Source organism: Cenococcum geophilum (genome assembly GCF_001692895.1).
Source record: "Cenococcum geophilum 1.58 unplaced genomic scaffold K441scaffold_38, whole genome shotgun sequence".
Taxonomy (NCBI): domain Eukaryota; kingdom Fungi; phylum Ascomycota; class Dothideomycetes; order Gloniales; family Gloniaceae; genus Cenococcum; species Cenococcum geophilum.
In genome coordinates this window covers 482,305-554,393 of record NW_027137596.1, presented here as the reverse complement: position 1 = coordinate 554,393, position 72,089 = coordinate 482,305, and the positions used below count along the sequence as shown (strand labels likewise).

The 72,089-nt window shown below is 37.4% G+C and overlaps 8 protein-coding genes across 8 annotated transcripts; 6 read left to right on the top strand and 2 right to left on the bottom strand.

The window, feature by feature from the left end:
- Nucleotides 1–30,908: 30,908 nt before the first annotated feature.
- Nucleotides 30,909–33,509, top strand: K441DRAFT_641345 (uncharacterized protein). Its single transcript, XM_067646646.1, has 6 exons — nt 30,909–31,253; nt 31,307–31,417; nt 31,476–31,523; nt 31,575–31,872; nt 31,933–32,270; nt 32,328–33,509. The coding sequence occupies exons 1-6, from the start codon at nt 31,167–31,169 to the stop codon at nt 33,024–33,026; spliced, it is 1,581 nt and encodes a 526-aa protein (XP_067501050.1). The 5' UTR covers nt 30,909–31,166; the 3' UTR covers nt 33,027–33,509.
- Nucleotides 33,510–34,133: 624 nt separating this feature from the next.
- K441DRAFT_574623 (NAD(P)-binding protein) lies at nt 34,134–34,712 on the top strand (the record flags this gene model as incomplete). Its single annotated transcript, XM_067644105.1, has 1 exon — nt 34,134–34,712. A coding segment is annotated over one exon (579 nt), but the record flags the coding sequence as incomplete, so codon positions are not given.
- A 634-nt stretch (nt 34,713–35,346) lies between these two features.
- Nucleotides 35,347–39,066, bottom strand: K441DRAFT_574050 (uncharacterized protein; the record flags this gene model as incomplete). The annotated part of the gene is made up of 2 exons (XM_067644087.1): nt 35,347–37,682; nt 37,734–39,066. 2 exons carry the CDS (start codon nt 39,064–39,066, stop codon nt 35,347–35,349), a joined length of 3,669 nt encoding a protein of 1,222 aa, XP_067501048.1.
- Nucleotides 39,067–39,615: 549 nt separating this feature from the next.
- Nucleotides 39,616–41,012, bottom strand: K441DRAFT_688808 (NUP-domain-containing protein; the record flags this gene model as incomplete). Its single annotated transcript, XM_067652232.1, has 4 exons — nt 39,616–40,210; nt 40,280–40,426; nt 40,460–40,616; nt 40,808–41,012. 4 exons carry the CDS (start codon nt 41,010–41,012, stop codon nt 39,616–39,618), a joined length of 1,104 nt encoding a protein of 367 aa, XP_067501047.1.
- A 1,692-nt stretch (nt 41,013–42,704) lies between these two features.
- K441DRAFT_574267 (purine and uridine phosphorylase) lies at nt 42,705–45,359 on the top strand (the record flags this gene model as incomplete). The annotated part of the gene is made up of 2 exons (XM_067644093.1): nt 42,705–43,698; nt 43,762–45,359. Coding segments are annotated over 2 exons (2,592 nt in total), but the record flags the coding sequence as incomplete, so codon positions are not given.
- A 615-nt stretch (nt 45,360–45,974) lies between these two features.
- Nucleotides 45,975–46,343, top strand: K441DRAFT_574346 (ankyrin; the record flags this gene model as incomplete). Its single annotated transcript, XM_067644095.1, has 1 exon — nt 45,975–46,343. A coding segment is annotated over one exon (369 nt), but the record flags the coding sequence as incomplete, so codon positions are not given.
- A 126-nt stretch (nt 46,344–46,469) lies between these two features.
- Nucleotides 46,470–46,808, top strand: K441DRAFT_506249 (ankyrin; the record flags this gene model as incomplete). The annotated part of the gene is made up of 1 exon (XM_067642055.1): nt 46,470–46,808. A coding segment is annotated over one exon (339 nt), but the record flags the coding sequence as incomplete, so codon positions are not given.
- A 633-nt stretch (nt 46,809–47,441) lies between these two features.
- K441DRAFT_664478 (uncharacterized protein) lies at nt 47,442–47,705 on the top strand (the record flags this gene model as incomplete). The annotated part of the gene is made up of 1 exon (XM_067649360.1): nt 47,442–47,705. A coding segment is annotated over one exon (183 nt), but the record flags the coding sequence as incomplete, so codon positions are not given.
- Between the last annotated feature and the right edge of the window lie 24,384 nt (nt 47,706–72,089).

The window sequence follows — 72,089 nt, the reverse complement described above, 5'->3', positions numbered from 1 at the left end:
GCCACTACGCATTAGATTTCTGTAACTAAAAAAAGTAAATAAGAAAGTGTAATAGAAAGAGTTTTAGGAAATATAGTAAATAAACAGACGGATTATATAGCTGTTATCTACATCCCCTTCCCCACCTTAGAACTTAACTGTCCCTTAGTTAAATATTTTATACTTAGTTCTATTAAATAATCTTTTTAAAACGCGTACTTCTTAAACTACACGGCGTTGCAATACTAGTAGATTTTATATAATATCCTCCTTAGGTTCTGGCTCTGCTATTATTTCTTATAGCATAGTTTTGCCTAATTGGTTAAGCTAGTCTTCCTAGCGGACCTTAGATATCTATTATTAATAGAACTTCTTTAATCTATTCCCTAGAGTTTAATTATGGAACAGCGTGCCGTTAAGATCCTTAATTAAGTACCATCCTTTATAAGGGTAACTCTTACGTACGCGGAACGGGCCTAGCCATTTTAGATCTAACTTACGACTACTAGAATAGTTTTACTTAAGCTGCGTGTTATAAAGCATAACTATATCTCTAACCTTAAATCCGTCCTGGCGAATATAGTAGGTGTTATTAAAGTACTCCTTATTTACTACCCTTAGTCGTCTTATACGCGTAATAGCCTCTTTTATATCTGCGTCTTTTTAGTTAAACTGCTTTATATAAAGTGCTAATAGCTTTATAATAGTCCGGACTGTTTACTAAGGCAGTGTCTGCTAAGTAGGTATGTAAAGTTTAATAGGAAGGATATGCTTATATCCGTATATAACTCTTACCGGTATTATTCCCGTAGGCCGCTTAATAGTTATTCTATCTACCTATAAAATAGTATAAAGATTATCTAGCTATAAGCCATCTATCTTTACTAAAGCGTCTATTATAGGTTTGTGGCCTCGCTCTATAAAGCCTTGCGCCTAAGCGTGGTAAGTAGAAGCTATAACCCTCTTAATATTATAGAGCTTTGCGAGCGCAGCGGTAATATTAGCATTCTCTCCTCTACTATCTATAGAGAGCTATCTAAATGCTCCCTATTAGTAGATAATATCTTTATAGAGGAACTTTGCTATACTTTTTATATCCTTATTTTAAAGGGCCTAAGCCTCTACCTATCTAGATATATATTCTTAAGTAATAGCCAGGTACCGGAATCTAAGATAGCTTGGAGGTATAAATATAATGTCTACTGCTACTTATTACTATAAGGTGGACTCCTATATAGGGTATATCGCTTCTTCTTCCTATTCTAGCTGTCGCTCCTAGTATTGCAAATACGACTTAATATACTACGATATCTAATCCTATAGCCCTAGCCACTAATATTAATTTAAGACCCTCTAATACGTTCTCTCTTATCTATAATATCCGCTTCGATTATAAAGGCTTTTAATAATCTCCTACTAAGCGTCCTTGTTATTAACTACCCTTCGTATTAGTATATTTTTCGACTACCGGTAGAAGAGCTGTCGATTATATACTAGGAACTTTAGCGTATATTATTTAAACTTTTTAAACTTCTTGGTATTTATCTCTTCCGGACGTTATAAGGTTACTAGCCACTTTATAATCTTCTAAGATTCCTCTAAATATAAGTCTTCTAATAGCAGACCCGCTTCTATTTTAAGAGGGGCAGCTATATATTTTAAGGCACTTAGTTTACAGTTAATAAACTCTTTAATATCCTTAGTCGGCTCATTAAGTCATTTACCATTAGGTAGTTATTACAAAAGTCTATTAACTAGGCTATTCTTTTTCCCTAGCATATATCTAACATTAAAGTCCTATAGCTAGATCTATGCTAGCTATCTTATTATTAAGGCTCTGGGTAAATTAGTAGCGGTATAATTTAATTGTGTGACTAGGGTGTTTGCGTCCGTCTCTACTATAAAGTGAACGCCGTATAGGTATACGCGACACTTCTTTAACGTATATAATAATACCCGATATTTAAGCTTTCCTAAGTTATATTTCTGCTCCGCCTAAGACTAGATACCGCTTTTATATTAATATAGGTAACGATGACCTTATACATCCAGTTATATAAGGCCGCACCCCCATCTATTCTTATATCCATTAATAGCAAGAATAATTAGCCTAGCCCCTTTACTATAATCTAGCTAAACTAATACGGGTATAGTAGTGACTGCATACTTTAAAGTCTTTATAGCGGCTATCTGCTCTATACCCTATATAAACAGAACATTTACTTATAGCAGTTAGAAGATTAGCTCTGCCTTAATTGCGAAGTCTTTTACCTATATTTGGTAATATATAACAACTCCTAAAAACGCTTAGGCCGACGTGACGTCTTTATAGTCTTTTTAGTAAATAATATTTGCGACCTTTAACTCTTCTAGATATCGTCCTTTTTTATTACAGCAGTAGCCAACTACTATAATCTCGTCTTTGCAGAAATAAGACTTTACGCCTAAGATTGTATACCTAGCTCGTTCTAAATCTATAAGTACCCCGTCTAGCTATATAATATATTCTAAAATATATCTACGCATACCTAAAAGGCTCTCCTCCCCATTATACACTGTCTATAGGCCTTTTACTGTAATGTTATCCAGAAATAGCAGGGTATAGTGTGGGATGTGTTGTTTTAAGATCTTAGTAATCGTCCGCACGAACTAGGCTACGGAATTCGTGCCTTTTATAGGTACCGTTATTTGTTATAGAAGTCCTAAAGGTATTATAAAAGCCGTTAGGTTCTAGCTTTCTATATTTAGCTCTAATTAGTTATAGTTTAAGAAGAAGTCCACTAGAGATATAACCTTATACCCTATAAACTTCTTGGAAAATTCATCAGTATATAGCGGCAGATTTGCGTCCCTAATAGTTACTTGGTTGATATTTATCGCCGTATTAATTAGTTGGTACTTATTACGTTCCTTCTTACTTATAAAAAACTATAGATTCCTATATAGGCTTTCGCAATATTCTAAAGTCCCTTAAGCTAGTTATTCTCGTAATATATTTATTACTTCTCCTTATAGGGCCCTAGGTACTGGAAAGTTTGGTACTTACTATACTTTATATAGCACGGTTTTAATCTTTAGTAGTGGAGTTATGTCTCTGCTAACGCGACTTATCTTAAAGAACTCCCATGCTAGAGCCTCTTCTTAGTTAAATAATATGGCCTTAAGGATCTCTTGTTCTCTTAGCTAAATATCTCCTATAATTATACGCTCTAATTATTCTAGCTTTAGTCGTGCACCGCGGGCTAGCTTGGTGTATTGCGGCTTAAGAAAATAATTATACGGTCTAAGAGGTAATCCTTAGATAGACGCCTTCTATTAATATAAGGCTACCTCTCGCCATTCCACTATGCCTTTTATAACTGTTCTATCTGGTGCTAATGAATTAACTAGGTAGACCTTATCTGCCTTCTATTTATATGTAGTTGCTACGTTTATAGCGCTTAGTTAAGCCTTACTCTGGTAGCTTTTTATTCGCATTATAAATAGATCTGTTATCTTTAACATTCGATATATAAGGGATTTAGCTTTTGCTTTAAATACTAGCTTCCAATTCTTCCTTAAGTATTTCTTTAGGATTTCCTTTAACGTTTTACTATCGAGCTTTCTCTATCCAATGTTATACTTCTTTTTCTGCTAATAGCTCTATCTAGTAGATATCCAAAACAGTATATATCCGTGTTAGAGCCGTACCTTATTTCCCTTCTCTTTATTTTTAATATCCTCTTTATCCTAATGCGCTGGGTTATAAGTAACCCCAGATATAATTCTAGCAGTTATACTGGCTATATATTTCCTAAACTATTTTCTATACTAATACCTTTATTTAGTTTAAAGAATATCGCATCCTTATAGGATATTAAGAACCTCGTTTTAACTCTACTATCTTTTAATTAAATAATATAAGATACCTAACCTATTATAGTTCGTTTCGTTACTAGTCTAGCCCTTACTAACTATAGCTTACCAAGTATCACCTTATGTGACATTTCCCCTACAGCAATAAACGTCATAGATATTAAGACGTTACCTATTACTATAGGGACCGCATATACTAGCCTAATAAACTTAGATTAAGTTCTATTTATAAATATTAAACGCGCGCCTTATAACTATAAAGGCAGACTTAATATTAGCAGGCCGTGTCATAGGGCTATGCTTTCCTTAATTAGGTTAAGCTCAGCTCCAGAGTTAATTAGGCATTTAGCCCTTCCATCTCCTATCTGCGCTTTTACCTTTAGGTACCGCCTTTAAAACCGGATAAATCCTACTTCTTATTCGATCTGGTCTACTTTAGTAGTTATTAGGCCGGCTTAATTAGCATAGAATATTAGGTATACTAATAATACAAATGCCTTAACGTCCTCCTACTTCTGTCGGTAAGGCTCTATAAAGGGTAGTAGAAGAGGCTTAAAGAATAGCCTTGTAACTTCAGGTATATATATAAGGCAGTTACTAATAGTAACTTCGATGGTTTTTAATAAGATCTTGTCCGCTATTATAGTTGGGCTTAGGACGTTTCCTTTTAGTATGTCTATTATCCTAACTGGCTTTAGTCGTAATACTTTAACTATTATTATTACATCCGCTATTTGCTCTGTTTATCCTAGCTATTTAATATAATTTATTTTATCACCCCTATTACTGCTTAATGGTGGTAAAGAAGCCTACTGCTGGGGCCGTGGTATAATTTAGATATGTCCTCCTGGTTATATATTTTAAACTATTGCCGGTTACGGACTAGATGGTTTTAGAGGCTATTTTATTACCCTTACTTCCCCTTACGGTCTCCTAAGATTATATACCCGCGGCATAGGCTATAACTAGGTTACGGCCCCTACTAAATTAACGTATATTAACTCCACTTAGTATATATCTTCCTAGGACTTACCGAGTTCCTCTTCGCTTTTAGTGTTATTACCCTCTATAAGCTCTATAGAAGTTGCCTTTAGTTAAATACCTATCGCTAGCGTATTAGGATTAATATTCGCGTTTTGCCTTAGCTAGTCTTTAAGGAACTAGATCTAATTGTCGCTCGGTAAATACGGAATTATATTTCCTAGGCGCTTACATATTCTAGTGCATATTTAGTTATTTTTGTTTATATATAGGAAACTATAATAAACTAACTCTTTAAGCTCTGGACACTGATTAATAAAATAGTAGGCACCCCCGCATCTATAACACGTCTAATTTTATATCTAGTATGCGCTAAAGTTCCCTAGCCCTCTATACCTTTCTAGGCCTAGCTTATATTATTCTTATAGCGCTCCCTTATAGGGCGGCTGCGGTTTATTATTACCTAGTGCTAGTTACGGGTCTATTTGTTCTTAACGCATTAACGCCCTATTTAGGAGCTATGTGTACCGTATTAAATCCTAGCGAATCCTATCTAGAAATGGCATTGAAGATATAATGCCTACTAATTTAACCGTCCTAAGATTAAGCTTCCGGAGTTAATTAGTAAGTTTCTCTAGTTTAGGGTCTGTTTCCTAAGTTATTTAATAGGTATTTACCGACTTACTTGGCTAAGAGACTATAGGTAGTTAAAGAGCAGCATCTCTTTGGTTTATTATAGCTAGTTACTAATTATAGAATTGTCTAACTAGCTGACGAAGGCCTTATTTCTTAGGATTTATTATTAATAACTAATTGGCGCCTTTATGCGAATTAAGCCTGTCTTCTACAGCTCTCCTTAGCAGGTAAAAGTTAAAAGACTCTCGCCTATTAGGGTCGGCTCCTATTTTAGTCATTATATATCTTTAGTATTTAAATAGGAGTCCTTTTACAAACCAGTACCCTTATTCGCGGTTTTTTAAATTACTAGCCTTAGTAACCTTCTAGGAGATTAACGTGAACTACCTATAGTATTCGCGTATACTACTGGGTGGATTATTCCTGTACTATAGTATATAAGCTTCTAAGAATTCTACTGTTTTAACTTATTAAAAATAGTTACTTCCTTAATAGTCTGTCCTAAGCTTTCCTATAAGTTCCATCTAGTTACTAATAGCAAACTTAGGCAGACTTTAGATCTATATCCCTATCCAATAGTTGCAATACTCCAGAAGTCCTTAATACTTTTTATTGTCCGTAATATAGTGCCGGATGCATAGCCGCTTATACTACTTAATAAATTACAACACGTTTTATCTCATAAAGTAAGGGGTCCTAGGGGTTCCCGGAGCCGGTATAGGCTAGGCTATAATATACACCTTATCTTATTCTATTAGTAGTCTAGTAAGAGGTAGCGGACCTATAGTTTCTCTAGGGATAGGTAGGTAGACCTCGTGACCCTTATCCTCTATTTATTAAGGGTTATTAGTCCCTAACGTTATAGGAGTTAGGGTTAATATTATATGCCCTAGTTTAGGAGAGCTTCGCGGTTTAATAGGCTGCTTGCTTTCCTTTTTCTTTCTAGCACCCTTATCGTTATTATAGAATGGGCCTAATATTCCTAATAATCCCTTTACTGGTACTGTCGCCATTATTATAAATTTAAAGGTAGCTCTAATAAATGTGAGAATAATAGTATAGACTGTTGCAAATATAGTAAATAAAATATAAAAGATTTTTCTCTGCCGTTTTTAGTATGCCATAGTCCTTCCTTTTATCCTTTATCTTACTATACTACGTACCCACCTCCTTATTGCTGCTTGCCGACCACCATTCCCGCATAGAGAACTCGGTAAGTGTTATTAGTTTATTCTTTATAGCGGTAACTGCATATAGGTCGCTAATATGCCCGTGCTTCTTTATCTTAGTCGTTCTATCGCAGTTCTAGATCGTTCCTATGCGTCTCCTGTGTATGGAGTACTAGACTTCTAATCTAAAGAGCTTGCTATTGTTTTTATGTAGAATGCCATAAAATATATAGGAGGGTACGACCTCTCTAAGATAGGAAAGTCACAGTGCTATTAGTTAGTCTGTCGGTCGGTCTGTTGGTTAGTTATAATTAGTTAGAATTAAGCAGTAAGAAGAGAAAGAAAAGAGTGTATTTAAGGAGAGTTGTGTATCTGTCGGTGTTGCCTAAGTTGTTAAAGACTCTGAGGGCTCCAGACTAATCATATAACTTGTGGAAGGCCTAGGCTCTCCTAAAGCTATGCCTAATCTAGATATTAAATCTAGGGGCTAAATCACACCACCATAATAGCAAGTCTTTAATTGTTTAATAATGACTTATTATTAGATATAGGGGTATCTCTAGCTTTAAGCAGCTCTTATAGTTGTTTAATTTTGGCATTAGTAGCTATAAGCTCCGCCTAAGGGGTTAAAACGTTAATTATTTCTTTGTCTAAAGTATTTAAGGGTCCTATAGCTGCTTTACCTACTACTATAGTTTGTGGTATAGTAGTAGGGGTATTAGGTAATTCTAGGTAATTTCTTTAGGGGTTCTAGTCTATATATATCTTGTAGGTCCTTTCCTTAGGGTTTTATTCTTTTCTTTTAGGTCCTATTCTTGTGGTCCTAGTAATGTCCTTAGGGTCCTATTCTATATTCTAGTAGATATATTTAAGTTCTTTCTTAGGAAGAAAGAGTAGAGTAAGCTTTAGATAATGTTAGCAACTTAGTTAATTAAGATATAAGCACGGTAAAAGGGTCGCGCAAGCCTATACGATTGGATTGTCTATAAACGAGAATCTAAAGCTAGGGAAAGGAAAGGAGAAGAAGAGTAGCGCTGTTCGGTGTTTTATAAGATCTTCGCGTCACGTGATCGTAATATGCGGCAATCTGTAGCAACTTGCCGGTGCGAGGTTTTGCTAAGTTCTGCCAAGTTCTGCTAGTGCTATAATAATTACCTAGGTAATAAATTATCTATAGCTTTTTATAGCCGGTCTAGGGAAAAGATGGGGTAGATCTTTATTAACTCTAATAGCTTAACCTTAAAAAAGTATTCTACCTTTTAAAGAATCTTATATAGGCTAGCTATTTAATAGTCTAGCTTATAGCTTAGCCTCTAGGTTTTCTAGTTCTTTATTAATACCTATACCTTATCTCCTACTTAGAAGTCTACCTTATAACAATATTAATTTATATTAAACTCTTTCTTCTTTTACGCCTTTTTTAATAATTGTTTAGGCGGTCTCCTAGGCTCTATATATTCTCTTAGCAAATGCCTAAGCCTCTTTATAGCTAAGGCGTTTACAAGCTATAGTGGGTTTAGTAGGCCTATTCTAATTAAAGAACGTTTAGGGTGTATACCCATTAAGCAGTTTAAATAGTAATATCCCTATACTATTATAGGGGAGTATAAGCTGCGCGTAGTCTATTATAGGTAGTAATTCTAACTAGTTATTCTAATAGTAGTCTATAAAGGGGCGTAGTCGCTAGTTAAGATACTAGTTTATAATCTTAGTTTAGCCGTCCGTTTAAGGGTAGAATATAATAAAGAGTTTAATTTTAATCCTAAGGATACAGTAGAGTTTATTCTAGAAATCTAATATAAACTAGGACTATAGTTAGAAACAATTAATTTAGAAGCACTATAGAATTAATAGATATTATTAATATAGAGGCGGGCTATATCCTTTATAGTTATAGTTTTAAAATAAAAAAGGGAGATAAATTGCTTATATAGCCGGTCAATCACTATAAAGGCCGCATTATAGCCGTAGGCGTCCTTTAGAAACGACTTAAAGTCCATTATAATATATTATTAAGGGCGTTTTAAAATAGGCAGTGGTTATAACCACCTAGGGGTTTAATCCCTAGGAGTATCTACGCGTTTATAGGCGTGGCAGTTTCTAATAAATCATTCTATATTAGATAGAAGTCCTTACCAGTAGTAATAGGGCGCTAGTAGTTAGTGAGTCTTATCTTAACTAGGGTATACTATAGAGACTTAATAGTAGGCTTCGCGGATTAGCTCTATTTGTAGGTTGTTAATATCTAGGACTATAAGCCGTTCTTAGTATAGAAGCAGTCCTTCTTTTATTTTTAAATTAGGGTTACCTTTTATAGCTTAGTTATGGAGGGCTTTTAGGGAGTTAGCTATGCGGTTTATAGTTAGGATATAGTTAACTAGCCCTATTAGTTTATCTAAGACTTCTCCTTTTAAGGGTACTAACTTATTCCGTAACCAAAAAGAACCCTGAAAAATACCTAGAGAATCCCCCTAAGATGCATGCATCGCAGGGGAGGCATATATTAACCGACGGTGGCTTGTACTCGCGCGTAACCGCCAGATCCACGCCTAATAACGGCCCTCTATAATAAAGATGGGCGAATACTATACTATAAAGCGGAAACACCTTTATTAAGAAGGCATCTAATAAAATATAAAGCCTATTGGATACGTCTAGTATCCAGAATTACAGGGGAGTAACTATTAGCCATAACGAACTAATACAGCTAGTAGAATGGCTCCGCTAGTCTAGCGAACCTTAGGCGCCCCTCTAGTAAACCCTTAATTAAATCCTCTAACGGCTAAGTAAAATTAAAAATAAATAAAAACCCCCTTTACCGGCGAACCGCACCTGGGCCGCCGTAGCCGCGCTTCTACACTATAGGGAACCCACCCCCCTTAAGATAATAACCGGGTATATAATTATAATATAACCAAATATAGAAAAAGCAGAGGGGCTTAGGGGATAATTAGAAATAGAAGTCCTTACGGAGATTTGTAAAGAGGTTTATAACGTAGTTATAGTCTAATACCTTAGGAGCGGAGATATTAGAGTTATCCTAAAGGACCAATAGGTAAAGGAATAAGCCGTAAGGGTAAGGGATAGGCTAGGAGAACGTATTGGCATAAAAGTACTCTATAAAGACTACCTAGTTAAAGTCCTAGTGGTTCCTATAAGCCTTAGGGTAGAAAAGGGACGCTAGGCGGACAACACAGCAACTATATAGGAGATAGTAAAATATACAGAACGCCTTATACTAGGCCTTGAGATTACCTAAATCTAATGGCTTTAATAGGAAAATGTAAACTAAGCAAATAATGAGAATAATAAGAGGATATAAGGGTCGCTAGAGACTTGCTAGGGAGACGCCAGTTAAATGCATAGCTCCCTTATTATTAGTATATATACACTAGGAATGCAAAAACTCCTTATCTAAAAAGGAATAATTATAAATGGCCTTATATATAACGTAAGGCTCTATAAGTATAGACTACGCCTAGAATGATGCTACTGCTACGCATAATAGGGATATACCTAATCTATATGCGCAGCATAGGTATGCTGCGGCTACTGTGCAGGCCCCTATAATATAAGACACTGCTTAAATTAAGACTAAACAAAATATATAAACTGCTACCGAAGTATATATAAGGCGTAGGAGAGAGAAGACTGTATTAAATACAGGAGGTAGAAGGTAAGGGCTTAATAGCTACGGGAACAACTATACGCTAGGTTATATAAATGGAAACAATAGGCGATAAGCTAAGGGGACGCAGGTGCCTTTCTAGCGTTTCCTACCTTTAGTACTAGGGGGCTAGGCTAGCCATCCTAAGCCTTAATAGGCCAGAAGCGGCGCCGCGTAATATTACTAGACTGTATAGGGATATAAGGGTTACAGGGGACATAAGGGAGAGGACGCCCTGTAGAAAGACCCCCATAGACAGCTACAGTAAGCTTAAAACTAGGATAATTAAGAATTAGATTTAATGCGGCAAATATAATATTTATAGCCGACCTATAAAGGGTATATAGCTAGCTAGTAAGAATAGGGGAGGAACTAGAGATAATAACAGATTTAGATATAAAAGCGCTAGTAGGAATATAAGATACGGGAATAGAAAGCTCTATATAAAATGAGTAGTAACTAGGGTATAGACATAAGAGATAGAAGTTCTAAATATCCTAGAGAAAGTAGAAATAGAAGAAGCAAGGAATAAAGGAGAGGTAAAGGACCCTCACTGGGGGTCCGCTACCTATCCATTATATAGTATAACTGCGGTAACACAAACCACCGTCTTATAAGGCCTTTACTAGATGGTCTAGACCTAGAGAAATACTATATCCTTACTATATAAGAGCCGTACTACAATACCTATATATAATTAATATACTGCCCCTAAGGATTTCAGCTCCTATATAAACTAAAAGCAGCTATACGCGTGTGCTTTATAATTAGCAAGGCTATTAGCCTATCCTTATAGTTATAGCAGGTAGTTAACCTAGATATTATAGTTATAATAATCTAGATATATAGGGGACCGGTATAAATTATTAATATATATAACCCTAGGGTTAAAGGGGTCCTATAAACAGAGAATATTATATTAGTAATAAGCTTGCTAAAAACTAAAGGTATAGAGTTTATCCTACTAGGAGATATAAACCTCTACCACCTGCGGTAGGGGGGTATCTATATTACTGCTAATTAATAGGTAGAGTGCCTATTAAGAGCTATAGATACCTGGGGCCTTAAGTTAGCCACCCCTTTAGGAGCAACTATATGGTAATAAGAAACCTCTAGAAGTATAATTGACCTTATATTTATAGACAAAGGCCTATACTAGAGACTTAAAAGGTATAACCCTAAAGAAGAATAGGCACTCGCCTTAGACTATATCCCTATCTAAATACAGCTAGATTTAGATATTAAGGCGTAATTAAGTAGCAAAAGATATGCAATAAGGAAGCTTAAGATAAATAGTTTCCTTAATATAGTTAAATAACAACTCTAAGACCTAGAAGAAATCTACCTAATTCTAAATAAGTAAGGCTTATTAGCCACCCCTAAGGAAATTAACTAAAGACTAAAAAGGATCTAGGTAGCGATTAAAAATAGGCTAAAAGAGCACTGCCCGGTCTTAAAACTGGGCCCCTATACATAATACGCATAGTCTGTATAATACGCGGTTCTTATTACCAGCTAATAATAAGTAAGAAGGAAATATATAAGTAGCTACAACCCTAAAGATAAGAGACGATATAAAGATATAAGAAACCAGTTAAAGAATACCCTAAAGAAAGAAGTAAGGAATAACTGGAGACGGTTTATAAATAAGCATACTTCTAACTTAAGCCTCCCCTATAATAAGGGCCTTTAGGCTATAGTAAAATAGGTAAAAAAAAAAAGGTAGGGCGCCTAGTAGAAGACTTATACCTACCACCCCTATAAAGAGCAGGGGAATTATAGGCCACTAATAATAATAATAAGAAGGTAAAGATCCTTATAGAAAGGTTCTTCCCTTAACTAGCTCTAGCAGACCTTAGCGATATTATAGGTAAAACACTAGTGACTCGCCTAAGGGTTAACAGCGATATAATAATAAAGGAAATAGCCAGAACTATTAGCCGCCTTTTAAATAATATAGTACTAGGACTAGATGGGATTTTAAATAAGGCCTTAAAAACCTATAGACTACTTATAGTACCCTAGCTTATAGATATAGCTAGGGCATACTTTACTATAGGCTACTACCCGCAACTTGGAAGAGCTATAATAACTATTACGGCACTGGCAGAACCTGGCAGAACTTGGTAAAACTTGGTAGAACTTCATAGTCACGTGACTAGAAGACCGTATAAAAAGAACCCTACTTCGACTAGCGCTGCTCTTCTTCTCCTTTCCTTTCTCTAGCTTTAGATCCTCGTTTATAGACTACTAATCGTACAGGCTTACGCGCCCCTCTTGCTGTACTTGTGCCTTAATTAACTAAGTCACTAACATTATCTAAAGCTTAACTACCCTTTCTTCCTAAGAAGGAACTTAAATATATCTACGGACTATAAACTAGAATAGAATACAGAATTAAACCCAAAGAATATTACCAGAACTAGAAGAATAGAAAAGAATAATAAGACCTATAGAATACGCATAGACCAGAACCCCTGTAGAATCCTACTAAAGGTTACCTTAATAACTATACCACGATGCTAAGAAATATAGCAGCCGGTAAAGCAGCCGTAGGACCCTTAAATACCTCCGACGGTGAAATAGCAACTAACTCAAACTCCTAAGTAGAGCTTACAGCAGCCAATGCCGAAATTAAACAACTTTAAGAGCTACTTAAAGCTAGAGAACCCCCTACGCCTAGCAAGGAATTATCAGACACCTAAAGACTTGCTATGGTCCTTAAGGCTCTAGCCTAACGTATAGTATTAGCATTATTGCGGTCCGTAAAGGTTGCGGACCCCCCGTTGCTTATAGACGGAATTAACCCTATATTTAATAATTGGAAGCTTTAATTGCAGAATAAGCTTAAAGTTAATGCGGACCACTTCCCTACTACTTGGGCTAAAATGGCCTACGTCTTTAGCTATACTGGTAGGGACGTACAGACGTACCTACGTCCGTGGTACGTATAGGACTTGGTAGAGCCCTTCCTCTCTAAAGAAGAGATGATTGTCTACCTGTCTTCTATTTATAAGGACCCCTTTAAAGTATAGAACGCCTAACTTAATTATAAAAGCCTAAATATAAAAACGACAGAGACTTTCTTGGCCTTTTAGACCCGCTTTCTGCACCTAGCCGGCTAGGCTTGAATTCCCTAGGAAGATTTAATGCTAGACCTATTTAATAAGCTTACCCTAGACCTACAGCGAGCCGTACTGCCAGTTTTTACTACTGTATAGACGCTAAAGGAACTTATGGACTAGTGCTTGGCTATTAACCAAGGCCTCCGCCGAATTAAGGTATGCGCTAAACGGTATAAAGCTAGAAACCCTTTAAATTAGACCACAAGCAATATAAGAACGGCCTATAATGCTCTGGCACGATTAGCAACCCCCATAGTACCACCCGTATAGCCCACCGCTAATTTAGTAGCTAGCCGTACGGCTAGCCCTGCTATGGGTCCGGCGAATGCTTGGCCTATGTATAGCAACCCCTGTATATAGGCCCTTAGTAATTAAGGAGCTTGCTTCTTTTACGGATAGAAAGGTTACCGTGTAAAGGATTACCTAATAAACGCGAAAGCGGACGAGGTTTTATTAATCTAGGAGGATAACGCGGAGTCAGAAAAAGAGGAACCCTAGAGGAAGACTCCTCTCTAGGGTTAAAAGGGATCGACATATTAGATGTTAATCTGGGTTGGCTAGTTAGTAGAAGAAGCTGCACTATCCCTTATACTTTATTCCGCAATAGATACTAAGTTTTAACCTCTGCTTTAGCTAACTCTGGAGTAAATGCCTTCGCCTTAATAGATACCTAGTGTGCTGTAAAGCTAGCTAACTTTCTAAATATATCTATTAAAGAACTGCCTAAACTAATTCCTATCCGTGGGTATAATGGGCGGATAGGACCACCTATTACAACTATCTTACGGATTTACCTCCGTGTTGACGGATAAAGGTAGTATAACGCCCCCTTCCTTATTACGGACCTAGGTAGCTATAATATAATCTTAGGGCGAAAATAGCTAGCCTATTTAGGCTTACAGCTTAATATACGGAGTAGACGGCTTACCTAGCCTAAAACCCTACCCCTAACCCCTTCCTTTATAAAAGAAATTAGCATTATAATAGAAAACCTTATATAGCCCTAGATTAATACTATTTACTAGGCCGATGCTATACGTAGGGACTAGGCCTTTAAGAAAGATATATAGCTTAATTCGCAACGGATCCGTATACTACGTTACCCCTAAACTACCTATATTACGCCACCCGCATTAAAAACCTAGGAAGTTAGTAGTAACCTAAAAAAGCCCCCTATAAAGAGCTTAGGCCCTATATAGCTATAAAGAACAGTAAGGGATGTTAGATGTTACACTAAACTAATAGATTGGAGGGATAACCTATGGAAGATAGAATAGGAGCTAAGAAAGATTATAAACCCTAAACCATAAAATACGGTCTAGAAAACAGCTGTAAGGAAACTAGTAGACCTCCCACTAGTTAATATCTACTATATTAGTGCCGTAGGATTCTACCGGAACTTGGTTTAGCCTAATACTATTACCTTTATAACAAGCTTATACGAAATTAATTAAATAATTAAGGAAAAGGGAAATAAGCTTAGTGGATAAGAAAGCGAGCTTACGGATAAGGAACTAGTAAAACAAAAGCTACCCTATTAACACTAGAAATTTAAGGACGTATTCTCTAAAGTAGCGTCTAATATACTTCTACCTTACTAACTATATAACTACAAGATTGAGATTAAGCAGGGCAAAGAAAATACCCTTAGCTTTAGCCCCCTTTACAAGCAGTCCATTACCGAATTATAGGCCATAAAGTAGTATTTTATCAATAACCTAAATAAGGGCTTTATTAAGCCTAGCCAAGCCCCTTTTGCCTTGCCTATTCTCTTTATTAAAAAGCCAAATAGAGGACTCTACTTCTATATTAACTACCATAAGCTAAATAATATAACCCCAAGGATCGCTATCCGCTACCCCTACTTAATAAAACTCTAGCCCGAATAAGTAGAGCTAAGGTCTTTATAAAGCTTAATATCCACTAGGCCTTCTACTAAATTAGAATAAACCCCAGGTCTAAAGATCTTACTATATTTCGGACCCGTTACGGAACGTATAAATATAAAGTACTCCCTTTTAGACTAACTAACGGACTAGCTACGTACTAGCGGTATATAAATAATATACTCTTTAACTACCTTAACGATTTCTATATAGCCTATTTAGATAATATTATAATCTACTCTAAGAATAAGCTAGAACACGAGGAGCATATCTATAAAGTCCTATAACGGCTCTATAAGGCTAGCCTCTAGGTTAACATTAAGAAGTTAGAGTTTAGTGTTAAGCGTATAAAGTACCTAGGTTTTATTATTAGTACGGACGGAATTAAAACCAACTTAAAGAAAACGGCCGCAATTAACTAGTAGACACCCCTACGGACTATAAAGGGGGTACAATCCTTTTTAGGGTTTTGTAACTTCTACCGACGCTTTATTAAAAACTATAGTAGGATCGCCCGGCCTCTTAACCGTCTTACTAGAAAAGACTAGCCCTTCTACTTTAACGCTATATATAGGCAGGCCTTTAATAAGCTTAAGAAACGGCTGGTATCGGCTCCCTTACTTACCTATTTTAACCCGGAACGGCCCTTAATACTAAAAACTGATGCCTTAAACGGCGTAATAGCTAGTGTTTTTTCCTAGAAGCAACTAGACGGAGAATAGCACCCTATTATATACTATTTAAAGACTATAATAGATGCTAAGCTAAATTACCATATCCATAACAAAGAAATGCTGGCTATTATCTCTAACTTTTAGCACTAGCGTATATAGCTAGAGGGGACCCCTAAGCCGATTAAGGTAGTTTTAGATTATAAGGCCTTAGAATACTTTATAATAACTAAGGCCCTTACGGCCTAATAAGCACGCTAGGCGGATACCCTATTTTAGTTTAACTTCTTAATTATATATAGACTAGGCGTTACAAACCGTGCGGACGCTCTTATAAGGCGCAAGCAAGACCTAGATAACTAGACGGCTGCGAAGATCTTACTATAGACTTAGACGCTACTATAACCAGAACACCTTAACCCCTAGATATAGGTAGAACTAAGCACGGACTCCTTAGGCGCCGAGATATATTCTATTAACTCCTCCGAACTTGACCTTATTAATAAACTACTATAGGCTAACTAAACGACCCCCTCTCTATAGGAATACCGTGAAAAGGCAAAGAATGTTGCTAGCCTATAGTCCCTTAAAAACGGACTACTTAAGCACTAGGAATGGCTAGTAGTAGCTAAGGAACAGAACTTACGGACCTAGCTTATTGCTGAAGCTTATACCTAGGTCTCTACGGCCCACCCTAGAAAAAATAAGACCCGTAAGATTATTGGTGACCGCTACTACTGGCCCGGAATAATTATAGATATTAACCGTTATGTATAAAACTGCGATAGCTGCCGTAGATCTATAATTCCACGAGATAAGACCCTAGGACTATTAAAACCTCTTCTGATACCTAACCGCCCCTAGCAGCATATCTCTATAGACTTCTATAAGCTACTAACAGACCGCAACGGATATGATATGGTTATAATTCTAGTTAACCGCTTTGGCAAGCGCCCGTTCTTAATTCCCTATTATAAAAATATTAATGCTAAGGAGGCGGCCTGACTATATATCTACTACATCTACCGCATTTACGGACTACTAGATACTATTATATCCGATTACGGCCCGTAATTTATATTGGCCTTCTAAAACGAGTTTACCCGGATCCTAGGTATTAGGCTAAAGCTCTCTATAGTATACTACCCCCAGATAAACGGCTAGACGGAGATTATAAATTAATATTTAGATTAGAGACTCTAGCCTTTTATTAACTACTTCTAGGATAACTGGGGCGAACTACTACCCCTAATAAACTACGCCCAGGCGACCCTACCCTATAACTCTACGGGATTTGCACCTATCTAACTAGAAATAGGGTATTTACCCTAAATAAGCTTTAACTAAGATAGACCAGAAGGACCACGGACTATACGCGAGAAACTATCTTATAAGGAAGCCCAGTAGTACGCCAAGCGCTTAGAGGAAGCCTAGACGGTAGCCTATACAAATCTAGAAAAGGCCTAAAAATTAATAAAACAGCAGGTAAATAAGTATAGGCGCGAACCCGACTTTACTATAGGCGATATGGTCTAGGTTATAATAAAGAACTAGAAGACGGAACGGCCTAGCCATAAGCTAGACTATTAGATGGCGGGACCGTATAAGGTCCTTAAGAAGATAGGTAACTTGTACAAAGTAAAGCTCCCGAATTTAATTAAGGTTTACCCCGTTTTCTCGCCGGATAAGCTATGGAAAGCTATAAACGACCTATTACCTAGACAAAAGAACGAACCTCCCCTACTAATTTAAGTCAATGGCGACAACGAATGGGAAATTAAAGAAGTACTAGCCTATAAACTAGTAAGGAAAACGCTAAAGTACCGCGTTAGTTGGAAAGGCTATAACCTAGATCCTACCTAGTACCCTATATAGAACTTTATTGGCAGTCCCTATAAGCTTTAAGAATTCTATAACCGCTACCCTAATGAATTAGGACCCCTAAAGTACCTAGATAAGTGGATGGAGTGCTAGTATAGCGAAGACGATAAGCTACCAGAAGAATATAAAGATAAGAACGCCCTATAAGCATAATATGGACTATAAAGCCTGAGGGCAGGCTTTTGCGGAGGGGGGGGTAATGTTACGGCACTGGCAGAACCTGGCAGAACTTGGCAGAACTTAGTAGAACTTCGCGGTCACGTGACTAAAAGACCGCATAAAAAGAACCCTACTTTGACTAGCGCTGCTCTTCTTCTCCTTTCCTTTCTCTAGCTTTAGATCCTCGTTTATAGACTACCAATCGTACAGGCTTGCGCGCCCCTCTTGCTGTGCTCGTGCCTCGATTGACTAAGTCGCTAACAATAACGGTTATTCTATGGAAAGAAGGTAAAGTAGATTGCTTAATCCTAGGAAGCTACCGCCCTATTACCTTAGAAAACACCCTTAGCAAGATCTTAGAAAAGGTAATAGCGGACCATATAGTAGACACAGCTAAGGAATACGACCTACTACTATAAAGCTAAATAGGGGTAAGAAAGAACCGCTTAACACTATTAGCACTTACGCTACTCGCTACCACTATTAAATCCGCATGGGCGATGTGAAGGGACTTTATAGTATTAATGCTTAGCCTAGATATTAGCGGCGCCTATAATAACGTACCCCACGAGCATCTCCTATATATCCTTAGGGTAAAAGGCTTCCTAGAATAGATTATATAATTTATTTAAGGGTTTATAGGTTAGAAAGAAATATTACTAGTCTTTAGCGGATACTAGAGCCCCCCTATTATAGTTACAACAGGAATACTATAAGGATTACCCCTCTCGCCTATACTCTTCCTTTTCTTTATAAGCAACCTACTTAACTCCTTTAAGGAAGGGGTAACCTAGGGGATAGGCTTTATTAATGACACAAACCTAATTATATACGGGCCAACAGCTATAGAAAATTGCAGAATACTAAAGAAAGCTTATAATACCTATATAGAATAGGCAAGACGATATAAAGTCCAATTCTTACTAGAGAAATACTAGCTAATCCACTTTATAAGAAAACGTAACTAATCTGTAGATCTTTAGCATATAATTTATATCTAAGGCTTTAGGGGTTAACTAGTTTAGGGTTTAAGGGTATTAGAAGTATAGGTAGATAGTAAGCTCTGGTGGAGCGCATATACGGCGCAAGTAGCCTATAAGGGCTAAGTATAGTATATCATATTATCTAGGATCGTTAATTCTATATAGGGTCTATACTTTTAGAGGTTACGCCTACTATATATAGCAGTTGTCCGGCTAACCATAACGTATAGGTCTAGTATTTAGGCCATTAGAGAATCTAAGAAAGGCCCCCCTAAATCACTCCTTAAACCACTCTAAAAGGTCTAAATAGCCTACCTTTAGAGTATAATAGGCGGATATAAGCGAACGGCTATAGCACTGCTTAAAAAGGAAGCCAATATTCCCCCCCTATAACTATATATTAAAGCCGCTGTAATATAAAGGGCGTAAAATAAATACAACTCTAATATTATAAAGTATATTAAGACACGCCTAAATAAACTATAAAGGGACCCTAGGGCGCCCTATAGGAGAATAAACTAATAACCCTAAAGTAGGGAAGATATATTAAAGAAACAGGTGAAGAAAGCAGAAGAAGAATAGTGCTGCTTTAGGGCCCAGGCCTATATAGAGGAGGAAGGGAGACGTGTAAGAGGCCAGTAAAGATAATAGCAAGAGAGAGAAAGGAGTAAAAGTAGAGCATAAAAGAATGCTAGGAAACTATCTACCGTAATATAATACTGGCTAAACCAATACTAAAGAGGTGTATGGGAGTTAAAGGTATAGAGGCTAACTAAGGCAAGAGGAACCTAAGCCGTAGTATAGTTAACGCTATAGGGGGTAAACACTTTAGGGCTCTAAGAAGGCCTAACAAAGGCAGAAAATATAATGGTAACACTCTTAAGAACAGGAATAATAGGACTAAAAGACTAGCTCTACTAGGTAGGTGTCCTAGTAGGTAGCCTAAGATATAAATATAGCTGGCTAAGACAGACACTAAAATATATAATACTGTTATGCCCCTTACGCACCAACTAAGAAGTAATGCTCTTAGTAGCTGGCATAGAGAATTATAATATACTGCTCTTAATATAAAAAGGCCTTAAGGCAGTTACTTAGTGGCTTATTAGCTAAAATATACTAAACCAGTTTTAGGTTATAAAGGAAATAGTAATAGAGGGCGGGGGGGCGAGTAATAGGCGCCCCCTAATAACTCTACAGTGGTAGAGTAAAGTTTACGATACTAGCGCGTCCGTAGGCTTGTTACGGCAGCAGTGGTTCCTAAAGAGGTTAAAAAGTAAGGTAGTAGAGCACTATAGGTGACTTGTAGGCGCCTCGTAGGCGCCTTATAGGCGAGTCCTAAAAGGCGGGGAGATAGATTACAGGGTTTTCTTAAATAGAGTTTTCTCCCCATATATATATAAGGAGTAGTCCGCGTGGNCCTAATAGGGATCTAAATCGGACGTTAAGTAATGAATAATAATAATAATTTAATTAACCTTATATAGGCTTATTATAAAGACCTTATTATCTTTCCGGTATATATTAAAGTGGAACGCTATAGCGCTAATTGCAGTAATATCTACTATAGGGGAGATACCTAATAATAAGGACGTACGCGACTTCAGGGGCTTCCTGGGTATTAGCGCCATTATTACTTCTTTTAGCTTCTATTACATCTTTTAGAGGTCGTCCCTTATATCTTATTAGTACGTTCTTTTCCATACTAGTTAAATCTACGCAATTTAGATATTATCTACGTTACTATCTATCCCGCTTCTATATATAGAGTCTTTATTAACTATAGCGCTTTAAGAAAGTATCTTTACTAGTATAAAAGAATTCCTTCTGGCCTTATAACAGGCATCTTCTTAGGTAAAGGCTAGGTTATAATCGGTTACATCCTATAAATAGGTAGGGTTAGCCTTTATAACTAGTATCTTACGGTTGGTTTAGATTTCCCTAATAAAGGAAGGTAATTTTGGTCTATCCTCTAGCTAGATAAACTATCTTTACCGTATATTTAACTAAATATTAAAGTAAAACATCTATTTTCGGCTAAGGATTATATTATAGGAACTTAGGTTTAGAATATAAAAGGGAATACTATATTAGCGTTATCTATTAAGGGAGATATATAACTTTAGAACGTAGGTAACCGGCTTACTGGCTTAACTATTATAGCCTTTTACTTAAACAGGCTTCTCTAGTTAGGTAGCTTTTATATTTAGAAACTTAGCAACGTTAATTATATAGGCAGTATTTATAAAGGTAAAGCTATTTGCTCTAGTGTCAATAAGGGTAGTTAAGTTAACTCTATATCTATTTTAAGATACTATATATAGAACTATAAAGTATTTTCTACCTATTAACTAACTTAGATTAATCTCTTTAAGATTAATAGGATACCCTTATTACGGCACTAGCAGAACTAACAGAACTTCGCACTAGTAAGTTGCCACAGATTGCCATATATTGCGATCACGTGACGTAAAGATCTTATAAAACACCCAATGGCGCTACTCTTCTTCTCCTTTCCTTTCCCTAGCTTTAGATTCTCGTTTATAGACAATTTAATCGTATAGGCTTGCGCGACCCTTTTGCCGTACTTATATCTCGATTAACTAAGTCGCTAATATTATCTAAAGCTCACTCTACTCTTTCTTCCTAAGAAGGAACTTAAATATATTTACTAGAACACAGAATAGGACCTTAAGGACATTACTAGGACCATAAGGACAGGACCTAAAAGAAAAGAATAGAACCCTAAGGAAAGGACCTATAAGATACGCATAGACTAGAACCCCTAAAGAAATTACCTAGAATTACCTAATACCCCTACTACTATGCCACGAACCATAGTAGTAGGTAAAGTAGCTGTAGGACCCTTAAATACTTTAGATAAAGAAATAATTAACGTTTCAACCCCCTAGGCGGAGCTTGCGGCTGCTAATACCGAAATTAAATAACTGCGAGAGCTGCTTAAAGCTAGAGATACCCCTATATTAAATAATAAGTCATTATTAGATAACTAAAGACTTGCTATAGTCCTTTAGGCCCTATCCTAGCGTCTTAGTAGATCTACTAAGACTTATATAGTACTAAGGCGGTTAGCAAAGGTTGCGGATCCCCTACTATTTATATATAGAACTAACCCTATATTTAATAATTAAAAGCTTTAATTATAGGATAAGCTTAAAGTTAATATAAACTACTTCCCTAACGCCTAAGCCAAAATGGCTTATGTTTTTAGCTGTACTAGCGGAGACGCCTAGACGTATTTACGCCTATAATATACTAAAGACTTAGTAGACCCCTTTATTTCTAAAGAAGAAATAATTAAATACTTATCTTCTATTTATAAAGACCCTTTTAAAGTATAAAACGCCTGCCTTAGCTATAAAAGCCTAAATATAAAAATAACGGAGACCTTTTTAGCCTTTTAAACCCGCTTTCTATACCTAGCTAGATAGGCCTAGATCCCCTAGGAAAACCTACTACTAGACCTCTTTAATAAGCTTACCCTAGACCTATAGCGGGCCGTATTGCTAGCTTATACTACGGTATAGACGTTAAAGGAACTTATAGACTATTGCCTAGCTATTAACTAAGGCCTTTATTAAATTAAGGCACGCGCTAACTAGCTAAAAACTAGAAACCTTATAAACTAGGCCGTAAGTACTACGAGTATAGCCCGTAGTGCCCTAGCACAATTAGCAACTCCTATAGTTAACCCAGTAGCTAGCCGCGCAGCTACCCCTACTATGGGCCTAGTATACACCCGGCCTATATATAGCGACCCCTATATATAGGCCCTTAGCGATTAAGGAGCTTACTTCTTATACGGTTAAATAGGCTACCCTATAAGAAACTACCTAATAAAGGTAAAGATAAATAAGGTCCTATTAATTTAGAAGGATAATACGGAGCCGGAAAAAGAGGAACCTTAAAGGAAGACTCCTTTCTAGGGTTAAAAGGGATTAATATATTATATATTAATCTAGGTTAGCTAGTTAGTAGAAGAAGCTGCACTATCCCTTATACTTTATTTTGTAATAGATATTAAGTTTTAACCTCTGCTTTAGCTGACTTAGGAGTAAATACCTTTACCTTAATTAATATAAAGTGCGCTATAAAACTAGCTGACTTTTTAAATATACCCCTTAAAAAACTACCTAAACTAGTCCCTATTCGCGGTTATAACGGATAAATAGGATTACCTATTATAACTATCTTGCGGATTTACCTCCGCGTTAATAAATAAAGGTAGTATAATATCCCCTTCCTTATTACGGACCTTAGAAGCTATAATATAATCTTAGGGAGAAAATAGCTAGCCTATTTAGGCTTATAGCTTAATATACAGAATAGGCAGCTTATCTAGCCTAAAACTATACCCCTAACGCCTTCCTTTATAAAAGAGATTAGTATTATAATAGAAAACCTTATACAGCTATAGATAAACACTATTTACTAGGCCGATGCAACGTGTAGGGACTAGGCTTTTAAGAAGGATATATAGCTTAATCTATAACGGATCTATATACTACGCCGCCCCTAGACTACCTATATTATACTACCCGCACTAAAGACTTAGGAAGTTAGTAGTAGCTTAGCTAAGTCCCTAATAGAGAACTTAGGCCCTACGCAGCTATAAAGAAAGGCTAGGGATATTAGATAATATACNAAANTAATANACTANAAGGATAACTTANGGAAAATNGAATATAAGCTAAGGAAGANTATAAACCCTATACNNNAAAATACGGCCTAATAAATATCCGTAAAGAAACCTATAGACCTCCCACTAGTTAATATCTGCTGTATTAGCGCTATAGGATTCTACTAAAACCTAGTTTAGCCTAATACCGTTGCCTTTATAACTAGCTTATATAAAATTAATTAAATAATTAAAGAGAAAGAAGCCTTAGCCTAAGAAAAAGGTAAGCTTATAGATAAGGAGCTAGTAGAATAGAAACTGCCCTATTAATACTAGAAATTTAAAGATACCTTCTCTAAAGCAGCGTTTAATATACTCCCGCCTTACCGACCGTACAACTATAAGATTAAAATTAAGCCGGATAAGGTGGTTACCCTTAACTATAGCCCCCTCCGATAGTAATTTACTGCCGAATTATAGGCTATAAAGTAGTATTTTATCGATAACCTAGATAAGGGCTTTATTAAGCCTAGTTAAGCCCCTTTTAACTTACCTATTCTCTTTACTAAAAAGCTAAATAGAGGACTTTGTTTCTATATTAACTACCATAAGCTTAATAATTTAACCCTTAAAGACCGCTACCCACTGCCTTTACTTAATAAGACTTTGGCCCGAATAAGTAGAGCTAAGATCTTTACGAAGCTTAATATCCGCTAGGCCTCTTACTAGATTAAAATAAACCCTAAATTAAAAAACTTTACTATATTTCGGACTCGTTACAGAACATATAAATATAAAGTACTACCTTTTAGACTAACTAACGGACTAGCTATATACTAATAATACATAAATAACGTACTATTTAACTACCTTAATAACTTCTATACAGTATACCTAGATAATATTATAATCTACTCTAAAAATAAACTAGAATATAAAGAGTATATCTATAAAGTCCTATAACGGCTTTAGGAAGCTAGCCTCTAAGCCGATATTAAGAAGTTAGAATTTAGTATTAAGCGTATAAAATACTTAGGGTTTATTATTAGTATAAACAGGATTAAGGCAGACCTAAAAAAGATAGCTATAATTAACTAATAGGTACCCCTAAGGATTATAAAGGGGGTATAGTTATTCTTAGGGTTCTATAACTTCTACTAATGCTTTATTAAAAACTATAGCAGGATTACCTAGCTACTAAGCCTACTTACCCATAAAGACCGGCCCTTTTACTTTAATACCGTATATAGGTAGGCCTTTAACGAGCTTAAGAAACGACTGGTCTCTACTCCTTTACTCGCCTACTTTAACCTAGAACGGCCCTTAATACTAGAAACCAATGCCTTAGATAGTGTTATAGCTAGCGTTTACTCCTAAAAGCAGACAAACGGAGAATAGTACCCTATTACTTACTATTTAAAGACTATAGTAGATGCTGAGCTAAACTACCCGATTCACGATAAAGAAATACTGGCTATTATCTCTAGCTTTTAGCACTGGTGAGCCTAACTAGAAGGCACCCCCAAGTCTATCTAGGTAGTTTCCGATTATAAGGCCTTAGAATATTTTATAATAATAAAGGCCCTTATAGCCTAATAGGCGCGCTAGGCGGATACCCTATCTTAGTTTAACTTCCTAATTATATATAGGCTAGGCGCTACTAACCGTGCAGACGCTTTTATAAGGCGTAAATAGGATATAAATAACCAGATAGCCGTAAAGATCTTATTATAGACCTAAGCGCTACTATAATTAGAGCACCTTAACTCCTAGATATAGGCAGAACTAAATACAGACTCTTTAGATGCCGAGATATGCCCTATTAACTCTATAGAACTGGACCTTATTAATAAACTACTATAGGTAAACCGTACGGCCCCTTCTCTATAGGAGTACTGTAAAAAGGTAAAGAACGTTTCTAGCCTATAGTCCCTTAAAAGTGGACTACTTAAGCACCGTAAATGGCTAGTGGTAGTAGAGGAACAGAACTTACGGACTTAGCTTATTACCGAAGTATATACCTAGGTCTCTACGGCCCACCCTAGAAAAAATAAGACCCGTAGAATTATTAGTGACCGCTACTACTGGCCTAGAATAATTATAGATATTAACCGCTATATACAGAACTGCAATAACTGCTATAGGTCCACAATTCTATAAAATAAAACCCTAGGACTATTAAAATCCCTCCTAATACCTAACCGCCCCTAGTAATATATCTTTATAGACTTTTATAAGCTACCTCTAGACCGTAACGGATATAATATAGTTATAATCCTAGTTAACCGCTTTAGCAAGCGCCCGTTCTTAATCCCCTGTTATAAAAATATTAATACTAAAGAGCAGCCTAACTATATATCTACTATATCTACTAAATTTACGGACTATTAAATACTATTATATCCAACCGCGGGCCGTAGTTTATATTAGCTTTTTAGAATAAGTTTACCCAGATCTTAGGTATTAAGCTAAAGCTTTCTACGGTATATTACCCCTAGATAGATAGTTAAACGGAGATTATAAATTAATACTTAGACTAGAGACTCTGGCCTTTTATTAACTACTTTTAGGATAACTGGGCTAAACTATTGCCCTTAATAGACTACGCCTAAGTAACCCTACCCCACAACTCTACCGGATTTGCCCCTATTTAACTAGAAATAGGTTACCTACTCTATATAAGCTTTAACTGGGAAAGACTAAAAGGGCCCTAAACTGTACGCGAAAAACTATCTTATAAGGAAGCCTAGTAGTACGCTAAGCGCTTAAAAGAAGCCTAAAAGTAGCCTATATAAACCTAGAAAAGGCCTAGAAATTAATAGAATAGTAGGTAAATAAGTATAGGCGCGAGTCTAACTTTACTATAGGCGATATAGTCTAGGTTATAATAAAGAACTAAAAGATAGAACGGCCTAGCTATAAGCTAGACTATAAGATAGTAGGACCGTATAAGATTTTTAATAAAGTAGGCAACTCGTATAAGGTTAAGCTCCTAGACTTAATTAAAGTTTATCCTATTTTTTTACCAGATAAGCTACGGAAAGCTATAAATAACTTACTACCTAGATAAAAGAATAAACCTCCCCTACTAATTTAAGTTAATGGCGATAATAAATAGGAAATTAAAGAAGTGCTGGCCTATAAACTTATAAAGGGAACGTTAAAGTATCGTGTTAGTTAGAAAGGATATAACCTAGACCCTACTTAGTACCCTATATAGAACTTTATAGGTAGTCCCTATAAGCTCTAGGAGTTCTATAGCTGTTACCCTAATAAACCTAGACTACTAAAGTACCTAGATAAGTAAATAGAAAGCTAGTATAATAAAGATAATAAGCTACTAGAAGAATATAAGGACAAAAACGCCCTAGAAATTTCTTAGTTATATAAGGTGTTAAGATATTTAGGAACTTTAACCGGCGGTTAAAGTTATCTAATTGGTTAGATTCTCTTACTAAGACTTTAGCAACAAAGCCTGAGGGCAGGCTTTTTTGGAGGGGGGGGTAATGTTATAACACTGGCAGAACTGGCAGAACTTCGCACCGGCAAGTTGCCACAGATTGCCGCATATTGCGATCACGTGACGCGAAGATCTTATAAAACACCGAACGGCGCTGCTCTTCTTCTCCTTTCCTTTCCCTAGCTTTAGATTCTCGTTTATAGACAATCCAATCGTACAGGCTTGCGCGACCCTTTTGCCGTGCTTATGTCTCGATTGACTGAGTCGCTAACAACCCTAGGGGGGAGTTTTTCCCTAGAGTTCTTCTTTTCCTAACTTATTAAATATTTCTCCTTTCTCTATTTCCTTAATATTGCCTATATCCTTTAGCTCTAGGTAAGACAAGGTAAAGTAACCCTTTTTATTGCAGTTATAGTATATAGCCGAGGTAGGGTTAATTAGGGTATTGTAATAAGTACTAGTTAGGGGTATAATACATAGCTAGTTAGGCGAGGCTCGCCAGTACGTAGATATAACCGCTTTTAGTATAAGAGTAGTCGTGGCTTATCTTCCTACTCTAGCTCCTATAAGTATAGCTAATAAGTTTTAATTATTCTGGGGTCGCTTCTACTAATTAAGGTAGGCGTTAATTCGCTTTAGTTCTAAATCTAATAATAGGCAATAAGTTGCGAGTCTATTATACGTTAGAAGGTTATTTAAGGTTATAGCGATCTTCTCTTAAAGCTGGATTATTAGCTTATTATATAGGTTTAATTAATAGTTCTTAAGCGGAACCTAGCCTTCTCCTGTAAGGTATAGAAATTAAGTCTAAAATTTAATAAAGGGTTAGTTTAGTTTTATTATTAGGCAATTAAAGTTATACTAGGCGTCCTATACTTTATTTAGGTTAATATAAATAGCCGCTAGGTACCGTATTATCTTATTAATAGATATAAATTAGATAGGGAAATCGTCCTTAAACTTAGCTTAAAGGTGCCATTAAGCGTCCCTAGTAGTTTAACTAAAGAGGTAGAGTATTTTAGCTTCTTTAGAAAGGAAATAGTTATAGTTAATATAGAGCTTTCCTTATACTTAAATCCTCTAATTCTTAAAGGTAGGGTCTATCCCGTTAAATAGTGGTTAGGGGTTAAGGAGCTTAACGAACTTTAATTACTTTATTATTATATCCGTACTCCCTAGTATATTATATTTAGTAAAGTAAATAGGTTGGCTAGGGCTTTAAAAAAGGGAAGCTAGGCTATTTTATAGGGCCGTAAGGCTTTCTAGGATCTCTTATAGGGTCTCTTATATATTCCTTACCTTAAGATAATTAGCTTTCTGGTTAGCTATAAAGGCGTAAATCTGCTTGCGTATATCTATAACATTATTATTATCTTTAATTTCTAATCCTAATTAGATATTAGGTTCCTCTTAGGTAAAAATAGCTCTCTTAAATAAGCTAGCTTTAGGTACCATTGTTAGCTTTTTAAGGTTTATTAATATTATACGCTTTAGTTTTAATTCTGGGGGTATAAATCCAGTCCTATCTAGCTTATAAAGTAGGATATTATTAAGGCCTTCCCAGGTAATATAGAGTAACTTTAGTGTCTAAGTATAACGCGTTAACGCGTCGTTGTAGACAAGAGTCTTCTTTTAGGGTAGGATATTATTAAGGCCTTCCTAGGCAATATAGGGAGAGCTTAGTATAATATAACGGCTCGCATAAATACCTCTAGACTAAAGCTTATAGATTACTATTTAATAAAGATACTAAGCTAAGGAGAAGGAAAGGGGGTTATAAGGGCTAGTATTAATAAATAGGTAGCGCAAGCCGCTAAGGCGCTAGCAGTAAACGAGCTAATAGTAGGCGAGTTAACAGTAAGAAAACAGTACTAGACAGTATGCGATAGTACTAAATAGTATGCGACAATATAATAGGTGGTAGAATATGGCAGAACTTAGCAGGTAACGCGCCCTAGTACCGTCACAGTTTATAGCTCTGGCCCTTAATATCCTAGAACTATTACTTTATACTATATATTTTATACATATAAAAAAGGCCTCTATAACTTAACTAGCTCCTACCTATTTTACTACTAATATTAATAGGGCGGAGTTAATTTTTTAAAGCTAATTTCCTAAAGAGACTTTTAGTTTTCTGTACTAAGAATAGTATTATATAATAATATTTAAGAATACTAAATAATATATTCTCCCATATCTATACTGCTATAAAATATTCTTAATTACGCACTTAAAGGTACTTATAATAGGTGCTTCTAAAAGATCTACTAATTTAAATTTCTAAAATTAAACGTAGTTAATACTTTATATAGTGGTTATTAATTAAGTTCTCAATATAAAGATTTGTAAAGTTTAATACTATATAACTATTACGACTTTCCTATAGCGGCCAAGTAAACCCTTAATTCTCCCCTTCCCCCTATTACTTAGCGCTGAGCCTTATTATATCGTCGCCGAGCCTCATTATATCGCCGCCGAGCCTTATTGCGCTGCCGAGCCTCATCGCGTCGCCGAGCCCTATTGTATCGCTGCCGAGCCCTATCGCACTGTTGAAATAGACGATTAAAGGGAGTCAAAAGTAGGAGTGGACTTAATATTTAATAGAGTATGAAGCTCGTATATAAGTGGCTGGTAACAGTCACCCTATATTGGGCCCAGCCACCCGATTTTCAACACGCACCGCTGAGCCATTATATTGTTGCCGAGCCTCCTAATTATTATCGGGGCGACGGTCAAGACCAAAAAATATAACCTAAGACTCCTACTTTGGCCTCGTATGGAGCAACGGTAGCTGCTAGACCTGACCGCTAGGCCTAGGGGTACCTCTACCCTAAGCCCTCCATAGGGCTTTATATTCCACCTCTTACGACCCGGCAAACGGCTTCGCGTTCTTATTGCGTAGATACGACTATCTAGCTACGGCGCGTAGTGGTTATCTCGGGGTCGCCTGCTCTGCTACTAATTAGCTACTGGGTAGCTTAAAGAAGCTCTGGCGAACTAAGTCGTATATAAGTAAGCCGCGGTCGATTTAGAAATTGCGTAAAAAGTTTTAATATATATAGATTAGTTGAATTAAGCCTGATATTAAAAATCTCTACTGCCTTAATTATATGCGCGAGATCCGTGCTGAATATACGTGAAAACTACCCCTAAAATATTAAAATTAAGCCTAAACCTTAATACTATACATCTATCTTAGAAAAAGGCCTCTACTAAAGCCTCTAATTTAGCTCCTATAGATCTATGCTAATATGACGAAAATAGCGCGTCAACTTAATAAAATTAACTTCTACTACTATAAAGCCCTTTAAATTATATTAAGTTAGCTTCTTACTTGATAAAAAGATGCGTTTTTACTGCAAGTAGTGAGAAATTTGATAAAGGGGGGGACTTGACGATTGGAGGGGAACACTTTTTAAGTCTCGTCGGTTATATCCAAGTTTCATCCAGCATATCTCTTTATGCTTACAAGTAGTTTTTCTAAGTTTTGTTGTTGTGGTTCCCTTATTTCATAAGTTGTTGTCCGAGCAGTACGACATGTTTAGCATCTGAGTTTTGGTTTGATATTTGTCTAGTTCGTTGGTAAGTGAGATTGATAGTTTGAAGCGCTAGTGCCTTAAAAGCTTATTATAGGCGTATGAAAAATTTGATTGATACTGACCTATTAATGAAAGCTTTAGAGGATACAAGTCCTAGTAAGCCATCAGGTGGCGGCGAGTAGAACAGAAATAAAATCCGCACGGACCTCAGGCAGCCTTTGGGCGCGAAATGGCGGAAAATTCTTTTTGCGTCCATTTGTAACGCCCCGAACAACACATCCTTAAACCCTACAGACAGCGTGACAACATCTCTTTTGCTAAGGCGACGGCAAACTTCATCGACGGCAAACCTTCATCGCCTGCAGTGCTTCCTTCGACTTTTATGTCATTTTGTACGAGGTTTTGGGATCTCCCAATAAGTCAGCTCCAGAAGTGTTTTCATCATCTTTTTTTTTTTCGTTCTACCCTCTTGTAGGGATTAGACCATGCCAGTGTTGGCACGTGAGTAAAAGCCCTCGTCCATACTCACCGACATGCTGGGTGACGCTGAGCTTGAGGCTTTGGATGCCCAACTTGGGGACTTCAGTGTTTCCAGTACAAAACATCACGATATACTCCAGGTAGGTCGTCTGGCCAGTTCTGAGCCTACAATCCTAATCACATGCAAAACCAGGCTGTGATACAAAAATATGGAAAACTCCTTGAAAATTATCGGATCCTACGAAGTGATTATGAAGAAGAAAAAGAGTCTCGTGAACGATACAAAAAGCTTTCCCGAGAACGAGTGAGTTTGACAAGCCTTTTCTTTGTATTCCTAGTACAGCCGTTAATAATGACCTCAGGTGCACAATCCTTTCGTCCTGGTATTGGTAGATGGGGATGGCTATATCGTATGCTCATAATATATATCTAATAACACCGCCCCAGCTTACGTGTCCTAGTTTAATGATGACCTCGTTAGAGCCAACGCAGAAGGGGGAAGTAATGCTGCTCAGATGTTAAACAGCTGTATTAGAGAGTGTCTTCCAAACGTGGTTAGGAACTCGGACCAATGCCGTATCATGGTTCGCATATATGCAAATCTTGCCGGCCTGTCAAAAGCATTATCTAAAGCCAAGCTTGTGGGGCCCGAAAAAAGATCTTTGGCTCCTTTTGCTGCCAGCTTTACACGTTCTCAGGATCTGTTCGATTTTATTGATGCCGATGACAAGAAGGAGGGTGCCGATTTCAAGATTAGAGGTACGTACATATCTATATGCCTACAACAGGTAGGATGATACTAATATATGTGTGTTTTAGAAATGTTTCGACTATTTGCAGAGAACAGTCAGTGCAAGCATATCTTCTTCGCCGGATGCCATGATACGGGTTACCTGTCTCTATTGACCCCGTATCGTGGTAAATCCGACCGCATCACTCTTGTAAGAACTGGAGCTTTTAGCTCTGAATATACCTCGCTCAGATTGGGAATTGTAGACTTCCCAGCAGTCTTCAGAACCTTTAGCTTGCCAACTATGCCTACCGCTACAAACAATGGAACTAAAAACGTTCTACCATTACAACGCTCTCAGTCTCCTATAATAGATCATAAGTCGGCGGCTGCGAACACTACAAGGGTCTGCAAGTACTTCCAAACTGTATGTTTCCAAAGGGAATCATCATTTCTTTTCTGTTGTGGCTAACCAGCACCATAGGGTAGCTGCCGATTTGGCAGCACCTGCGCAAATGCTCACGTCATTCATGATGTTCGCAGAGCCGCCCCACCAGAAACAAATATTCTACCGTGGGGGGCAATAGGGCCAACAATGGCAGCCCAAGGGAGCCCCACACTATGGAAGCCACCAAACTTTGTTCAACCACTTGCCATGGATGGCGCTCAACAACGAAATCGAGACAACCTTACGGATGACCTGCCGATTTCGACTCCACAAACTGAAGGGATGATCCCTGTTAACAAAGATGGCGAGAGACTCGACACAGTGATCCCGAAACCAACACCTGAAGAATGGTCCATATACAACCAACGGGTTAAGCAACAAAAACCCTGCAATAACTTCTACATGAGAAACCAGTGCCCGATTCCTAACTGTACCCTCGATCACACACCTCTGGAGCCGGAAGCGCTCCACGTCCTGACATGCATTTTGAAAGGATACCCATGCCCTCGTAAAGGGGGTTGCCGTTCTGCTGATTGCTATAATGGTCATATTTGCCAGAAAAATGGGTGCTATGGCAAAGGCTGCAGACTCAACTATTACATGCATAGCATGGATCCAAAAGTTACTGATTGGGTTATGCCGGCTAGTTTACCAGGAACTGATGATAGCAGCGAAGAGTCTCCAACTGAATCTCTTGAGGAAATTATGAGTTCAGTTGGAGGCGCACCTGTCTAAAAGATAGTTTGAGTCTGGTAAGTGGTAGAGAAAGGATTCAACTATTCTTTTCAGGGAATAGAAGGTAAATACTTTCATGTGGAATTTGGACCCGACTAGATATGGACGGAATAAAATACTCGCGTTGGATTAGCAGACGGTTAAATGGCTGAAATTGAGAATGGTAAATTGGATTCAGGTGCTGATTATGGTTCAGAGAACAACTATTGGTAATTAGCACATCGACTGGACCCCAAAAATTGGCAGCATTGAGCGGTATATTTACTTGTCATGTTTTCGGATTTTTGTTTCTGCTCCACTAGATTGATAGGCTACTGATATGATGCATCTTTTATTTGGTGGCCTGATAATTCATCATCCTCTACGACGTAGCCTGTTGGATTGTTTTTTCTAGAGATCTATTACCCAAAAACACATCTGATGTCATACTGGAAGTCTGGAAAGTAACTCCCGCTGTTTTGTTAAAAGTTCATTGAAGTCTAGCCATGACTCATCCTCAGCCGACGGGACCGAGGGGACTGCTCGTGTCACCGGATTTTAGCTCAACTTTTATGACTCGTAACAGACCCACTGGTTATGGCCAATCACTAATGCGGCTTGGCCGCCCGTTCCCCTTTCTTCATCCGATCCCTAGAGCGGTGGGGTAAAGGGTCATGGTCGTTTCGCGTTCGGCACTCGATTAATGCATTTTACGGAATTCGATTGAACACAACGGATAGGATAATAATTGGTCTGCCGTGTCTTTTCTCCTCTTTTCATGTCTCCATCTCACGTATCTTTCCTCAGTAGTTCAGCCTTATAGCCCAAATACTCCAATCTATACTCCTGATTTTCCCATCGTGTCTATATAACAAAAATCACTCATCATCTACTCAAATAATATCATAGTGTCCTCTTCTGTAGTATTAGTAACAGGCGCACCCTCCAGCATAGGCCTCGCCCTCACCAACATCTCCTGCGCAAAAACTGCCACGTCGTAATGGCCGACATGAACCCGCCACCGGCCTCCGCCCAACCCTCCGCAACCCGCACGCTCTTCATAAAACCGACGTCTCATCCTAACACGCCCAAGCCTCCCTATTCAGCAAAGCCTTCAACTAGCACAAGCGCCTCGACTTCACCGCCCCAAATGCCGGCATCGACGACCGCGACATCTTCAACTCCATCTCGCGCTCCGCCTCCTCGCCCCCCCAGAAACCCAACATGGCAACATTCGACGTCGACCTCTACGGCGTCTACTACGGCGCCAAGCTCTTCGCGCACTACGCCGCGCTGAACCCCGTCCCGGGCGGTAGGATCGTCATCACAACCTCCACCGCCGGCCTGTACGGCCTGCCCGCCATCTCGCAGTACTCTGCCGCGAAGCACGTGCTCGTGGGCCTGACGCGCTCGCTAGCGCCGCGTGCCGCGGCGCATGATATTACGGTTAATTGCATTTGCCCTACGATGGTTCCTACGGGGCTGGTGCCGACAGGTCTCATGGAAAGGTTTCCCAATGAACATGTAACGTCGATGAGCACGATCCTCCGGGCGTTTGACGAGCTAATGGATGAGAAGGCGAATAGGAATGGGGAGTGCGTGGAGGATGCTATGCAGGATCTGTTTTATAGGACTCCACCGGAGCCGATGGGGGAAAGCCAGAAGTGGATGAAGGAGGGCGGGGCTGAGTTCTGGACAGAGGCATAACTGGGTAGAAGCTAGAGAGCATGCATGTGATGGGTGGCGGGCGTATTGGGTGTTTGTGTGGAGTTTTAGGACGCGCTGAGCATAGTGGATTTGAACTGAGACGAAAGCACGTTTTACAAGGTAAAGTCTTCATGGAATTGATTGGGAAACAATAACTCTTATTTCAAGCTTTTAACGCCTTTGCTCCGACAACTCTGAACAATATACTGCCTACCTCCAAGTCGAAGAACTTTGAACGTCAGAACCAGCGAGTCAACCCATTTCTTGACGGCGAAACCAACTCAGCCCATCGAGCCCCTGAAAGGCATCGAAGAGAGTCAAAGTTTCAAGCCCAAAGAGAAAATGAGAACTCGACCCGAATCAGAAGTCGCTAGCCCATCTACTGAGAAGATGGAGGTATTGAAAGAGGGGTAGAAGAAGCGGTGGTGTCAGCACTAGAAATAGAAAAGGGAGAATATGAGTGACAAAAGAACAAAGAGGAATCATGTCATTATCCAACTCCGAATCAATCCAATGCTGCCTGAACCAACTTCTGAGTATCAAAACCGCCAATCAAATCCAACGCCTAGTTTTGATATGCAATCCTTCATCGGCTCTGCGTTCGTAACTCTGCCATTCTCAAGAACATCTCTAATTAATAGATTCTGCTCCGTCGTCTCACACTCCCGCCAAATGCAGCTAAGCTCTCTGTGTCTGAGATTCCTTCCCAAGGCAACTCGTCATCTTCACCGCTTTCCCCGTGGCTCTCTTCATCACTACTGCTTTCGCTTTCACTGGGGTGTTCCTCAATTACGACTTTCTTTCCCTTCCCCTTAGCCGCTTCCGCAGCATCCATCCGAATGCTCCTTATCGTCTCTTCAACTTCCTCCTCGGTCATGTCTTCAGTCTGTTGTCCCTCGAGAACATCATACAAGTTGTAGATTTGGTCGCTCTTTACATCGATCGCTTTGACCAAGTCCTCAATCGCGGCTTGGATAGCCTTACGTTTGCGGCGTCCGAGCGAAGCATCATGTGCCCGAAGCAGAGCATCATGCGTAGATAGTTCGATATGCAGGTGAGCGAGTTCGTCTTCGAGTTCTTTGAGAACAAGTGCCAGAGCTGTCTTTGGTGATTGGGCAGGACGCATGGTTGCGTCGACATCGTCCGGCATGCGTGAAGAGACTGGGACAAGTTTTGGGATATTGACCAAATCGGGCCGAGCCTCTCCAGCGGTGCGGCGGCAGACAGTGCAATTGTTGTTGTCGTGGGCGGGAAGCTCGATCTTAGCGCCATGATTGCTAAACGTTTGCCCTCGCGGGTTAATTGTAATGTCTGGTAGGATAAATGCAGAAGTCATCTCAACTGGTACGCTACGTCGACGGCGACTGGACTGGCTCAGAAGAGAATGGTCTACAGACTGCTTAGTTTGAGTAGCTTCCGCTGGGACTTCTTCATTTTGGGCATTGTGCTCGGTGGCATTCTCAGTGAGCTCATTCTGTGCCGTCATGATTGACCTGCCAGTCACATCCCTCATAGATGATTTGCGTGGCAAAGACTGTTGCCGTGAAGCCTTAGCTGATACTGCGGAACGGATAGTATCCTCACGGGCTTGGCGCTCTATGGTAGATGAAGCTTTCTTACGAGCTGCTGCTCGTTCTTCCTCCAGCAATCTTCTTAGTCTGGTGATTTCATCACCGTTGATGAAGCTGAGCTCCGTGAGGTCTAGTGCCGGTGGCTCCTCCACAATGGGCTTTCCACTGGCACCGCCATGCATGAGGTAGCGGTCGGTCTTTTGTGCAAGCGAGAGGTCCGTCGTTGAGTCCGCATCACTGTCTGCATCTCGGTGGTCTTGAACGGCTGCAGGCACTGGAGCAGATGCGCTCCGCATCGGAATGCTAACAGTAGGCAGTGAGTGTCGCTGTGAGGTTGAATGGAACCTGGAGCTGGAGTAGTGAGATATTGGCTGTTGAGGTCGAGCTGAGACTTGCGCTGCGCTGACAGACCTGCTATTTCGAACCTCCTGTTCCACTCTATCGGCAATTCGAGTCTGGGTGTCTTTCTCGCGACGTTGGATGCCCTTCCTCTGAGCGCCATCAACATTTCCTCTAGGAGCCTCGTTCTCCATTACGGTGTCGTGGTCGGCCAAAGCAGATTGAGACAGAGTCTGAGGCTGGTTGGTCTGTTTCGTGCTTAGAATTTCTCTGGTCATATCCTCCATTTGCTTGACAACTTCCTCCCGCTTCTCAACCTTTCGACGAAGTTGAGCTTCCTTCCTTGCCCACCTTTGATTTTCGTCTTCTTGTTGTGCGGAGAGTTGAGCTAACTCCGCTCTGAGATTCTCGTTGTCGTGTCGAAGAACCTCATTCACCTCCTCCTGGGTCATGCCTTGGAATTGACGAATTGTCTCATCCCTCCTTTCGATTTTGCTTCTGAACTCTGCCTCTCTGTTGGCCCAGCGACGCGCTTCTTCCTCTCTCTTCGCTTTCAAGTTCGCCGTTTGAGCTTTAAGTGCATCGTTCTCTGTTTTGAGCCTGGAGAACTCGGCCTTTTCTTTCTTAGCTCTCTTGGAGCGGAGCTCAGCTTCTTTTCTTGCCCAATGCTGAGTATCCTCGTCGTGCTGGGTACGGACTCTGGCTAACTCCATATGTAACGTCTCATTCTCCTTCTGTACGGCATTCTCTGTTTGACTGGCCTTCCGCCGGAGCTGCTGAGTTTCTTCTTGGAATTGAGCTTGTTCTTGTGATAATTGATTCCGTAGAGACTCGTTTTCTGTGCGAAGGGAATCGATTTCATTGCGTAGTGTCTCATTCTCCGTCTGGAGTGCTTCCTTCTCGCCTTTCAGTTCCTCAGCATTATAGAATGCAACGCCTAACTGAGTAACCAGATTATCACGTTCTGCAGTAACCCGCTTTGTACTGATCTCCGCGACAGACAGCTTGCGCTCAGCACGATCTAATCGGGTTCGCAGCGTGTCTACGGAAGCCTCCAATCCTAGAAATCCATGTTAGCAAGGAAACCACACGATCCTGATATTCCACATACTAGTCTTTTCGACTCTCCAATTATTCTTCTCACTGGATCCTTCGCCATCCGTTGATCCTAAGGCGCTATCGCTCCGCCTCAGTTTCTCTTGTGCTTCGTTTGCTGCTCTAAACTCAATTATCTGTATTTCCTGTTCCTCGATCTTCTTCTCGGACTCGGCTTTTTCCTGTTCCAATTGTGCAACCTTTTCCTTCAGGAGTTGCAGAGATGCGAAAATTGCTTTCTCATCAGAAGGAATTGGAACACTGTCGATAGGTGTGTGATTCAGTTGGCGGGCTGGGCCTCGACTTGGATTTAGAGGATTTGTAAATCTCGACCGTGCGCGAGTATTTCGAGAGAAGACAGGAGTGCCATCTTGGAAGACCCCAGACACGAGTTCGGTGAGATTTGGAAGGTCTGGTAGCATAAATGACTGCTGTGTTGCATTGCCCGTCATTTGGGATGAACGTGGGGTTCCGTTTGCTCCTCGTTGGGGGGTTTCGACTGATTTTACAGCATGATCCAAGCCTTGAGCAGATGACTGGCGACTTCTTGGGCCTCCAAAACGAGTATTTTTGGCAGTAAATGTGACAGTTGGAGGACGTTCGTCAATGAAGGACTCGTCTTCAGAAGTGACCCTAGCGTGCATCTGCGCAAGAGTACTGCGTCGGCGTTCATTGTTTCCGGACTTCGCAGGGGAAACTCGCTCGCCGACAGTTCGCAGAAGAGACGTTCCATCATCAACACCTCTCTGTGGCACAGAGGACGCTCGTCTTATTTGTGCGTCTCGTCGAAGACTCGTATCCTCAGTCACGTTGCCCTTCCTGGGTGTCGCTCGGGCACGAGCTGGAGGCGGGGTCACGTCGTATAAGCTATCGTGAAATAGTACGTTTGGTGACATGTTGAGAGACGAATTCAGTTTGCCCGGAGTACTCCTCGCGCTCTTCTTTGCACCTCTCCCCTGCTCTATCGAAATACTGTCCTCTTCGGAATCGCTGAGATGGTCGAAATCCATGAACTCTTTGTTTATCATCGAGGTACTGACTGGCAGATCTGATCCTGGTGGATTGTAATAGGCGAATTTCTTGGCCGTAGACCGGAGGTTGGGAAGAATAGGCAAAGGATTTCTTGTATCATCGTCCAATTGACGCGTCGACATCAGTGCTTCGTGCTCAGGGTCGAAATTTGATGTTGATGTTGCGAACTCCTGTATCGAGCTGTAGTTGAGGGTGGGGTTCGAGTCGCGGTCGACAGGAGTTGGCGATGGAAGATGACGTGGACTATGGCTGATTTCTCGAGATAATTCACGGATAAGGCGCGCTTTCCCCTCGCTACTCTTAGGCGACGGAGTCATGGTGGAAGCTGTATAGAGAATAAATCAACGCTACGTGTATTCCGTTGTTTTCGTAGTCGTGTTTACGTGATTGATATGGGCCTTAGCAATTAGAGACGTGAAAGAAAAGGTGGGCCAATGAGGTAAATAATTAACACCCGGTTAAATACCAGCTTTCCATCCGTGGTGAATTGCAAACAAAAGCGCAGAATGGAAGGCGCCCAAAAATGATGTGACGGAGAGAGATGGTTTACTTGTGGGAGGGACATCAAAACAACGGCGATGTAAACAGCCGAAGGCGGCGTGGAGCGGCATAAAATCATCTTTTCAGGTGACTCTAGTGCACCCCTGCGACCCTTCTCCCTGCATTCTCCGACTCACGCCTTGAAACACTTCACAGAAAAATTACACCCTCAGGTGCACAACGCCAGAATACGTGCAGCGAGATATTCTCATTACCTTAGTTCTTATCCCTTCCGCTGGTGTATTTCGCCCTACTGTTATCGATAAGAGCTAGCCAATAGAATCAATAGGATCAAGGTTCCGTGACCGCCTCTCGCCCTAGCACCTTTATCCGAACCCAAGACCTTTTTTCTCTACTTCATACCCACCCAATCTAACATCTACATTTCTTTTTCCCTTCGCGCTCTTCTTCGTTCCTACCGGGCTCCTTTTCACGCCACCAGCTCCTCTCTTCTTCAGCACCGCTGGATTATCATTGAAAACACTGGCAGGTCCAAAATCCGGCGTCCGGCCCAAAGTCCCAGAAATGTCCCCTATATAATTCGTTGCATTTACACCCGCAGCAAATGTACTACTCCACTCCCCCAAATCCCTTGCGCGACTTTGATCTTGGCTAGATAAATATTCCGCAGCGCGGGCTCGAAACTGCCTTGGTTCGCCCAGAATTGGTTCGTCGGCGGCTTGCCTCGGGTACGAACGATGCATGTCGCTGGCGGTGCGCATGACAATGATGCGCGCGAAGTCGACGAGCCCGGCGGCGGTGGCACGGAGCAGGGCTTCGAGAGTCGCGTTGTCTTCCCGCGCCGTCATGCAGTAGACGCCGGAGCCGTTCGTGGCGAGTCTTGTAAAGTTCTCGAAGGCCTCGGAAAGGATGCGGCCGCTGTAGTACGCGTCGCTTGTGGCTACGTCGCATTCGACGGCGCTCGGGGAAGCTGCGCCCGCTGCGTGAACAGATGTTTGGGGGGTTACGTAGTTTGCCCGGTAGGCCTACACAAGAGTGCTGTCATTCAGAGTGGCGGTTTTGGCGAAGCCAACGGCCAGCGAGCGCAGCTCAGTGTTGGCTTCGAAGACTTCGGTCCTGTAAATGGACTGAGGGTATTCATTTGGAGTTGTGCTGCCTTGGGGATCATAGCCAGTGCTACAATTTTCGCGTGGGTCGAATTCATATTACAAGGCGACTTGAAGAGCATAAGGAGCGAAAGCTACAGAGCTGAGAGTTGTGACTTCAGGGTTTACTCTAGCGATGCCGCTGATTAGGGAGTATGTTGTGGTAAGGTCGAGTTTTAGGGGGGCAACGAGGGAGGAGATTGTGATAGCAGCATTAATTTCTAATTTGCAGAGACAGGATCAGTAAGGTTGAATGTTATATATGAGTGTTCTAGTTAGGGACCGCGGCCTGTGGGGTATAGGATACTGCAAGTTCCTCTTGGGTTGAGTATTCTGGGTAGACCGAATATTCAAACTTAGTCCTAGGAAATTCCAAACGTTATAACCAATACAGTATGGAAGAGGCAACCGCCACTTTCTCCGGTAACCAATTGACAAAGATCCCCGTCCGCTGTGCAATGCGCGTCTGGGAACAGTGGCGAGAAGCCCGGCACCGTAATGTTTGTCGCCAGCAGATCGAACTCCGGGATGCCCCACCAGACTTCCCCTTCTAGTGGGAATATGCTAATGATGAAGACCTTAGGCTTCGCCTTGTAAGTATACAATCTTTCTTTCATTGCTACTCCTGCATCTTGTGCGCTAATGAGGTTGATGAGACCAGAAGAAAAGAGAGTAGCACCACGAGTGCATGGAAGAGAAAGGAGTGCACCTAGAGAAGCTTTAGAATAATCAATTGGAAGAAATAAATGAGAACACAAGCAGCGCGCCCAACGAAGAAGCTCTAAATAATTTTCAAGTCCGTAGAAATACAGGGTCACAAAGCACCCGGCTGGTTTAAGGCTACAGCTGATTTAAACCTACAGCTCCCCTCTGCCAGTGCTGAGTCATAGCTACCCACCGGTTTACCTATCCACATACCGGGAATTGTAATCCCCTCATCCATCATGCTGCACATCAGTACCCGCCGTCTCTGTCACGGCACTATCTAACACGCGTGGCATTACCTTCTGTGGGCTGCTCGGTGCCTCAGTCGCAGTGAGCGGGTGGGACAGCTTCAGAGATAGCGGCAACAGTGCATGTTGGCATGACAATTCTTCGTTCCCGAAGGGTGCGGTTCGTATTCTTATCGTTGGCGATGTGCGGGAGTTGGATCAAGCATGGCCTCGTATCGAAGCCTACCGGGGAGATCTTGAGTTGCCCCTTATGGTTATGGTGATCTTCTTCAGATCTCGGCCATGGCCATATATAGATAGTCTAATCGAACTTTCGCGTCGAATGACGTTTGACGAGCTTGCGACTATCCGCGTACCCTCAGTAGGTACCGACCCAGATATGAGGGCAGTGTGAGATTTTTATCTGGCCAAGAAATCAAGTCAGCCCTCAATTCTGGTAACGTTTGTGCCCTTAGTAAGAAAAGAAGAGCAATGGAGAACGCAGTGGAAGCCTTGCAAGGTCGTATCTCGGCCCAGGAAGGGTCATGTCGTTTTACTTCTGAATTTCGATGTACTGCTGTGGGTAAAGAATCCCCATATGGTGAAAGTAGTCTATCTCGCTTTGCCTAAGACACATGAAAAAGACAGACGCTAATTCGTGGCTCTCCGATTTCCTCCGCTGTTCTGGAGGGTGAGCGTCGTGATTCCAACTCCGTGGCCTAGGCGAGCATGGGTGAGCGTGGGGGAGCTGAGAGAGCAGCGATAATAAATAAAACTAGGTAATCCCTCGCCCGAAACGCAATGAATCTCGATGAACTTCATATTTGACCGTGTTTCCTTCATAGTGTTACTTCAAAGCTATGACTTTGCCTATCAGATTTTTCTGGTTGTTCAAGTAAACACGGGGTGATCATCCAGACCTAGGACCCCCGTGTTGTTTCACTTCCCCAATGGGGTTTATAGCACACCTGAACAGGATTGATTGAGTATCAGATGCTGTCGTGTCATATTATCTTGGAAAGGTTTCAAAAATGCATAGCAGCGTAGCTAGAGGCTCTATGAAGGAGCCTGATTGCTCAAAAAATTATCTACAAGGTGGTCCATGCATTGGCCCGTGCGCGTCGCCGAGCTGAAGAGACCCCTACAACATGCTCGTTAACTCAGCTCAAAATCTACGCGTAGTGCCATACTTTTTGGCCCGTTTGACCACACCGCTGATGCCTGGCAGCCTTACATGCATACTTCTCGCCCAAAGACTTTGGTTGACAACGCCTTCGCAAGGCTGGGATTATTCATTCCTCCGCTTTCCTTCATCTTGATTAAGAACGGACACTCAGCTGCCGCTAAGCCTTTCGTTATTTGAATTAGGGTAGAGGCATGTATACTAATTCCACGTTGAAAAGACCCCGCCCTCAACCCGAACAATTTACCGTGGGATGGATCTCCGCTCTGCCCGTCGAGCTTACTGCTGCTACAGCAATGCTGGATGAAAAATACGATGACAGCGGTTACACCACCCAGTATACGCTGGGGCGCATCGGTGGACACAACGTCGTTATCACCTGCCTGCCAGCCGGTCAGTATGGCACAAACTCCGCCGCGGTAGCCGCTACTCGGATGCAATCAGAATTCCGCGCTCTCCAAATCGGCCTTATGGTAGGCATTGGAGGGGGGGTTCCAAGCCCCGAAGTGGATATTCGACTTGGTGATGCGGTGATTAGTCAACCACAAGCGGGCTACGGGGGAGTGGTTCAATATGACTATGGGAAGACTGGATCAGGGGGACTATGCACACGGACAGGTTATCTTAACGCACCGCCCGATGTCCTCCTTACCGCAATATCTAAGCTACGGTCGAATATAAGTGCAGGCAAAAGCAATCCTAAAGTCCACCTATCACCGCTAGCTCACCTCCCAGAATTTGAACGCCGCAACGCAGGTCCAGATACCCTCTTTCAGTCCCCGTATAGTCACATTGAAGGACCGACATGCGATCGGTGCCGTAAAGATATGGTAGTCGCACGGATCCCGCGGGAAAGCGAAGAGGTAGTCATTCACTATGGCACAATAGCTTCTGGCAATCAAGTTATAAAGGACGGGCTCACAAGAGACAAGTTGAGCGCCGAGCTTGGGGGTGTTCTTTGCTTCGAGATGGAGGCAGCAGGCCTGATGAACAGCTTTCCCTGTCTCATCGTCCGTGGTATTTGTGACTATGCTGACTCGCACAAGAACAAGAAGTGGCAGCCATATGCCGCAGCAGTGGCGGCAGCATGTGCGAGAGAAATCCTGTCAATTATCCCTACAGGCTCTTATTCGAATAATTATGGCACCGAAGTTACTCAGCAACTTGCTATGAATCCCATAGAGTTAAGTCGATCCAACGGACCAGATAATATCCCTACTGAAAACATAGCTTCGCTATGTGTGAGATCAGTCCTTACAGCAGCTCAACGCGAAAGCTACCTACATTCTTTGAGGTTCGATCAAATTGATGCTCGTCACGCGACAATCAGAACCGCCCACGCTAAGACATGTAGATGGTTGCTTAGCAAATCTGAGTATCAAGATTGGCTCGACGTTAGCAAGCTCTCCGATCATCATGGCTTCTTATGGATCAAAGGAAAGCCAGCTACCGGTAAATCGACAATAATGAAGTTCGCCTATACAGACGCCAAGAAAAAGAAGGCAGACACCGTTGTTATATCGTTCTTTTTCAATGCAAGAGGCGACGAACTTGAGAAGTCGTCTTTAGGAATGTACCGTTCCCTTTTGTTCCAGCTTCTGGAGCAGCTTCCAGACCTTCAGGACGTGTTTGACTCCTTACGACCATCAAGGCCAATCAACAGTGACCCTTATAGATGGGATATCGAAATTATTCAGAGGCTTTTCGAGCATGCGATTAAAAGGATCGGGCAGCACTGCGTGACCTGCTTTGTTGATGCTCTAGATGAATGCGACGAGGATCAAGTGCGAGAGATGGTGTCATTCTTTGAACAACTAGGGCAACTTGCAATTTCGTCCCAACTTCGATTGCTTGTCTGCTTCTCGAGTCGCCACTACCCACACATTACTATCGAAAAAGGCATCCAACTAATTTTGGAAGGGCAGGAGGGTCATCAGCAGGATATAGCCAATTATTTGCGCAGCGAGCTAAAAATTGGACGTAGCAAGTTGGCCGAGCAAATTAAGGCCGAGATACTCGAGAGAGCATCTGGAATTTTTCTATGGGTCGTCCTCGTTATACAGATGCTTAGTAAAGAATATGACCGTGGCCGCATACACGCACTTAGGAAGCGGCTTGATGAGATCCCAAACGGATTGGATGAGTTGTTTAAAGATATCTTAACAAGAGACGGCCAGAATATAGAGGAGCTAATTCTTTGTCTCCAATGCATACTGTATGCAAAGCGGCCTTTCAAGCGTGAAGAGCTCTACTTCGCTGTATTAGCAGGAGTCGCACCTGAGGCGCTGACTGCATGGACCTCCGAAGAGATTACAGAACAGGACATGGAAAGATTTATTCTAAGTTCCTCGAAGGGACTCGCAGAGTTAACAAAGTCTAAGAATCAAACCGTTCAATTCATTCACGAGTCGGTGCGGGATTTTCTCCTTAAAGGAAACGGCCTTGACAGGCTTCGTTCTGACCTTAGAAGTAACTTCTCGGGTCTAAGCCACGAACGGCTAAAGCAATGCTGTCAAAACTACATGACGATTGATACTTCCGAGCAACTGGATTTAGTAACACCACTTCCAATTGCATCTTCTGAGGATGCTGCGGTTCTTCGCCGACAGGCATCTAAAATGTTTCCTTTTCTCGAATATGCAGTACGGAATGTGCTCTATCACGCCGATACTGCACAGGGGCACAGAATCTCGCAAGATAGGTTTGTTGAAATTTTCCCTCTTCAAAAGTGGATCACCCTAGACAATCTCTTTGAAAGGTATCAGATACGCCGCCATACGTCTGATGCGAGTCTTTTATATATCCTTGCGGAGAAAAACTTGCCAAACCTCATTTCAATCGAACTAAAACGTGTTCCGCACATGGATATCGAGGGGGAACGCTACAGCTATCCGTTACATGCGGCTCTAGCTCACGCGAATGAAAATGCTGTAAGAGCACTTTTAGCCCCAAGCTCTGACCACGACATACTACATGAGCAATCACTCCGTCCTACCGCCAGAGAACATGAGGAAGTAGTCGAATACTTCATTAGTAAAAGACACGATATCCGTTCCGGGAAGGGCCGGCGTATATTCCCAAAGTCAGTAGAGCGCGACCTTGCACTTTTAAAAGTTCTGCTCGCAACTAGGAAAGTTAACACCAACGCTCAAACTTATTTAAGACGGTTACTGCTGTCGTTGGCGGCAGAAAATGGGCATGAGGTGATAGTTAAGCTTCTGCTCGCGGACGGCGTCGACATAAACTTCAAGGATTCTACACAGGGACGGACGCCGCTATCATGGGCAGCAGGGAATGGACTCGAGGCCATAGTCAAGCTACTGGTTGAGCGGAGCGATATCGAGGCCGACTCAAAGGATAATATGGGTCAAACGCCACTGTCATGGGTGGCAGAGAGAGGGCACGAGGCCGTAGTTAAGCTACTGGTTGAGCGGAGCGATGTCGAGGCCGACTCAAAGGATAATATGGGTCGAACGCCACTGTCACAGGCGGCGGGGAACGGGCATGGGGCCGTGGTTGGGCTACTGGTTGAGCGGAGCGATGTCCGGGCCGACTCAAAGGATGCGTGGGGTCAAACGCCACTGTCACTGGCGGCAGGAAACGGGCATGAGGCCGTAGTTAAACTACTGGTTGAGCAGAGTGATGTCGAGGCCGACTCAAAGGATAATATGGGTCGAACGCCACTGTCATGGGTGGCAGAGAGAGGGCACGAGGCCGTAGTTAAGCTACTGGTTGAGCGGAGCGATGTCGAGGCCGACTCAAAGGATACGTGGAGTCAAACGCCACTATCACTGGCGGCAGGGAACGGGCATGAGGCCGTAGTTAAGCTACTGATTGAGCGGAGCGATTTCGAGGCCGACTCAAAGGATAATATGGGTCGAACGCCACTATCACTGGCGGCAGGGAACGGGCATGAGGCCGTAGTTAAGCTACTGATTGAGCGGAGCGATTTCGAGGCCGACTCAAAGGATAATATGGGTCGAACGCCACTATCATGGGCAGCAAGGAACGGGCACGAGGCCGTAGTTAGGCTACTAGTCGAGCGGAGTGACGTTGAGGCCGACTCAAAGGATAATAACGGTCGAACACCGCTATCATGGGCTGCAGATAAAGGGCATGAGGCCGTAGTTAAGCTACTGGTTGAGCGGAGCGATGCCGAGGCCGACTCAAAGAATACATATAGTCAAACGCCACTGTCATGGGCGGCAAGGAACGGGCATGAGGCCGTAGTTAAGCTACTGGTTGAGCGGAGCGATGTCAAGGCTGACTTGAAGGATAATTGGGGTCAAACGCCACTGTCACTGGCGGCAGAGAACGGGCATAAGGCCATAGTTAAGCTACTACTTGCCGAAGGAGTTGACACGGACTCCAAGGACAGATATGGTCGGATGTAACGGAACCTTATAGCAAGGACTACGATGGGCTCGTTATTAGGCTAGGTGTGTAGGTGATACAAATTAAAGTCAATAACGTAATAATAATTGGTGGAGTGGTTGCCCAATAGATTAACTCTAATTATATTCTAAGAATTACTATAAGGAAGGAACTATCTAGGTAGGGATTAAGGGTCCTTAAATATATAACCGTACTCCTATAAAATCCTTCTTATACATAATATATATATACTCTATTTACTCTATTATAGATTATATAGATTATATAGATTATATAAATTACGTTATATAATCTTAGTTACTATTCCTTATTATATAGCTCTATTAGCTCTATTTTAGACTATGCCTATATTAATTAACTAGCTTCTTTTAACTTTTCCCTAAGTAGTTATAATATTATACTTAAAGCGTTTATAATACCATCTCCCTCCTCTCTATTTTTATCTTTAAAGATTCTTAATATCTCTAAGTTATTTACTAGAGGTATAATGTCTATTTAATTAATTTAGTTAATATTATTACTTATTAGGGCTTCATGAAATCGGCCTCTGCACCTCCACGCGGTGGAGCCCGGGAACCTGGCAGTACTATTGATGTTCCGTTAGGATCGTGTCAATAGACTACCAGAGCAAACGCAGAGACGTCCGTACGGCTGCGCACCGCTGGCGCTGCGACGGGTGATTGCGAAGAAAGAAGTTTCTGTTGGGAGGGTGAGCCCTAATAAGGCCTTAGGAACACGACCAACTCGTCTTTACATACGGTCGACCTACTCGAATCACGGCATCTAAATTGGCGTCCTCCTTCTATATAGCATGGTACGCTATACTACACGACCCTATATAGTATATACGTACGCCTTGCAGGCTAAAGCCCGTAATAAGCCTCTTTATCTACCTACCTTCTAAAAGCCTCTCGTCCATTGCCTTTTAAGGCCTCTTATCTACCCGCCTTTATTATTACTTAATAGCTTAGACCTGCCGCACGCGGTATATATCCTCCTTTGTGTTATAAAGGACCTAGGTTAGGGCCCTAGGAAAAGACACCTAGCACTAATTACTATCCCGTTATTTTAGTTTTAAAAAAGGTTATATAGGACTAGATATAAATGCATTATATAGGAGGGCAGTAGATTATACTAAAAGGTATAATAATAAGATTGGATTATGCTATAAGTAGGGAAGCTATAAGTAGCATATATGTATGCATACAGGGCGGAGTAGAGAAAGGGCAGGTATATAATTCCATATAGGCAACAACAAATAGGGAAAGTGGTTTAAAAGGTAGATAGGGCAAGACAGGCATTTAAGACACCTTCTTTAGGGGTCTCTAAGCAGTAACCTAACGGTGTTTTTTCCCCCGTTAATGTAGTACGAATGCTATCTGGAAGTATTACCTCTTACATTTCCCTTAGGGGTTTTTTGTTTACCTAAAAAATGGGTTTTTCTCAGTATATATATTAAGTTTTTACTATAGGAATTAGTCTACGTGGACCTATTAGGGGGACTAGGTCGGACGGTAAATTAAATTTATTATTATTATTACTTATTATACCTAAAGCAATTTCTTTTTTAACTACTCGTCGTGTCTATACTATTACTGCGATATTGTCTCTTAATAAGATTATATTATCTCTATATTCTCGTTACTTAAAAGAGGGGTTAGTTTACGTTATATTAGTAAACCTGTCTTCGCGATAACTATCCTCTTACTTAAAGTGTACTAAAGCGAATATTTATTTATCCTATAATGTTTGCTCCGTCTTTAATACTAAATATATATAACCTATTACTCTTAATAGTTATCTAGTTTCTTAATTAATTTATCTTAGGGTTTTATATTTAATCTACTGCTACACAGCTAGATAATAAACTGTCTATTACTTTAGCGAAGTTATGCCGTTTTTATAATACTAAATAAGAGGCTGCTAAAGCTTAGTAAAGAGCCCTTAATTCTCGCCTTACTACATCCACTTAGTTAATCCGTCTTAAAAAGGTCTGTAAGAAGGTTTATTTTAAGGAGTAGAAACTTATAGAATAAGGTTTATAGGAACTTAATAATAAAAAAACGAATTTTTTTCTTATTAAGAAGGAAATAGATCTAAGTAGTTTAGCAACTACTCTTCTTAGGTCCCCCTTAGGTAACTTATTTTTTAGCAATCCTTTTTTATTAATACTACCTAACCTAATCTCTTCTAATACTCCTATACCTTTCCTATAGTATTCCTTAAATTCTCTAGTAGTTCCTAGGTAGTTTTATTATAGCCTATCTACTTAACCTTATACTATATTTTATTATTAATATCTTTATAACTAATAATCTTTAAAACTTACTATTTATCTTCTTCCTATCCTTTCTACGTGTCTACTTTATAGATTAATGGCTTAATATTTCTATATACTAGCTTTAGCATTATAATATACTATATAGGGTAGATCTTTATTTTAGCTAGTAGGTTTAACTTAAATATAACTAATAAAATCTTCTATATAATTTTAAAAGGTCCTAGTCTAACATAATCTAACTTTTTACTTAGTTATTAACTCTTAAAATTTTTATATAGTAGCTATACTTTATCTCCCTCCTTAAGATCTAATCCCTTAGATCTCTTAGCATTATAGTACCTTTTTATTTTCTCTTATACTGTTTTTATTAATTCTATAAGGTCTATATAAAGATTTATTAACGTCTTTATTCTTTCCTTAGCTATACTACTTATCTTCTTTACTTACTATAGTAATAATAATATTCTTGGCTTATATCCGTAATTTGCCTTAAATAGTAATATACCTATCCCTTTTTAAGGTATTATATTATATGCAAACTATATAACTAGTAATAATAATACCCAATTATTTTACGCGTAATTAATATAGTATTTTAGGTACTACTCTAGTATCTAATTTAATCTTTCTGTTTAACCGTCTATCTGCGGATAATATATAGTAAAAGTTACTACTCTTACTCCTTATTCCGCTAAGAATACCTCCTAAAATACTACTATAAATCTTAGATCTCTATCTAATATAATCTTNNTTANTNCTCTATNTNTTATAAATACTTCNTTAANATANATTNTAGNNANATNTTNTNCTAATATTTCTTCTNTNTATNCTATAAAGTATCCCTACTTTATAAGCTTATCTACTATTACTAAGATTATATTATAATCTTATCTGGTAATAAAATCTCTTAACTTTAGTAACTTAATAATAAAGTTTTATAATATAACCTCTTATAGTCTTTCTAGTATCTTAATAAGTTATAGCCCTCTATATAGTTTATACCTTATTAGTTTATTTCTTTAGCAATTTAAATATTCTTTTATAACTTTTTACGCTAAGCCTTAGATTCTATTAATAATATACTTCTCCTAGAGTCTTAACACTAAGCTTATAGCTCTATTATATCCTTAAGTTAATCCCTTATAGAAATCTTCCATAAATTATTCTGCTATGCTTTTTAAGATATACTTTACTTCTTAATTTTTATATATATCTATTTATAGATCTTTTAGCTATACTTTTAGAATCCTTTATACCTAAAAGCTCCCTAGTAACTTATAAACTTTTTCTAGTTCTTTTTAAGTTGCTATAATCTTTAGATAATTATATCTAATTACTCCGTCTATATCTTTTTATAGTAAAGCCCCTAATAGCCTTTTATTATTTTACAGTTTAGCCCTTTAGCTTAAAGTATTTGCTTATATATTATCTATACCTTTAGTATACTAAATTTTAAAATAGTATTCTATAAGTATCTCTGCCCATTTAACCTATCTTTAGTTAAGTTTCTTTATTATTAAGAATCCTATTAGGTTCTTATAATCCGTCTTAACTATAAATAGTTTCTCTATACCTTATAAGAATGCTCTCTATTNNTTTANTACTATAANTATACNTAANAACTCCTTNTTATANATNTTNTAGTTTAACTNNAGTNGTNTTATCTTCTAACTATAGTATGCCACTAGGTGCTATCTATCTTAATATTTTTATATAAAGTATACCCCTAGTATAAAGTCTAATATATCCGTTTCTATAACTATTTCTAGTCCTAGTTAATAAATCTTAAGAACTAGCTCCTGGGTAAATAACTCTTTAACTTTTTTTAATAACTTTTACTATTCCTTTCCCTATGCCTATAGTTCTTCTTTCTTTATTAATCGCGTAAATGGTTTAATATCCTTTAACTATTGCGCTATAAACCTTCTATAGTAATTATAAAACCCTAAAAATAATCTTAACTATATAACGTTGTCTACTAACGAAAGCGCAGCGGGATCTAATATATATACTCTTATACTAATTATATAATATATTAAGAATCTATTTAAAAGGAGCTCTTGCTGCACCCGGCCCAAAAAGACCAAAACCAACCAAAAGAACCCTGAAAAACACCTAGAGAATCCCCCTGAGATACATGCATTGCAGGGGAGGCACACGTCTAACGACGGTGGCTCGCACTCGCGCGCGACCGCTAGAACTACGCCTAGTAATGGCCCTCCATAACAAAGACGGGCGAATACTACACTATAAAGCGGAAATACCTCTATTAAGAAGGCATCTAACAAAATATAAAGCTTATTGGACGCGTCTAGTATCTAAAATTGTGGGGGAGTAACTGTTAGCTATAACGAACTAATATAGCTAGTAGAATAGCTCCGCCAGTCTAGCGAACCTTAGGCGCCCCTTTAGTAAACCCTTAATTAAATCCTTTAACGGCTAAGCAAAATTAAAAATAAGTATAACCCCCCTTTACCGGCGAACCGCACCTGGGCCGCTATAGCTATACTTTTATAGTATAGGGAACTTACCCCCCTTAAGTTAATAACCGGGTATATAATTATAATATAACCAAATATAGAACAAGTAGAGGGGCTTAGGGGATAATTAGAAATAGAAGTTCTTATAGAGATACGTAAAGAGGTCTATAATATTATTATAGTCCAATACCTTAAGAGCGGAGACATTAGAGTTACCTTAAAGGACTAATAGGTAAAGGAACGAGCTGTAAAGGCAGGGGATAGGCTAGGAGAACGTATTAGCATAAAAGTACTCCGTAAGGATTACTCAGTTAAAGTCCTAGCGGTTCCTATAAGCCTTAGGGTAGAAAAGGGACGCTAGGCAGATAATATAGCAATTATATAGGAGATAGTAAGATAAACGGAACGCCTTATACTAGGACTCGAAATTACCCAAATCTAATGGCTTTAATAGGAAAATATAAACTAAGCATATAATAAGAATAATAAGAGGATATAAGGGTCGCTAAAGACTTGCTAGGGAGACGCTAGACGAACGCATAGCTTCCTTATTATTAGTATATATACACTAGGAATGCAAAAACTTCTTATCTAAAAAGGAATAATTATAAATGGCCTTATATATAACATAAGGCTCTATAATTATAGACTACGCCTAAAATAATGCTATCGCTATATATAATGGGGACACACCTAATCTATATGCGCAGTATAGGTATACTACGGCCACTATGCAGGCCCCCATAATATAAGATATTACTTAAATTAAGACTAAACAAAATGCGCGAACTGCTACTAAAGCACATATAAGGCGTGGGAGAGAGAAGACTGCATTAAATATAGGAGACGGAAGGCAAGGGCTTAACAGCTGCGGGAATAACTATACGCTAGGTTATACGAATGGAAACAATAGGCGATAAGCTAGGGGGATATAGGCGCCTTCCTAGCGTTTCCTACCTTTAATACTAGAGGGCTAGGCCAGCCATCCCAAGCCTTAACGGGCTAGAAGCGACGCTGTGCGATATTACTAAACCGATTAGGGACATAAGGGTTATAGGGGACATAAGGGAGAGAATGCCCCGTAGGAAGACCCCTATAGACAGTAATAGTAGGCTTAAGACTAGGATAATTAAGAATTAGACTTAATGCGGCAAATATAATATTTATAGCCGACCTATAAAGGGTATATAGCCAATTAGTAAGAATAGGGGAAGAACCGGTAATAATAATAGATTTAGATATAGAAGCGCTAATAGGAATATAAGATATGGAAATGGAAAGCTTTATACAAAATAAGTAGTAACTAGGGTATAGATATAAGAGATAGAAGCTCTAAATATCCTAAAGAAAGTAGAAATAGAAGAAGTAAGGAATAAAAGAAAGTTAAAGGACCCTTACTAGGGGTCCGCCACCTATCTATTATATAGTATAACTGCGGCAATATAAACCACCGCCTTATAAGGCCCCTACTAGACAGTCTAGACCTAGAGAAATATTATATCCTTGCTATATAAGAACCGTATTATAATACCTTTATATAATTAATATACTGCCCCTAAGGATTCTAGCTCCTATATAAACTAAAAGCAGCTATACGCGTGTGCTTTATAATTAGTAAGGCTATTAGCCTGTTCTTATAGTTATAGTAGGTAGTTAACCTAAATATTATAGTTATAATAATCTAAACATATAGGGGACCGGTATAAATTATTAATGTATATAACCCTAGGGTTAAAGGGGTCCTATAAATAGAGAATATTATATCGGTAATAAGCTTACTAGAAACTAAAGGTATAGAGTTTATTCTACTAGGAGACATAAACCTCTACTACCCGCAGTAGGGGGGTATCTATATTACTGTAGATTAACAGTTAGAGTGCCTACTAAGAGCTATAGATATCTAGGACCTTAAGCTAGCTACCCCCCTAAGAGTAATTATATGGTAATGAGGCACCGCTAGAAGTATAATTGACCTTATATTTATAGATGAAGGCCTATACTAGAGACTTAAAAGGTATAACCCCAAAGAAGAATGGGCACTTACCCTAGACTATATCCCTATCTAGATATAGCTAGACCTAAATACTAAAGCGTAATTAAATAGAAAAAGATACGCAATAAGGAAGCTTAAGATAGATAGTTTCCTTAATATAGTTAAACAATAACTCTAAAACCTAAAAGAAATCCACCTAATACCAAATGAGTAAGGCTTATTGGCTACCCCTAAGGAAATCAACTGAAGACTAGAAAGGATCTAGGTAGCGATTAAAAATAGGCTAAAAAAGTACTGCCTAATCTTAAAACTAGGCCCCTACGCGCGATATGTATAGTCTATATAATACGTAGTTCTAGTTACTAGCTAATAATAAGCAAGAAGGAAATATATAAGTAGCTATAACCCTAAAGACAAGAGACGATATAAAGATATAAGAAACCAGCTAAAGAATACCCTAAAAAAAGAAGTAAGGAATAACTGGAGACGGTTTATAAACGAGTATACTTTTAACCTAAGCCTCCCCCATAATAAGGGCCTTTAGGCTATAGCAAAATAGGTAAAGAAAAAGGCAGGGCGCCTAGCAGAAGACCTATACCTACTACCCCTATAAAGAGTAGGAGAATTATAGGCTATAAATAATAATAATAAGAAGGCAAAGATCCTTACAGAAAGGTTCTTCCCCTAACTAGCTCTAGTAGACCTTAGTAATATTACGGGCAAAACACCGGTGACTTGCCTGTAGGTTAATAGCGACATAATAACAGAGGAAATGGCTAGAACTATTAGCCGCCTTTTAAATAATATAGCACTAGGACTAGATGGGATTCTAAATAAGGCCCTAAAAACCTATAGGCTACTTATAGCACCTTAGCTTATAGATATAGCCAGAGCATACTTTGCTATAGGCTACTACCCGCAATTTAGAAGATCTATAATAATAGTTGTTCTATAAAAAGAAGGTAAAGCAGATTACTTAATCCTAGAAAGCTACCGCCCTATTACCTTAGAAAACACCTTTAGCAAGATCTTAGAAAGGGTAATAGCGAAATATATAGCAGATACGGTAGAGGAATATACCTTACTACTATAAAGCTAAATAGGGGTAAGAAAGAACCGCTTAACACTATTAGTACTTACGCTACTCACTACCACTATTAAATCTGTATAGGCGATGTGAAAGGACTTTATAGTATTAATGCTTAGCCTAGACATTAGTAGTGCCTATAATAATATACCCCACGAGCGTCTCCTATATATCCTTAGGGCAAAGGGCTTCCTAAAATAGATTATATAATTTGTCTAAGGGTTTATAGGCCAGAAAGAAATATTACTAGTCTTTAGCGGATACTAGAGCCCCCCTATTGTAATTACAATAGGAATACTATAAGGATTACCCCTCTCGCCTATACTCTTCTTTTTCTTTATAAGCAACCTACTTAACTCTTTTAAAAAAGGGGCAACCTAGGGGATAGGCTTTATTAACAATATAAACCTAATTATATACGGGCCAATAGCCGCAGAGAATTGCAGAACACTAGAGAAAGCCTATAACACTTATATAAAATAGGCAAAACGTTATAAAGTCTAATTCTTACCAGAGAAATACCAGCTAATCTATTTTATAAGAAAACGTAACTAATCTGCAGATCTCTAGCATATAATTCGTATTTAAGGCTTTAGGGGTTAACCAGTTTAGGGCCTAAGGGTATTAGGAGTATAGGTAGACAGTAAGCTCTAGTGGAGCGTATATGCGGCGTAAGCGGCCTATAAAGGCTAAGTATAGTTTATCGCTTTATCCAGGATTGTTAATTCTATATAGGGTCTATACTTCTAGAGGTTACGCCTACTATATATAGCAGTCGTCTGGCCAACTATAACATATAAATCTAGTATTTGGGCTATTAGAGAAACTAAAAAGGGCCCCCCTAAATTACTCCTTAAACCACTTTAAAAGGTCTAGATAGCCTACCTTTAGAGTATTACAGGCGGGTATAAGCGAACGGCCACAGCACTGCTTAAGAAGGAATCTAATATTCCCCCCCTATAGTTATATATTAAAGCCGCTGTAATATAAAGGACGTAAAATAAACACAACTCTAATATTATAAAGTATATTAAGACACGCTTAAGTAAACTATGGAGGGATTCTAGGGTGTTCTGTAGGAGAATAAACCAACAACCCTAAAGTAGGGAAGAGATATTAGAGAAACAGGTAAAGAAAGCAGAAGAAGAATAGGGCCGCTTTAGGGCCCAGGCCTATATAGAGGAGGAAGGGAGACACGTAAGAGGTTAGTAAAGACAGCAAGATAGAGAAAGGAGCTAAAGTAGAACACGTAAGAACGCTAGGAAACCATCTACCGCAATACAATACTGGTTGGACTAACGCTGGAGAGGTAAATGGGAGTCAAAGGTATAGAGGCTAATTTAGGCAAGATGAATCTAAGCTATAGCATAGTTAACGCTATAGGGGGTAAATACCTAAGGGCTTTAAGAAGGCCTAATAAAGGCAGAAAATATAATAGTAACACTTTTAAGAACAGGAATAATAGGACTAAAAGATTGGCTTTACTAGGTGGGTATTCTAGTAGGTAGCCTAAGATATAAATGTGGCTGGCTAAGACAGATACCAAAACACGTAATACTGCTATACCCCCTACGCACCAATTAAGAAATAATGCTCTTAGTAGCTAGTATAGAGAACTATAATATACTACTCTTAACATAAAAAGGCCTTAAGGCGGTTACCCAGTGGCTTATTAGTTAAAATGTGCTAAATTAGTTCCGGGTTGTAAGGGAAATAGTAATAAAAGGCAAGGGGGCGAGCAGCAGGTGCCCCCTAGTAACTCTATAGTAGTAAAGTAATAGTTTATAATACTAGCGCGTCCGTAGGCTTATTACGGCAGTAGTGGTTCCTAAGGAGGTTAAATAGTAAGGTAGTAGAGCACCATAGGCGACTTATAGGCGCTAAGTAGGCGAGTCCTAAAAGGCGGGGAGATGGATTACGGGGTTTTCTCATTTTTCTTAAATAGAGTTTTCTCCCTATATATAAATAAGAAGTAGTCCGCGTAGGCCTAATAGGGATCCAAATCGGACGTTAAGCAATGAATTATTATTATATAACGTTCTCTAGTTCTTACCAATTTACTATAGCCTTAATTTTCTTTAGATCTATACTAAGTTAGCCTAGTTTAATAATAAATCTAATAAAATTGGTCTTCTTAGTAAAGAACTCGTATTTTTTAATTGCTACTAGCATCTATTCTTCCTATAATCTCTTTAAAACCCATTTAATATATTCTCCGTATTCTTCCTTAGTTATTAAGTAGATAATAATATTATTAAGGTATACCATAATAAATTTATCTAAGTGTTCTCCTAATATATTGTTAATACGCTTTTAGAATATTACTAGTGCGTTTATAAGCCCGAATTGCATAACTAATAGCTTATATAGTCCTTCCTTTAACCTAAAGGCTACCTTTTATTTATTGCCTTCCTTAATCCTAATTTAATAGTACGCCTATCTTAGATCTATCTTTATAAAGATTTATATATTGCCTATCTAATTCTAGATTTCGCTAATTAAGGGTAAAGGATACCTATCCTTCCTAGTAATACTATTTAACTGTCTATAGTTAATATACAGCCTTAGTTTACCGTTTTTCTTTAGTATAAATAGTACTAGATAACCCGCTAATGACTATAATAGTCTAATATATCCCTTTTATAGATTTTCTTAGATAAACTCTTTTAGGGCTCTACCTTCTTTTTTAGTAAGGTTATAAATTAGAAAGAACCTTAAACTTATTTTTAGTTCTAATTCTATTTTATAGTCCTACGCTATATACTTTAATAGCTTTTTACTTTCTAGTAACTATAGTTTTTTACCGTACTTATAGTATCTCTTTAGTATATAACTTAAGCCTCGCTTAGTCTCTTTATATATTGCTTTAGCTTAGTACTATATTAACTTAGTTTATTATCGCATCTTATGGTATTAAGTATCCCTAATATTAACCTAACCTATAATCTAATTAATCCTTAAATTATATTCCTATAACTAAGGCATGCCTAATACTACCTTATCCCGTCCTAATAGTAGGATATTAAAAGACATCTTAATTTATCTTCCTTTAATGGTTAATTAAATAGGTCCTATTTTAAGATTAATAATCCCTCCTTTATAGGCTATTAGATTTCCTAAAATTGTAACTAATAGGTAAGGTTATTCCTTCTATCTATGCGGTAATCCTATTCTCTTAACTACTGCTAATAAGATATGGTTTTATATTACTCTACTATCTATTAGTACTTCGAACTGCTAATCTTACCACTTAACTTATAAATTTAGGTGTTATCCTTAAATTCCTTTAAGGGTTTAAGGCTCTACTACTAGTTCCCTTTGGTCCCGTAGGCCTCTACTTTTCCTAACTATTAGCTACTTAATCTTATTACACTTAGCTCGCTCTTTAGCTAGTATTTAGTTCGTTTTTTATCTTTAATATGCTATAGATACGTATTCTCTAGGTATTCCTACTACTATCGTCTATCTAGGCATTTTTCTATAAGGAATCTTCCTAGCTAAAGTATTAAGTCCCCTTAGCTTTGCACTTCTACTAGGTGCTAACTATATATATACTTAGCGTTTCTATATTTCGCCTTATCTAATAACTAATGCATTCTTACTGGATATTTTTAGTTCTAATTCTTTAGTGTTCTATATATGTTATATATATTATCTATATATACAATTTATGCTAATATATAATATGCTAGGTGTTTTAGGTTAACTCTTAGCTTATCTTTATTCTTAAGTTTAAACCTTTTTTATATTAATCTAAGCGTTATAACTTTATTTGCAGGTACTATAATTTACCTCTTACTTCTCTAGTCCTCTAATTACTCCTCTAAATCTTTTAACGTCATAATTAAGGCTCCTTTAATATAACTTATAGCCTTTTTTATAATCGGGTGGTCCTAAATAGCTTTTTCATCTAACCATATATAAAAATCTTCCCACTTATTGTTATGCCTCTGCCTATACTACTTTTAGTATAGCTGCTAAAGTGTATATAGCTCGTCTATAAGGAAGTATTTTCTCATTACTATATTGTAATAGCCCTTTATATATCGTTCTTTAAACCTAGTTAGAATCTCTAGATCCTCTTCTTATTCCAGTTTAGTAAGCTACTTAGCTCTTAGTGTGCCTACCCTAGGCCTATTAGTAATTTAGCGTATAGGTACTTTACCCCTTATACGTCCTAGTATGCTAAATCTCTTATCTAGTTTCTATTCTTGCTATAAGGTAATTCTTACTTTAAATTCCTCTATAGTTTCTTTCTTTTTGCGTCTTATAAGTAGATCCTTAAAGTTCTCTTACTTCTTAATCTTGCTATTAGTTCTCCAATCTTTAGGTTAAATACTATATTCTCTTAGTAAGTCTTTTAGGTCTATATATCTGTCTCCTAGTCTAATTACTATTTAAATTGCAGATTCTCTATTCTATAAAGAGATTTCTTACCTCTTATTTATAGGTGCCTTTATTTATACTCCAAATTCTTAGTTCCTTAGATTTTTTAATCCTAAGCCTACTTCTAACTTAAGCTTAGCTCCTACCTTAGTCTAACTAGGCTTAAGTATTCTTATTTTGTCTTAAGAATCTTAAATCTTACTTATCTTATCTTAAGAATCTTATACCTATAGGAAACTCTATCCCAAGCTTATTTATATATCTTTAAACTAAGCTACTACTCTACTCTATTAGTTTTTATCCGTTATAGGTCCTTAAGCTTACCTTACCTTATCTTAAAAATCTTAGTCGTCTTATATCTCGTCTTAAGAATCTTAAGCTTTTAGCCTTTTGCCTTTATTAAGTGCTAAAGTAGTTCGCTACTTTATTTCTTTTACGTCTTATAAAGCAATAGACATTATATCTAGTGGGGTCTTAATCCCTACTAATATTCCCTATTCTATAGTGGAATTATCCTCTGCCTCTTATATAATATCTCTAAGGTCTATATACTTCTAATAAGCTGCCTTTATTACCTTATTATTATAAAATGTTTCGCCTACGTTAAATTTATTATCCTTAATATCCAATCTATAAACTAGTTTATTAGTTCCTTTATATTTTGCTAAATATAGCTCCTATAGCTAATAGCTTGCGCTATACTTAGCGTCCTTATAAATTTAGTATACGTTATTATAACAGAACGCAAAACTTTTAATTAAATATTCTTTTATTCCTCGTAGTATATTATCGTCCCTTTATACATATATATTATCTATTAGTCTTATTCCTTTTACTATATAGTAACTCTAACCACTTTTATAGTCTCTAACGTAATAACCTTATTTTCCGTAATTTATATAAGCTCCCTTTTTAAACTATTTTTCTTATTATAGAGTCCGCCTAAACGTCTTCTACTGCTAAGATCCCTAATTTAGCCTCTATTCCTTAGTCCTATAATTACTAGACCCTTAACCTCTAGGTTTTTATAGTTTTTTACTCTATCTTTTATAGGCTTCTTTAGTACTACTTATAACGGAACCTTATAGTAGATACTACAATAGGCTTATTATTAGGCTAGGTATATAGGTAATGCAAATTAAAGTTAATAACGTAATAATAACTAGTGGAGTGGTTGCCTAATAGATTAACTCTAATTATATTCTAAGAATTACTATAAGGAAGGAACTATCTAGGTAAGGACTAAGGGTCCTTAAATATATAACTATACTCCTATAAAATCCTTCTTATACGTAATATACGTATACTCTATTTACTCTATTATAGATCCTATAGATCCTATAGATTATATAAATTATATTATATAACCTCGGTTACTATTCCTTATTATATAGTTTTATTAGCTCTATCTTAGACTATATTTATATTAATTAACTAGCTTCTTCTAACTCTTTTTTAAGTAGTTATAATATTATACTTAAAGCGTCCGTAACACTATCTCCCTCCTCTTAATTTTTATCCTTAAAGATTTCTAATATCTCTAAGTTATTTACTAAAGGTGTAATATCTATCTAATTAATTTAGTTAATATTGTTGCTTATTATACCTAAAGCAATTTCTTCTTCTTTAACTGCTCGTCGTATTCGCACTATTACTGCAATATTATCTCTTAGTGAGATTATACTATCTCCGTATTCTCGCTACTTAAAAAAGGGGTTAGTTTATATTGCGTTAGTAAACCCTTCTTTATAATAACTATCCTTTTACTTAAAGTATACTAAAGTAAATATTTATTTATCCTATAACATTTGCTTTATTTCTAATACTAAATATACGCGACCTATTACTCTTAATAGTTATCTAGTTCCCTAATTAATTTATCTTAGGGTTTTATATTTAATCTACTGCTATATAGCTAGATAATAAACTATTTATTACTCTAGTAGAGTTATACTAATCCTAAGACGCTAAACGGGAGGCTACTAATGCTTAGTAATGGGCCCTTAAGTCTTATCTAGCGGTATTTACTTAGTTAATTTATCTTAAGAAGGTACGTAAGAAGATTTATTTTAAGGAGTAGAAACTTATAAAATAGGGTTTATAAGAACTTAGTAATAAAAAAACGGATTCTTCTCTAACTAAGAAGGAAATAGATCTAAGTAGTTTGGCAACTACTTTTCTTAGGTCCCCCTTAGGTAACTTATTTTTTAGTAATCCTTTTTTATTAATGCTACCTAACCTAATTTCTTTTAATACTCCTATACCTTTTTTATAGTATTTTTTAAATTCTCTAGTAGCTCCTAGGTAGTCTTAGCGTAGCCTATCCACTTAACTTTATACTATATTTTATTATTAATATCTTTATAACTAATAATCCTTAAAACTTACTATTTGTCTTTTTTATACCCTCTATATATATCTACCTTATAGACTAGTGGTTTAATATTTCTATATACTAGTTTTAGCATTATAATATACTATATAGAGTAGATCTTTATTTTAGCTAGTAAGTTTAACTTAAATATAACTGGTAAAATCCTTTACTTAATCTTAAAAGGTCCTAGTTTAACGTAGTTTAACTTCTTACTTAATTATTAACTCTTAAAAATTTTATATAGTAGCCATACTTTATCTCCCTCTTTAAGATCTAGTTCCTTAGATCTCTTAGCATTATAGTATCTTTTTATTTTTTATTATACTATCTTTACTAATTCCATAAGGTCTATATAAAGATTTATTAATATCTTTATTCTCTATTTAGCTATACTACTTATCTTTTTTGCTTAATATAGCAATAATAATATCCTTAGCTTATATCTATAATTTACCTTAAATAGTAATATGCCTATTCCTTTTTAAGGTATTATATTATATATAAACTATATAACTAGTAATAATAATACCTAATTATTTTATATATAATTAATATAATGTTTTAGATACTGTTCTAGTATCTAATTTAGTCTCTTTATTTAACCGTCTATCTACAAATAATATACAGTAGAAGTTACTACTCTAACTCCTTATTCCGCTAAGAATACCTCCTAAAATACTACTATAAATCTTAGATCTCTATCTAATATAATTTTACTTAATACTCTATATCTTATAAATACTTCTTTAATATAAATTCTAGTAATATCTTCTAGTAATATTTCTTCTATATATGCTATAAAGTATCCCTACTTTATAAGCTTATTTACTATTACTAAGATTTTATTATAATCTTATCTAGTAATAGGGTCTCTTAACTTTAATAACTTAATAATAAAGTCCTATAATATAACCTCCTATAGTCTCTCTAGTATTTTAATAGGTTATAGCCCTCTATATAGCTTATACCTTATTAGTTTATTTCTTTAATAATCTAGGTACTCTTTTATAACTTTTTATACTAAGCCCTAAATTCCATTAATAATATACTCCTCTTAAAGTCTTAACACTAAGCCTATAGCTTTATTATATTCTTAAGTTATTCCCTTATAGAAATCTTCTATAAAGTATTCTGCTATACTTTTTAGAATATATATTACTTCTTAACTTTTATATATATCTATTTATAGATCTTCTAATTATACTTTTAGAATCCTTTATACCTAAAAGCTTTCTAGTAACTTATAAACTCTATCTAGTTCTTCTTAAGTTATTATAATTTTTGGATAATTATATCTAATCAGTTTATCTATATCTTTTTATAGTAAAGCCCCTAATAGCTTCTTATTATTTTATAGTTTAGCCTTTTAACTTAGAGCATCTACTTATATATTATCTATACCCTTAATATACTAAATCTTAAAATAGTATTCTATAAGTATCTCTGCCTATTTAACCTATCTTTAGTTAAGCTCCTTTATTATTAAGAATCCTATTAGGTTCTTATAATCTATCTTAACTATAAATAGTTTTTCTATACCTTATAAGAATGCTCTCTATTTCTTTAATACTATAACTATACCTAATAACTCCTTATTATAGATATTATAGTTTAACTCTAGTAGTGTTATCTTCTAACTATAGTATACCACTAGGTGCTATCTATCTTAATACCTTTATATAAAGTACGCCCCTAATATATAGTCTAATATATCTATTTCTATAACTATTTCTAGTTCTAGTTAATAGATCTTAAGAATTGGCTCCTAGGTAAATAACTCTTTAACTTTTTTAAAGAGTTTCTTTTATTCCTCTCCCTATACCTATAGTTCTTCTTTCTTTATTAATTGTATAAATGGTTTAATATCCTTTAACTATTACGCTATAAACCTTTTATAGTAATTGCAAAACCCTAGGAATAATCTTAACTATATAACGTTTTCTAGTTTTTACTAATTTACTATAGCCTTAATCTTCTTTAGATCTATACTAAGTTAGCCTAATTTAATAATAAATCTAATAAAATCGGTTTTCCTAGTAAAGAACTTGCATTTTTTTAATTGCTACTAGTATCTGTTCTTATAGTCTCTTTAAAACCCATTTAATATATTCCCCGTATTCTTCCTTAGTTATTAAATAGATAATAATAATATTAAAATATACTATAATAAATTTATCTAAGTATTCTCCTAATATATTATTAATACGCTTTTAAAACGTTACTAGTGCGTTTATAAGCCTAAATTATATAACTAATAGTTTATACAGTCCTTTCTTTAACCTAAAGGCTGCCTTTTATTTATTACCTTCCTTAATTCTAATCTAATAGTANNCCNATNTTANATCTATCTTTATAAAGATTTACGCATTACCTATTTTATCTTAAATTTCGCTAATTAAGGGTAAAGGATACCTATCCTTTCTAGTAATGCTATTTAACTATCTATAATTAATATACAGCCTTAGTTTACTATTTTTCTTTAGTATAAATAGTACTGGATAACCCGCTAATAACTGCGATAGTCTAATATATCCCTTTCATAGATTTTCTTAAATAAACTCTTTTAATACTCTACCTTCTTTTTTAGTAAGCTTATAGATTAGAAAGAACCTTAGACTTATTCCTGGTTTTAATTCTATCTTATAGTCCTATACTATATACTCTAACAGCTTTTCACTCTTTAGTAACTATAGTTTTTTGCCATACTTATGGTATCTCTTTAGTATATAACTTAAGCCTCGCTTAGTCTCTTTATATATTACTCTAACTTAGTACTATACTATCTTAGCTTATTATCGCATTTTATGGCGTTAAGTATTTTTAATATTAACTTAACCTATAACCTAATCGATCCTTAGATTATATTTTTATAACTAAGGCATTCCTAATACTGCCTTATTATTCCCTAATGGTAATATATTAAAAGATATCTTAATTTATCTCCCTTTAATAGTTAACTAAATAGGTCCTGTTTTAAGATTAATAATGCCTCCTCTATAGGCTATTAGATCTCCTAAAATCGTTACTAATAGGTAAGGGTGCTCCTTTTTCCTATATAGTAAACCTATTCTTCTAACTACTATTAGCAAGATGTGGTTCCTTATTGCTCCACTATCTATTAATACCTTAAACTGTTAATCTTGCCACTTAACTCGTAAATTTAGGTATTATCCTTAAATTCCCTTAAGGGTCTAAGGCTCTACTACTGGTTTCCTCTAGTTCTATAGGCCTCCACTTTTCCTAACTATTAGCTGCTTAATTCTATGTATACTTAGTCTAACTTAGGCCAATACTTAGTTTGCTTTTTATCCTTAATATACTATAGACATATATTCTTTAGGTATTCCTACTACTATTATTTATTTAGGCATTCTTCCGTAAGGAATCTTTTTAGCTAAAGTATTAAGTCTCCTAACTCCTAAACTTCTACTAGATGCTAACTATATATATATTTAGCATTTCTATATCTCTATTTTTTTACTAACCAATATATTCTTATAGGATATTTTTAGTGCTTATCCTTAGGTGCTTTATATATGTTATATATATTATCTATATATATAATCTATGCTAATATATAATATGCTTAGTGTTTTAGGTTAACTCTTAGCTTATCTTTATCCTTAAGTTTAAACCTTTCTCGTGTTAATCTAAACATTACGACTTTATTTATAGGTACTAAGATGCGTCTCTTACTTCTCTAGTCCTCTAAACGCTCCTCTAGATCTTTTAATATTATAATTAAGGCTCCTTTAATATAATTTATGGCCTTCTCCGTAATTAGGTAGTCTTAGATAACTTTCTCGTCTAGCTATATATAGAAATCTTCCTATTTGTTATTATGCCTTTACCTATACTACTTTTAGTATAGCTACTAGAGTGTATACGGCTTGTTTATAAGGAAGTATCTTCTTATTACTATATTATAATAGCCCTTTATGTGTCGTTCCTTAAACCTAGTTAAGATCCCTAGATCCTCTTCTTGTTCCAGTTTAGTAAGCTACTTAGCTTTTAGTGTGCCTGCCCTAGGCCTATTGGTAATTCTTTATACTGGCGCTCTATCCCTTATACGTCCTAATATGCTAGATCTCTTGTCTAGTTTCTGTTCTTACTATAAGGTAATTCTTACTCTAAACTCCTCCATGGTTTCTTTCCTGTCGCGTCTTATAAGTAGATCCTTAAAGTCTACTTACTTCTTAATCTCGGTATTGACTTTTTAATTTTTAGGCCGAACACTATATTCCCCTAGTAAGTCCTCTAGGTCTATATATCTATCTCCTAGTCTAGTTGCTATTTATGCCGCAGATTCTCTAATCTATAAAGAAGCTACTTACCTCTTGCTTATAGGTGTCCTTATTTATACTCCAAATTCTTAATCCCTTAAATTCTTTAATCCTAAGCTCGCTTCTAACTTAAGCTTTACTCCTACCTTAGTCTAACTAGGCTTAGGTATTCTTATCTCGTTTTAAGAGTCTTAAATCTTACTTATCTCGTCTTAAGAGTCTTATACCTATAGGAAACTCTATCCCGAGCTTATTCGTATATCTTTAAACTAAGCTACTACTCTACTCTATTGGTTTTCGTCCGTTATAGGTCCTTAAGCTTGCCTTATCTTATCTTAAGAATCTTAGTCGTCTCTTATCTCATCTTAAGAATCTTAAGCCTTTAGCCTTTTGCCTTTATTAAGTGCCAAAGTAGTTTACTATCCTACTTCTCTTACGTCTTACGAAGCGATAGATATTATATCTAGTGGGGTCTTAATCCCTACTAATGTTCCCTATTCTATAGTGGAATTATCCTCTACCTCTTATATAATATCTTGGAGGTCCGTATACTCCTAGTAAGCTGCTCTTATTGCCTTGTTGTTATAAAATATTTCGCCTTTATTAAATTTATTGTCCTTAATATCCGATCTATAAACTAGTTTATTGGTTCCTCTATACTCTATAGATTTTGGCTTCTATAGCTAATAGCTTATACTATACTTAGCGTCTTTATAAATTTAGTATGCGTTATTATAACAAAACGCGAAACTTCTAATTAAATATTCCTTTGTTCCTTATAGTGCACTATTATCACTCTATATATATATATCTCCTACTAGTTAGGTTCCCTTTATTATATAGTAACTCTAACTATCTTTATAATCCCTTATAAAATAACCCTATTTCCCGCAATTTATATAAGCTCTATTTTTAAACTATTAACTTTGCTATAGAGTCCGCCTAAACATCTTCTACTACTAAGACCCCTAGTTTAGCCTCTGCTTCTTAGTCCTATAATTACTAGATCCTTAACCTCTAGGTTTCTATAGTTTCTTACTCTATTTCTTATAGGCTTCTTTAATACTACTTAGGTCTATTAGCTCTACGCCATACCACAGTTTCTAATTTAGCTTTAGTTGTTGCGTGCTCTACGCCTTATATAACTATAAAACTTTATCTTAACCTCTCTTAGCCTATTCCCTTTAGTAGATCTAATTGTTAATTTTAATTACTTAATCTATTAAGTCCTATAGGGTTTCCGCATCTTCCATTAGGATAATTATATCTTAGACTTTAGCCTTAAGTCCTTACTTATACTATGCCATAAGCGCCTTATTATTCCACTTAACTTATATTACTAACGTTTGGAACTGCGTCGTATACTTAATTACTAAGGTTCGTTATATAATGTCTTGGAGTTTTCTTTCCGCTATAGTTACCGCCTCTAGGTCTCCAAACATTTATATAAGTCGCTCTATAAATCCGTTCTAGCTTAAGAACATAAACCGTACCTCTTAGTTTATAGTTATTATTCTATTTGCCTAGATTTTTATAAGGTAAGATTTAAACTATTTAAGTGCCCTTTCTATTAAGAACAATCCTGCATACGCTATTTAGTCTATAGGTATTACCAGCTTAACTCCCTCTTGCGCCACTTTAAAGTATATTTACGTAAGGAATCCTTTAAGCTTTAATCTTTCTCCTAAGTATCTCTTAATTAATAGTAACTTAACCTTTACTGCGCCTATTCTATTAATCCTATTTTCCAATATTATATTATTTTCTATTAATTAGTTAACTATCTCTTGTAACTATCTAACCGTTATAGGTTGCTATAAGTTAGTATTTGCTATACTAGTGTTACCTAACCTTAAAGTAGTTGCCGCCGTCGATGGCATTATGGTGGCTGCTTTTAGTAGTATGTTGTTTAACTTTCTATCCTTAGTACCGTAACTAGATAGTAATTATATAACGGAACCTTGTAGCAAGTACTATAATAGGCTCGTTAATAGGCTAGGTGTGTAGGTAACGTAAGGTAAAGTTAATAAGAAATAATAACTAGTAGAGTAGTTGCCTAATATATTAACTCTAATTATATTCTAAGAATTACTATAAGGAAGGAACTATCTAGGTAGGGACTAAGGGTCCTTAAATACACAACCGTACTCCTATAAAATCCTCCTTGTACGTAATATACGTATACTCTATCTACTCTATTACGGATTATGTAGATCCTATAGATTATATAGATTACGTTATATAATCTTAGTTACTATTCCTTATTATATGGCTCTACCGGCTCCATTCTAGACCGTGCCTAAATTAACCAACTAGCTTCTTCCGACTCTTCCCTAAGTAGTTATAATATTGTACTTAAAGCGTCCGTAACATAAGAGGTTGAAATACCTACTTTCTATAGTATAATAGCTGCCGCGAATCCTAACGCTAAGAGCTATATTTAGAAGAACTATTAATTAATTCGCGTCTATATAATGGCCGACTATAAAGCCTACTAACTAGCCGTATATAATAAACTTATAAACACCCGCTTAAAGCTTTACTTTTTATTTAATAGCTAGACTATATATAGTAGTAAGTACTTACTTACTAGCATCTATATTTTTTATCTTAATTATAAGGGCAGAGTTATTAACTACTTAATCGCTCTACTAGAGCAACTCGGTCGCTATACTAGAATTAACTACGCTGTAGTAATTAGCGATGTTTTAGCTTATTTTAAAGTTACTAAAGAAAGCCTAAGCGATTTTATTACTAATAATACTAAAAATAATAATACCTGCTTAGATTATCTAGCTACTGTCTTTAATTTTAGAAAGGACAATCGGTATATTTAATGCGCGGCTTATATACTTAATCTCGTTACTTAGTTAGTTATATTTAGAAAAGATAAAGACGCGTATAAAAACAATTAAGAGAACATACCGGTAAGTTAGTAAGTTAATATTATCTTCTTACTTACTTACTAACTTCTACTATATAGGACAAAAAATGTTTTCTTAAAGAATAGCGAAAAAGGCCCCCTTAGCGTCCTTATTAATATCCTTAATTCCATTAATATACCGCAGCTTTATTAACTATTTAAATCCTACTAAAAGGCTAAGTAAAAGGCCTTACCGATCCCTAATTTTAAAATACTAGAAGTAGTAAAGCCAGTTAAGACTAGGTGGAATAGTTATTATAATACCTTTCTATAAGCCGTTGTCCTCCACGATCTAATTAACTTAATTATATAATATATAATTAATAAATATAAAAAGGAAGCAGCTCCTTTACACGCCAAATAAAAAAAGGTCCCTCTACTACCGCCTATTATAGTAGCCGGCGCCTTAAACGATTATAACTAGGGTATTATTAATAACTATATTAAGATCCTATTACCAATTTAAGACGCTATAAAGACACTTAAAGCTAAAGGCAGGTCAGGCCTATATAGAGCAATTTAGGAGGTTATTCCTACACTTAATTAGCTACTTAAGCTTTTTAAAGAAAAGAAGGATCGCGTAGTTAATATAACTCTAGATAACTACCCAGATTAAGACGCAATTAAGAATTACTATATAATTAACCTTAATTATAGCTAGCTAAAGCTACAGATGTATTTTAAAAAGCTTAATAATACACCCATCTACTATATAGCTGTTCTACTACATCCTTAATATAAGCTCTTCTGCTAAAATATATAGGCAGATCACCTAGAGTAGTTAATTAAAGGTAACGCGTCCTTTAAGAAGCTTTAGCTTTAATATATAGAGCAACTAAGTCCTTCCGTAAATACTCTATTAGCTTATCTACCGTTAAGACATACGCACGCGTTATTAGCTAGAGACAATTATATTTATACTAACACTAACTACGTAGCTTAAAGCTCTATTAACGCGTTAGATAAATACAAAGCTTAGAAAACTCTACCGCTACTACTAGATAATTACCTACTAGCAAACAACCCTATACTTTATTAATGGTAGGAATAAATAACCCAGCTAAAGCTTATATAAATAGCTCTTAATATATTAACTATACTAGCTATAAGCAATAACTATAAACGGGCATTTAGTAAAGCTAGTAATCTACTAAAGTTATATTACTTAAAGCTTCGCCCTAATATTGTGGGAGGGTACGACCTCTCTAAGATAGGAAAGTCACAGTGCCGTCTGTCTGTCTGTCGATCAGTCGGTCGGCTAGTCAGTCATAATTAGTTAGTAAGAAAGAAAAGAGTGTATTTCCGGTAACTAGTAGGGTCGTGCTATCTATTAGAGGGAAGAAGGAAGGAAGCCGAAGGCTGTATAAATATAGGAAAATGCCAAGATAGTAGGCGACGTCCAATCTACACCACCACAATATCACTACTGCCTTATAGTATAATCGCAGCTATTTAAGAATAGGCTTTAAAAAATCTAGTAGATAAGGTAGTAAGTTTACTATAATTAGTATAACTAGTAGCTAACCGTTAAAGTCACTAGTAGGATCTTCCTCCCTACTAAAGCCTTCCTACTACAGCCTTTCTCACCACTATGCCAAGCCTTATAATAAACACCCTTAGCTACACAAGCTTCCTTATTACGTTATCTCTATATAATCTTATATTACAATAACTACAAATTAGGGCTATAGAGGAGCTTTTTAGCCAAATTAGTGGCTTAGGCTTAATTTTATATATTACTCTAAAATTTCTATATAAAATTAAATAAGCCTTTAAGTAAGCTAAGTAAGCTAACTGTTTAACCTATTAAGCCAAGTAAGCCAGCTTTAGGTGTGAAAAGTTTTAAGCTAATAAGCTAAGGCTTTCTAGCTTAGCTTGCTTACTTAATAGTAAGTCTAATTATAGGCGGCAGAGAAAGGGCACAATATTGGCAAAATATAGTACCCTACTAATAGCCTTAATGGCTGGTAGTTAACGCAATTGGCGCGCAGTTGAGGGCATTTGGCAACTCGACCGACTAGCCTATATCGTGTTTTTTTAACCCGCAGCTTACGCGCAACTTACTAGCAATCTGCGCATTTGGTAACCATAGTTATATTTACCTCTTTTATACTAATAGTATATTTTAAATAAATAAAAGCTACTTTAAAGCTATTTATAAGGCTAGCAAAATAAATAATAATATTTTAGATAATTTAATATAGTATAGTAATGGTTCTCTTCTACCTATCTACCTATTGACTTATCTACCTACCTATCTACCTACCTGCCTGCATTGCCTACCTATCTGCATTACCTACTGTCTACATCGCCTACCTGTTTATATCTGCCTACCCGTTAGCATCTACCTACCTATCTATATCTACTTACCTGTCTGTATCTATTTACCTATTTATATCTGCTACCTGTTTATATCTGCCTACCCACTAACATCTACCTACCTATCTGCATCTGCTTGCCTGTCTGCATCTGCTTACCTATCTATATTAGGGTGGTTGTTAATAAGTCAATAACGCTTCAATTAATATTGATATTGATTGGTCAATATTAATTAATATTAATAATCTTATCAATAATTAAATAACAGCTAAGCTACTCTAAGCTTATTATTTGTAATACTACTCTATTTCCAATGTTTTAAACACTCTACTCTCTTAATATTTTTAGCTCCTAGTTGCGCCCTTTTCTATAAGATTGTACGACGAGCTCCTAAAAAGACTCTCTCTAGCTTATCGCTTATTGCTAGAATTAATAGAATATTAATTGCTATATATAATAATCTTGGCCAACGTTTTCATTATTAATCTTAATACTACTATTTAAGAGTAAATAGCTTCCTAATATCGTACGGTTCTCTATTGCTATAGTCTTTATACTTATCCTAATTTACTAGCTAAGCGTATATTCCTAGATCTTAAGTAATCCAATTAAATTCATTAAGATCCTAATTTTAAGAGGGTTTCCTTTCGTATAAGGAAGGAGTAAGAGGAGTAGGTGCTTTTTCCTAATAAGACTCCTAAAGCTTTTTTACCTTTTATAGTATTGGCTTTTACCATTTAGCCTTCTAGTTTACGTGAATATACTTTATATAACGGTTTAGATAAAGAATAAGGGCAGCTATATAAAGAGGAGAGTTATTAGTTTTACTATAGTACTTATTAAAGGTCTCCCACCCCTTCCTAATTTAGGAGCTAAACTCCTTATTAGAAGCATGCTTAGACTACTATATAGTATTAGCCTTGTTTAACCTAATTAAGAATTCTACTTATAAGGGCCTTTTTAAAGTGTTTAATAAGAATATTTATAGTAAAGAGCACTCTGTTAATTGTTGCGTAGTCTCCTTAAGTTTCTAAGGTTGCTTAATAGAATGGTTAAAG

Bases quoted from the DNA above. Each gene is read 5' to 3' on its own strand.
- K441DRAFT_641345 (XM_067646646.1), top strand. From the start codon at position 31,167: ATGCTGGGTGACGCTGAGCTTGAGGCTTTGGATGCCCAACTTGGGGAC. The intron at 31,254-31,306 runs GTAGGTCGTCTG...ATGCAAAACCAG, and splicing joins AACATCACGATATACTCCAG to GCTGTGATACAAAAATATGG. The intron at 31,418-31,475 runs GTGAGTTTGACA...TAATGACCTCAG, and splicing joins AAAAGCTTTCCCGAGAACGA to GTGCACAATCCTTTCGTCCT.